This window comes from Atractosteus spatula, chromosome 2 (genome assembly GCF_055471065.1).
Source record: "Atractosteus spatula isolate fAtrSpa1 chromosome 2, fAtrSpa1.hap1, whole genome shotgun sequence".
NCBI classification, from domain to species: Eukaryota; Metazoa; Chordata; class Actinopteri; order Semionotiformes; family Lepisosteidae; genus Atractosteus; species Atractosteus spatula.
The window spans coordinates 7,717,703-7,778,650 of record NC_142707.1 but is presented as its reverse complement, the minus strand read 5'-3'; the positions used below and the strand labels follow the sequence as shown (position 1 = coordinate 7,778,650).

At 38.7% G+C, this 60,948-nt stretch overlaps 1 protein-coding gene across 1 annotated transcript; it reads right to left on the bottom strand.

Annotated features, from left to right (window-relative positions):
• Window positions 1-2,088: 2,088 nt before the first annotated feature.
• On the bottom strand, window positions 2,089-42,848 carry unc5db (unc-5 netrin receptor Db). The gene is made up of 9 exons (XM_088935479.1): window positions 42,665-42,848; window positions 35,961-36,338; window positions 30,748-30,832; window positions 18,428-18,599; window positions 12,264-12,491; window positions 8,317-8,466; window positions 6,664-6,828; window positions 5,510-5,688; window positions 2,089-2,281 (listed from the first exon to the last, which is right to left on the bottom strand). The coding sequence occupies exons 1-9, from the start codon at window positions 42,846-42,848 to the stop codon at window positions 2,089-2,091; spliced, it is 1,734 nt and encodes a 577-aa protein (XP_088791605.1).
• Between the last annotated feature and the right edge of the window lie 18,100 nt (window positions 42,849-60,948).

The window sequence follows — 60,948 nt, the reverse complement described above, 5'->3', positions numbered from 1 at the left end:
TGGACAACACAATTCTTGATCTCAATAGGCTTATCCTTTGTAAATAAACTCAATGGAAAAAAATCAAAGGATTATAAAACTGTCGCAAAATGGAACAAAATAAAAAAGCTGGGTGTGTGAGTGACACTACCAATGAACTGCAAGTCAAACACAGATGAAGCTGTTTTGGGTCACGTTATTAAGTAACTGTAGCCAACTGGCAGCCAACTATTGGCAAAACATTGCCAGGGTAGAATGAGTGTTACTCAATGCTGGGGCCCCCTTCCTCTCAGTTTTAGGCAAAAAAAAACATTGAGACTTGATGGGTGTCAGCACCCATTGGTGTTCACTCTCTTGCCAAATCTGCATTTGAATCCTAGAAGGAAATGAATACAATAAAAAAGAATGCATTAAGATTAACGATACATGCTGTTAGATGTTCTATCAAGATGTTTGTGAAATTCAATACACGGACAAACTACTAATCATTTCAGTGTCAATCAAAAGGGCACCTTGCATCTCCCTATGACTTTGCTTGTCTCGTGGTAAACTAAGCAGATACTGCAGAAAATACTGGTGTAATCTATTACATCCGTCTGTTAAATCAACAAAACTGCTGGTTTGATGGACAGCACTCCCATGCGATCTGATCAATAGTCGACACACCTCTTTTCTTGCACCCCACACTACATTTTTAATTCTAAGGTCCATCCTAAGTTCTAAATGTGAAGTCTAGAAAATTTGGGTGCAGAAGTATAAGCTACCCACAGACTGCTTTGTCTTTCAACAGGCCACACTTCATTCACAAAGGCTGTACTGCTTGTTTTTTAAAATATAAGGTTCTTGTGTGCTGTGACAAACTGTGCTGCCAAATGAATAACACCTTCCACACCGATAAGTGGCAGCTTTGAAGAGTTTCATGGCTTTTTAACACACTACATGACCAACAATCCCTTTCTAGAGCAATTGAAAAGAACTCATTTGATAACTCAATTGTGTTAAAAAGCTTTGGGTAACAAGGAGTGAGTTTGTTTTTTAAACAAAGCTGATTTAAAAAAACGGGGATGTGAAACTCAAAAGAAATACAATCTCTGACTTTCAGGCATAGGCAAAAGTGTCACATAAATCCAACCTGTTTTCCATTGATTGTTAAACAGTCACTTTTACAGCTGTAGGCAAAAGAACCCTGTTGTGAAATACAATAGTTTGAAACACAATGACAATATGCACCTTCTCCCAAAATCTGTGTTTTTTTTCTTCCAGTTTTAAAAACGTATTATTGACAAGCCATTCATCTCACTGGCATTGATGCTCATAAAAAGAAAAGCTTTTTCAAACATTTCTGGAAATACAGTTCCTTCTATGCCAATCCTGAAGATCTTTTCTGTAATAAATTGTGAAGATTATAAAATCATAGCTCTATTAATAAAAAATTAAGCAAGACCCCGCAATTTGTAAAATGATGGCAATTTACGACAAAAGCTATTCACTACAGCTACAGAAATCATTCAGAAAGCCAACAACTTGTTTCTAGGGTCAACAGGTCTGGTCAGTACCAACAGTGTGAATATTTTCCATGTGATGTTCTCATGTTGCCTTTACCCATACAGACAACTCTTTTTAGGAATTGACAGTCAACAGAATTAACGGTGACCTGAGGGGTTTTTGCAGAAACACCCCAGATGGATTTTGTTTGGTAAGTTGAAAGCTGAAGAGCAGTTAAAAAAAAAACAGACAAGAAACAACACAATATCAAGGGATGCTCCCTGGCAAATACTGTACTGTAAGTGAGGAGAAATGAGATGACCAGGGGAGACGGGCCTGACTTTAACTTCCATGGTAGATGAGCCTAGCTCCTCGCACACTTCCAAGGGACAGTAGAAACCACTCCCAAGATGCACCTCTCACTCCCTCTGCAGGACAGTCACCAAACCTGGCTCTTCAGCATGCCCTACTTTCAATCTTTTAAATCACAGAATTTTCTTCTGCTCTTCTCAGCGCTATATTCAGTAGTCCAAGCCGTCTCAGGCGATAGGGACAGCTGCCAGAGTTAGTGGATTTCACTCTACTTCAACCTTCCCCGGCTCACACCCACCACTCCCCCGAGCTCTAGCCCGCGTAGCTGAACTCTGTGTTTTCCACTTGGCCCTCAGTGTTCACAGGGCTTTTCGAGTGGATTTTGCTGATTTCTTCCAGGGCACTTGCCAGTGAGTCCAGGTCTCCATTATCCTGGTGCCGGGCTTCCCACAAGTTTAGGATTACTGCCGATGGACTCTTCTGCTTGGCAAAGTAGGACAGGTTCCTAACAGGATGGGGGGAAAACGGAACAGAATTCAGATAGTGACAAAAACCATGCATATTCTTATATCTGGGCAGCATGGTGGTGCAGTGATTAGCATTGCTGCCTCACAGCACTCATGCCCTAGGTTCAATTCTGAATCGGGGGTGCTAACTGTGTGGACTTTGCACAGTATGTGCTGACTGTGATCTCCATCCGGGTGCTCCGGTTTCCTCCCACAGTCCAAAGACATACTTTTAGGTTAGGCTTGTGGGAAAAGTGGCCCTGGTACGTGTCTGTGCATGTCTGTTTGCCCTGCAATGGACTGGTGTCCTGTCAAGGCTGTACCCTGCTTTGTGCCCGCTGCTTGCTGGGATTGACCCCAGCTCCCCCACGACCCTGAATTACAAGAAGATTAGAAAACAGATGGATTTTTACATTTCATACAAACTATTGCAGATACAGCAGTAGGAACTGGAATGTCCTCAATATTTCTTCATATCTATGCAGTACATTTAATAGGGCAGCTCAGAAAAAGGCTAACTGAGCGTTTTGAGTCTATTGAAACATGGTACAGTACTGTATGTCAAGTATAACATTTAGACTGGGTGTTCTTCAACAGTTTTTGTTTACTATCAGTCGACTCAACCTTTTATCAGTCAGGCATTGTGAACACAAAAATCCCTATAACTCGCTGCTAGGTAAGAGTCCTACAAAATGAAAGTGATATATTGTTAACCTGTTGGTGACAGCAAAATGTAACGTGATTGTCGGTGTACAGAGAACTGTAAGGAACTAAAAACTAACTCAGCTTTAATTCCTAACAGGCCTTGTTTTGTGCTGTTGAAACTGATCACCAAGCTGCCTGCCCATTCTAGTGATCTATTGCTTCTATGCTCGGCAGTAAGGATAGACTTACCCAGACCTGTCTCGCATTAATATAGCCCCCTTCACAAGCTCTGTTTCTGAGTAACTGTATGTTTGCAAAAAAACCCGAGACCCTGTAATCAGTTTATTTTCCTAAAAAGATTTCCCATTGTAGAAAAGAAATACATTTTCTGTGAAGTTCTTTTTGACTAATTTAATCAAGTGTTGTAGTTCACATAGGTGTCCAGCAGAGGGCAGTGTAACCTTGCATTAAAACAAGTTTTATTATTCAATCTCGGGAGTGCCACCTCTTGATACTCCTTGCAACTGAATTTGGCGAAATAAAAACCGTAGACACTCTAATATTTTTTACATTTGGTTACATAAAAAACGTATATTTCCCTGCAGATTGCTGGAGTGCAACCAGAATTGCATTCAGAACGTTAAAAATTATGGTCTTTCACTCCCTAAATGTGTAAAGAATAGAATTTCTTACTGCATTGAGCAAATATTAATTGTGGAGTTTTTTCATCGCTAAAAATGTTTTTTTCCTTTTAATATACATGACACATTGAAAGATCAGATATCCAAAACATTAACACATGATTTTTTTTTCATACTTGAAAAGGTGTGGTTTGTTCCTGCTAATTTTTAAAGGAATATGTTTTTCCCTACGGTGCTCATTTGTACGTACACCCCCATGAGTGTCTCTAACAGCAATTAATCTTCTGAGATGTACTGTGCATCTTACAGCCCATCTATAGTTTTGCAGGTGTTTTACAAAAACAGGAGGGATTATAGTTGTACTACAAGCGGCACTGTTTCTGTCCCGCTGGCTTTTCCTCTGATTTTTAATCCCCCTTAAACCCAACAACCCGAAGGAAGAAAAAAAAAGTATTTGGTCACTTGTCAGCACTGGGAAGCTGAGAGATAAATCGCTTCTGGTTTCCGTAATGCAAACCCCCCACCCTCGATCTATAATTAAATCTACATCGTATCTGACAGTATCTGAAAATGATACCCGTGATAAACCTGTGATGGAGAGCGACCATCAGCAATACCGCAAGTACAATATGATGCAAGATAACCGAGCGAAGACGGACGCAGGAGTAAATTACCGATGGCATTCTGAAATGGATTCCACGTGCACCAGAGTACCACAGCTCTCCCTTGCTCCACACTTCTGGCAGGGGCAAAGTCTCCAGAGGACATGTGGCACAATCAGCCGAGGCTCCCAGAGACATAATCACCTCCTTCTGCCTTCTCTGGGAACACAGCCCAGTGGCGGCGAGCTGGGACTCCCAGGGGGTACTACTTTCACAGCTGTGGCACTGACTCATATTTTATTATGACCCTTTCTTCTGTCTCCCTGCTCCTGTTATCACACGCTTCTGTTGTTTTACAGCCGGGCTCAAATCCACTCATTCAGGTCCACGAGGTATTACGGCTTGCATTTCACCTCTCCTCTCAGTTCCACATTATAGCTATCAAGTTATTGGAAATCATCAAGAACATATTATCAATGTAGCCCTGAAGGACTACAGACATTCTCTCTCTCCACTGAGCTTGTTAGCGAGTGTGTAGCTCTTTGTTCAGTTCCCTTCTCAATGGTATTCCCCTTTAAAAACCTTCTTTCTTGCAAGTACTTTGAAACTGAACAATAAGAACGGCCAGTCTATTTCTATTATATCTATCCATCCATTTTCTAAACGCTCCTTCCAATTCAGAGCCTATGCCTGCAAGCAATGGGAGCAAGGCAGGGTACACCCTGGTTGGGACCCCAGTCCATTCAACGGCACACCCACTCAGACCAGGGCCGGTTTTCCCAGAAGCCATGTAAGGTGCTAATATGTTTTTGGACTGTGGGCAGAAACTGCAGCATCCAGGATTAGAGTCCTGCGAGGCAGTATTGCACCACCATTTTTCAACATTTAAACCCTGTTCAGAAACATCAATGGATAAACAGCGGATCGTGTGCATTTTTTCAGTTTATCACAGTTCAAGGGGGGTGATCACCTACAGTTGTGAAATAGTGAGCACTGGAGGCACAGGAAATCAACAGATCAAAGACATTTGTTTGTTGAGAGGACGTGAACTGAAAATCAAGGATTTCAAGGCAAAAAAACACAACAAAAACCAAGCACCTTCTTTACTAAATACATCTTGGCCATTAAATTAAATCCTGACCAATTATCTTTATACTGAATCTGACAAACAGTAAGCAAACCGTAGGAGGCTCTTGACAAAGAACTTGCCAGACAACAAAGAGGCAAAAAAAAAGAATAAAGCAAGCTGACTTGATTTAGCAATTAATTATGTGGAACCGCTGGCTCGGAGTTTATGGAACTGTACTTGTGAGAATCTCACACGTTTTTCCACTCTTACCTCTCAATGTGAAGCTTCTGTGCTAAAAGCTGCCAGTCTTTGCCCTTTGCATTAGTAGTGTCAAAAGTGGCACAGATTCTTTGCCGGATGGAGAAGGGGATTTTGAAGGCTTTTGGGCCAGTCTGAGAGGTCACAGTACAGTCTGCTTGTGTGAAGAATGGAACGGTTTCCTTTTCACTCTATGAAACAAGATGAATAGAGGTTAAGAGTGAGTGGATGGATTCCCAGGCTAAGCTGTATGCAGGGCAGTAATGCCCTGGTTGTTGCTGGCTTCATCACATACTGGTGGGGCTGCAACTTGAGATAGCACTGACATGTTCACCAACGTGTACAAACAACCTGTACAAATAAACAGAACAGGCACGAGGGAAAATTACACAAGAAGGGAAAGACCTGAACGATCATACACACACTTTTTTATCTTCAGCCACATCTACAATCATAGTTAAAATATAGGTGGGAGTACAGAACATATCACTCAGCCATGCTGTTGAAGCAGATACCCTTGTTTCTTTCATGAAACAGCTGGATAAGATCCTTAGATCAATTAACTACTAATTACCAAATGGGCTAGATGGGCCAAGTAGCCTTCTTTTAGCTTGTAACCTTTCAAATGTTCTATACTTTCCTAGAAAAAAAGACTGACTTCCAATTAGAAAAGATAGAGAGAAGCCTCAATTTTTGCCTTAAATCACTTGTTATTAAACCTTTACAGAATTTACAGCATTATGTTTTATCTTGAACGCTTCTTTCGGCTTTTCCCTGTACCTACAGAAAACCAGACCAGGTAATTACTCAACAGTCCACCAAAAAGTACTCGTTTGTCTCATACTTCAAAAGAATGGCACACACAATTTATACAGGTTAGTACATGTTTTTCCTTACTAAGCATAAATGCTTTTTCGCACAAATTCCTTGTGATTTCGTTATGCTGCATCAACAATACCTAAACAGACATCCGATTTTTTGGTCACATTGTATTGAAAGTATTGATGATTTAAAAATAAATGTTAAAAACATCAAATATGTGCAAATAAGCATATCACTTTTTATGAATTGACGGAGAGCATGGGTACTTGTGTAGAAATGGACTGCACGAGGCCGAAGGGTGTGAATTTAGATATGCTTTTCCCCGTCCCCAGGAGTCGACTAACCTCAACGACAGATGTGTAGACCTGAAGGATCTGCTCGTGACCTTTGACCTGTCGCACGCTAATCTTGCAGGACAGCTGGGTAGTGGCTGGACTATATCTCTCCAGAGAGAAGGCACAGTGCAGGGGCTGCTGGTTGCTGCACCACACTTGAGAAAAAGGGAATTCCTGGGGAGAACAACAGCAACATTACGTTTGTTTAACAATTTTTTGAGCCTGCTGGCCTTACTTAGTCTTTGGGATTTGACCCAAACCTCCTTTTCCTATAAAATGACAAGGATAGAAATTAAACTCATTTATCAAATACTAGATGCTTTTATCTAAAACAACTGTGAAGTGAATATACCAACACCTGCCATAGCAAGAGCCAGCTACAATAGCACCTTGTTTTTTTAAACATGTCAGAATATCACTATTATAAATCAGGGGCAGAACAAGAACTTCAACCAGGAATTGTCTGTCAATAATTTACAATTTTTTTTATAGGAATAGGAAATTTATGGGAACCTAGGAGATAGAAATGGTTTCTGGGGGTGAAATGGGTGAAAATAAAAGAGACATAAAAGAACAGTCGCCATCAATTTGCATTTTTTTTATTTGGGTCCATATATTATGTGACTGCTTTTCTTTCTGCTTAAATTGTTTTCCATAGCAATTACACATTCCCTGCTGAACTGCTAATTACCAGGAGGAGGAAATTAATCAGCCATTTTTCCAACTGGTATAGCTTCAGAGTGCAGTGCCTTAAGATAGACTTGATTTAACAGCAAGGACAAAACCACCAAGAGCAAAATAGAACAGACTCAAACTGTTCTTACAGCCTGCCTTTGGACATCACCTTTGGCAAAGGGCTACTATTCAAACTATATAGTATTCTGAAGTATATTCAGAAGTAATGTGGGGAATCCGTAGAATTTCACTATCTGGGATATATTTTAAAGGAGGCAGGGGTATTTTATTTAAATGTGGCACTGGTCATGCACATCTCCAAGTGTGGTAAAAGATTAATTAGCTTAAGTGACACCACACTGAGCAATAGCAAATGAAAACAAAAAGAAAGGGGAATGTATACCATACTTATGTAAGACTTCAAAATAATAAGAATACACTCATCTTTAGATATACAGTATGAGCACAAATGGTTCCAAAATTTCTGTTTGTAGGCCAAAAATTTTAAAAAGGATACTAAATTCCCATTGAAATACACGTAAAAGTCTCTTCCTCCCAAGTGCTTGTAACTAGACATAAACCAGCTGGGTTTATGTGTTTTTCTGATATATTTAAATAGTTTGGCACCATAAATTGCTAAGTATAAGTTACAATAAGTAGAATTTAAAAACACTTTTTGTTTTATGCAAGCTCAAATGTCTCAATGAATTAAGAAGCAGTTATGTGGAAAACTAAAATTAGTGTATGAACAATGAATATAACATGAACTAATCAAAATCTCTTACTTAACAAAATTGTTTATTATGTTAGTTAATAAATCTTGTGCAAAGATAGAAGCAGATGGTCCTTCTCATGCTGAAGGTTAATGGAGCAGAAACACAGGACAGCTTCAAAAGGTCCCTTGTCCTGTGAACAAGAGCAGTTTACTACCTATGAGCTGTAAAAGCGTGGGGCTGTGTTTTCTAAAGATGAGCTGCCTACCCATACCTGACAAGTGGTGAAGGGCTTGATGTTCCACAAAAACTGTGGGACGTCCTGGATAGACACCTGGAGGCTGAAGGTGTTAGCTTTGAACAGCAGTGTCTTGGGCTCTTCCACTAGTTGTCCGCCTCGACTCTTTTCGGCAGCAGCTACCTCCTAAATACAAGCCAAAATTGGAGAGAACGTCCATTGGTAATGATAGACACAAAGAGAGAGGAAATGTAGCACTGATGCTGTCTGGAGCTTTTCTTCCGCGATCAAGAAAGGAAAGCAACAAGTAAAAAAACATTTAAAGTGTGGCAAATTGAGGGAATGATTTGAAAGATTCAAGATTTCATTTATCACCAGCCTAGGAACTTAAAGGACAGGAGAGAACAACCAATGCCACAGCTTAAATAATGGTTGATGCACAAACATGGTTTGTTGCATGAAGCCAAACAACATTCAAATAAGGACAACTTCATTTGCATTGGCAAAAAGCCTTTTTTTCATCTACATTTCAATTTGCAGATGTTGCCCAGCAGAGTCACTTTAGCGATCCCTGGAGTACTGCCATCTATGAAGAGTGATGAGTGTCCCAGCCATTCTGAGCTGGCAGGATCCCTTTGTATTTAAAAAATTAACAAATGAGAAGCAGCAACAGAAAGAGATGCAACATGGGGGACTGTGAAATGGAAAAACATGTTGGAAAAAAGATGAGCTATCTTTGCACATTAACACTTGTCATGGCTCATTTAGTAAGGCTATCCCAGCTCCCTCTTTGATACAAAGCTGGCATTAACGACCCTTGTCACTTTGATGAAAGTACTCTTTTTTTTATCAAGCCAAGCGTTTCTAAGCTAAAACCATTGCTATATTACACGTCAGAATTTTTTCTTGCAGCCCAAAACTTTGTTCAGAGTTTCTCAGCAGGGATCAGGTTAAGGAAAGGCATTAAAGGGAGAGAGAAACCACTGTAGTTCAGATAAAAAGCAAGGGTAACCTTGACTGCTGATTCTGGATATAATCTGTGCTGATAGCAGCGGTGATGAAAAAAAAACACAATGTCCATCAACATTATACAATCAGCGTGAGGCCTGATCCACTTCAAAACAACATAGGAACAAAGCAAGAATAGTAACATCCAAAAGGAAATATAGCAAAGGACAGTAGTGACAGGGACTTTGGGAGGGGGTCTAGATGAAGCCCTGGCTTTTTTTCGTGACAACTAAAGAGTTCTAAAGGGAACCCCTGCTGCTGACTACTGCAAAAAAAGACCTTCAAACTCAGTGCTGTTCAGGCAGCATGGTATAGTTAATTTGTATTACCTTCTGGGAAAAAGCTGTTTTCACAGCCCCGTAATGCACTCAGATCTATAATAGGAGACCCGGTAAAAAGCTGCAGTTGAAATTTGGTTCATTGCAGTATTTCATTCTGGGTTAACATTTGTGGGTAAAGGTAAGCTTATTTGAAAAATAGTACAAATTATTTGCCCTACCCAGATTTATGTAATAGTGACATAGGCATTGAGTCTGTTACTTCCAAAGTGTTTAGCCTACAAACAGATTGTGTGCATTCTTTTCTCTGCCATTATTGTCTATACAGTACAGTACTACAGTAGTTGTCTCTCGAGGTGAAATGAATAGATCTTTCATCATATATATTTCTCATCTGAACTCTCAGGAGCTTTTGAAGCATTTTATTTCCAGGTCCTTGGTTTACTGACATGTCAATATTTGTTAAAGAAAAAAGGGATGGAGGAAAACAGAAATAAATACACACTGGGCAAGGAATCAAGTCCAGCAGTTGATGGTTCCACATGACAGGAACGTTTCCTCTTAAAAATGTGAAAGAACACAAATCATCATGAAAAAACAAAATGAAACTGGTAAGTCAATATATTCTCTCTATTTTTTTTCTCATATTACATGACAGTAATCACTGATGTGGAAACTGCCATTCTAATTCCAATGGTACACAACCACAGAAGAGAAGAGAAGACCTTGAAAAGCTGGTGGAGCTGTAATAGTATAATGGATGATTCTTTCTTGCTGTACCTGCAAACAGATGAAGGACATGTGCAGTCTACTCAATACCTTACACATATCTACCAAAAGGCACGCATTAGATTAACATCTTTTATAATATGTATTATACCAATAAGTATAGCAGGACATAGATTCATGGTAGAAAAATTGAAATATGAGTCAATGTTTCCAGTTTTTATTATCCTTCAGTCAGAAAAAATTCTAGCACTATGAATCTGTACAAAGAGAGTAACACTGCCTTTCTCTGTTTATGAAGAGCACCACATGTTCCTATTTTTAAAAAGACTGGAGGTAAAAAGCCTTGTTATTTTATATTTAACTCCTGGCTGTGACACCAGTAAATCTTGTGCAATGCAGCAGGCAGAGCTGCCACAAGATGTCTTGCACATTAGCTCTGTTTGAGATACTAGCTATATAAATCAGGCTGTACACTATCAGTAGGGTTCCAGGCTGTCTATTATTGTTACTTTTATACTCTAATAAAACTGGCCAGCTTCTTGACCTTGTGTTAATTGTCATCAACCAGCACAAAAACACACAACAACAATCTTTCAAGTTGCAGATGCCTAACTTGTGTTGGCACCATAATTTTGTTCTGTTAGTCATTCTTAATGGAATTTTAAAATGCTTTTAATTCATATCCAGTCATTCATTATTAGAAAATCATTGATTCCTGGTGTTGCACAGACCAGGGCCTGTCCAAGAATACCAGTCCATCAAGGGCAACCACAGACATAGGCATAATTTAGAGACAGAGCATATCTTTGTAAGACGGAAGTAAACTATAAGAACCCAGATAAAACCTATATGAATGGGAGGACCAGGCAAACTCCGTACAGAATTCCCGAACTGAACCCAGGATCCCACAGGTGTGAGGCTGCAGTGCTGTTTTAATATTGAAAAAAAGGAAAATATTTAATAAACCAAATTAATTGATGGGGGGGGGGTTGCATTTTTTATTGATTGATAGTTTAATTAAAACTTTCTCATCTTCTATTTTAATTAAATAGTTTGGATATCTAGATTACCTGCTGAGACATTTTTCATTGGGAAGCTGGTAGAAAACTCCAGTGGCTTCCTGTAATTTAAAAAATTAGATTTCCCTCATCCAGCATAGCTAACCTCCTCAAGCCAAGCTCTGTATGAATATTCAAACAGCTGTTTCATTCACATTCACCCATACGGTCACTGCTGTCACTATTTCTCCCAGAATGGTGGTACAGTATGTGTCTGTAGAAGAAGATATTATACTATTCTCTCATGAAACTTTTCCTTTGTAAATGTAAATGTTGTAAATGTAAATATTTTTAAACAGTACAATGGTTCTACTGCCGGTTTGCTTTGGAATCCCCTGTTTTTAAAATTCCTTTGCAGTGTAATATAGTAGTAAAGCAGTGTATGTTCTTATGTACGGTGATATGATGACTGTTTCTAAGGAATGCCGAGACTATAGAAAATCACAGTACATCTACAGCAAAACCATGGTGAAAATATTAAGGTGAATTTACTAAGGTAAACAAGTGCTAGATCAATGGGTCAGCACTTCAGAAGAGTTATCTGTGTTTCATCATCAAAAAGAAAAGTGAAAAAGAAGCTGTGACTTGATCAGAGCTTGAGTAAAAAACAGGAACTCTAAAAACCTTTGCATTAAGTTGCTTAATTATTTATTGGCCAACAAAAGTGTAGCCCTTTTCAACACAAGTGAAATGTTTTTCTTTCTGTTTCTGCCATTATTACTAATAGCAACACTTTGGTGTAAGGAGCCCTGTCCATTCCATCCAAGCTATTTTAGATAAGAAAGTATGGCAATGGAGTTTAAACTAGAAAAGTAGTAGTTGGACTTTAGTGTTAACACAGTTTCTAGTCTGTGCAGTCTTAGGACTCCCATCCACTCTTTCCCATCTCTGTTCCATGTATTGCTCTTACTTGGAAGGCATGAGGGGTGTCATCCACACAGTAGACCCGGAGGCTGTAGTCCATTGAGTTGCTAGACATGCTTCCAAAAGCTGCCAGCTTCAGCCTCTTCACAGCTGAGTCTGTGAGTGGTTCCCCCACCAGAGCATATGTGCCAGGCTGGTCCAGCAACAGGTGGCAGCTATGGGAGTCCATGAGGCAGTAACAGGACGTTGTCTCGTCTTCCACTGACATCACTTCCTGCAGAATGACACAGTGCATTGAAACTAAGGTGTGCAAATTACATCTTATGACACGTCTGTAAGTATTTACAGCCTCAATATTAATACATTATGCATAAAGAGGTTTGAACCTGGTAGTGATTGACATCTACTAATGAGTAGCTCCATCATGCAATAAAGAGGCAAATTAATCAAATATAAACACACTGCAAATACATTATTCAGCAATAATACCTGGTTTGTTGTGCATTTGTAAGATGTATTTAGGAGTCTAAACATAAGCATAACTTAACTAGTTTTATGAAAATGCTTTGACTTGTTTGTTATGGATTTCTCTGTGCTTGGAAGACATTTTATTCCTTGACAGATACAGGAAGGAGAGTAAGCTTTCTCTTCCTACTGATCAGACTGGACATTTTCTTCTGTTTCATTTTTCATGGGATGCATTGAAGCAACTGGTGTGTAAATATCGATTGTAGAACACCCTGTTGCACTGTATACATTAAGTCAGACAACAAGTCAGAAAACACTTTTCATTCCCTTTTGCAATGGGTCTAAGAGGTATCTATACAGAGGAGAAAGTCTAGTTCATTTTGTTGCTAATCTCATCCAGCTGTTTCTTGAAAGATGCCACGGTATCGGCTTCAACAATATGACTAGGTAGCTTGATTCAGGCCACCATGCAACTTATATCTATAATTTGCTGAGATGTAGCTAATATTGGATTATACATTGTAACTTCCATCACAGTTTTCCCCCAAAACAAATTGTGTTAATTTTAGGCATTTTTATTGCATATTATAATTACATATAATAAATAAATTATTGTTACAATATTCAAAGAAATACTAGAATATTAAATTTTAGTATGTATAAAATTTATTTTGCTTGTTGTATCTACTTTTTAATTATGTTCTATTTGCCTATTTGTTTTCTTGTATTAATAGATATGTCTCTGCATGCAAGACATAGAATAAATTATATAGCATAGTACCAACAGAACCAGTTGCAAAAGTGTTCAGATTAAGTCTGGGAGGAATGAATGGAGGGCTGAAAGTCAATAATATGCAAAACCCAGTTACATAATTTAAAACGGCAATGACAGATTTAGTAGGCAAATCATTAGCAGAACAGACAGAGAGATTTATATTCTGTACTTCTGTACTTATTCAACCACAGCACAGTTTACATGAAATAACAAAGCACAAACACTTAAATGCTAAATCTGAGAAAAAAGCAACACATTTTTTACTTCAATTTTTTTTTTTGCAAATGTCAGTTTAAAAAATCACCCCATGTTCCCATCTATTACCTGTCTTGGAGTGCTCATTATATCTCCAGGAGTTAATGTAGGTTTATCATATGAATGATGCTCAACCAACTATCATTTTAGTCACACTCGTAAATGACTCATGCTTGAAATATCTTTTTTTCTTTTTCCTGCAGAAATAACTAGTGGTACAAATGTAAAAAAACCCACAGTGGTATGGATTTAAGCACATGTTTCTGACACTAAACTAAATGTTACCTGGTTTCCAATAGGAAAGTACTTAAAAATGGTACTATCTCTATAATGAGCAAATTCATTCCAAATACCATCTTCGACCAAATGATATTCACAACAAATCAGATGAGTCTAGAAACTTAAATGGTAAACTGAAGTCATAAACTGAAAGGATTCATTAAAAATGAAGAAAACAGATTTTTGAATATATTGATATATTCTGGAGACCTCACAGATGTATGGAGAAAAGAAAATTTCAAGATCCAGACAAAAATCTGCACTGAGAACCTCCATTGCCTCTTCACAGCTGGAGTAAGTCCATCTAATATAAATGGGCTATCACTCTCCAGGCTTTAACAAATATAATTATCTACCACAGGACCCGAACTGGAGCTGAAATGGTTGAACTGAAATGATGCAGGCCAAAGAGGATGATAGCTGAGCCTGGAGTTAAAAAGCCCCTTGCTACGCTGCAGGTATTCAGAATATGAAACAGAGAAAGGATAAGAAGTAAAGGCGAATGAATTTCTTTTTGACCCGTTCTGAAGAGTGTCAAAAATAATAAAGCAGAAATTTACCCAGTCAGAACTTATTGTGACTTATTAGAAAAGCTTCTTACGTAGTGTATAGTCGGGTTACAGGTACACGATGACTGCTGTGGATCAATGATGCATGAAATACATGTCCCTCCTATATGCAAAATGCTTTGGGAACCTTTGGGATGAAAAACCTAATATAAATGCAATTAACTATTGTAATTTTAGAGGTATTGGTCTGCCTTATACCACTTCTAAATCTAAATTAAGGGATTAATAAAATTAATATAGACAAATTAAGATCACAGTGTTAAAATTAATATTTTTTTCATTTAAGGTTTTCTTTCTTTTTTTCTTACTATTTTACCTTTTAACTCGCACAGAACCACGTCTTGGGGAAAAAAGAGGATTGGATATCTGTAGTTTTCTTTGCCTGTGGATTCTTTTTTGTTCCACAGTGCTAACAGGGGATTGGAAGTTATTTCTTTTACCTCATTTTGTTTGTTTTTGGGAAAATGCAGCCACTGGGACTGGTAGTTAAAATGGAGAAATGTTTGAATGTCTTGGATGTGTTGCTGAATGCTCGAGGAATAAAAAATTCACTGTTTCATGGGTGTCAAAACTTTTACCGATATTATGCATAGATAATGAGGTTTGATCAGAGTCTATAAAGTTCACTGTCACTAGCCAGATGTGAAGATTCCGGCTTGGGGTACATTTAAATATGAAACAAACACCAACTACAATGTTTCTGTAATGTCCAGGTGGTATCTTAGTCTTATTTTAAAGATATTAAATATGAAAAATTAAAATATATATATAATAAAAAGTATTCTGGTGAGGTTCATTGTTAGAAGGGAGATGACGTTTGTTGATGTGAAATATACTGTATAGTACCAACTCTTCTAATTTGGGCAACGTCCTGGCAAATGATTGCATCTCCAGCACATGGTCATAAACACTCTATTACTAATTAAAGTTTTATTGAAAAAAAATATTTTAGTTTTCAAACAGCCAATTACATATTTTTCACATCTCTGCAAGGTGTCTTTGAACCCCAGGACCACGCAGGGAGTATTTGTAGTTTCCTCTGCTGCACTCACCTTTGAGTTATTCATCTTTTAACATGTCCCAGGCTATGCAGCCCTCTTACCTGGAGGTTCAAGAGGATAGAATCGCTTGCCTGCAAGAGCCTAGCAGGCTGCAGAGGCCACTGTCTCACTGAGATCTAAGCAAGTCCTGGTCAACTGTTCCATTCCTACCTTCAGTGGTTCTCAGTTGTGTGCCACTGCTTGAGGAATCCCACATGTACAGTAGCCAGCTCGAACCCATGACCATGCAGCTCATTCTGTGCTGGGGTGAGTGCCGCTACATATTGAGCCACCTGGAAGCCCCTTCTATTAAAAGTTCATTATTAAAAGGCAGCCCTGGTGCCTTTTGAACTTCTTCCACAAACTTGCTTTTGACAAGTTAAACTTCACTCTGTTCATACATTTGTTGAATCTCATGATCCTTCTTCAGCTGTGGCTCTAATTTAACCATTTCTCCACATTTGACATTAAATATTAGTATTCCTCTTCATATTACCTCTCCTCATTAGTTATTATTGTTTTCCACCTGTTTTTAGACAATGCTTGATATGAGGAAACACACTCTCTAATATCTTTATTTTCCATCTGCACAATAGTTCTAATTTGTGCCATAAGCACATTTTCATAATCCTTGGAAAGAGATGCAGGTCAAATGTGTTATATGTTCTTTCTTTTTACATGGTTAGGATCATAAAGGATCAGGCAGATGGATGATTAGCAGCAGAAAAATAATCACTTCAATCAGCGGCAATTTTCAAAACACATTTGATAATGTGGCTTCTGGCATCCTCCATGCAGATATCAGTAACAATTCTAACACAAGCCTGATCCATTCCAGCTTTTATATAACCCAACCTTGCAGAGTTGCTCAAATGAAAAAGATGATAAAAAGTACTTGACCAACCTCTGTCACCTTACTGTTTCAACCAGGACCTCTATTTTAGCAGAAGATTAAAAAAGACAACATCCAAAAAAATTTAAAATATTGCAGTAAAATCAATCAAACCAAATCAGATAATTTTATAAACCTGTCAGTATAAACAAGCATTTCATAGATGAAAAGGACAGTATAAAGTATTGTATCATTCAGGTATGAATATACCTGAATTTTTATTCAATACCATGCCTTTGGTATTTAGACAATAAAAATTTAAGGAGATGTCTTGGTTGTTGCAAAAAAAAAACTCCCAATGGGAATTCATTGGGACAATGACCTTTCTTTCATTTTAGACCTTTCAGACAAACATTAACTCATCCTTCCAAAGGTAATATCAATCAATCACTGAACACAATGTTACTTTAGCTTATAGGTTTCTAATTGTCCTGCATTGGAAAGCTCTCTAATTGGAATGTCTGCTAAAATGGACATGGTTTGGAAGAATTCATTTAAAACAACATCTTCCCTGATTGCCTTGTGTCTCACTATATTTTGCCAGGTCCATCCAAACAATCTGGATCAATAGTTCTATTGAATGATGGGTTTACTTGTTCGGCCTCCCTATCTCTTGCTGTTTGTGACCTACGGGCTATTAGACAGAGTAATTGTTTTTCCGCAAGCAGTGTGTTCCCTGCAAACTCACTCGAGCCCCTTCCTAGCCATCACATCACACTTGCTTTGAATCAATCTGCCCCAAGATATTGTCCCAGCGAGCTCCCTGTAGCCCTTCTCACAGCAACAGCTAATAACACTTATACTCTCTCTTCTTTCTCTCTTTTTAACTATATTTACTTGGAAATATATTTAGTTTTCTCAATTCCATCTCCGCCTTTTGGCAGGCATTCCTACAGAATGGAGAATATGATCTCCTGAAATCACCCCCTTGAGAGAGGAAGAATTAGAAATGATGGCTGCTGTCCATCCTATGGTTTCAGTTTTTAGATGGATATTCTAAGCCCTCAAAAAGCCTGGGTCTGCAAATGTCTGAAATGTTATGTGGTTAACAAAGCACTTTGGATTTTTACCTTCTTCATTCTTTGGCAGCACCCAGAACATTGTAAACTCACAGCTGCGTATATGGTTGTATAGTAATCCTTTTCCTAAGAGGTTTTGTTCATATGAGATGTAGTATTTCCTACCTGTTTTTCATTTAACAATCAGATTTTCACTCTTAGAAACTGGGCTTTCATAAAACACTGCCGATATTCTTCTTTTCGTGTATCTCCTCGAATGAGGAATTTACTTTTTATTCTATTGCATTTGAATTTTAGAATTGTTTTAGAATAAAGGCTTGCATGTATTAAGTGCATACAGTAGATGACAGGACCTAATGTTTGTGTATTTGTTAAAACTGAAATGATGTAACTACTGTACCATAAATTAGCAGGAGTGTTAATTGTTTTCCTTCCTACTGTTAATGCATCAGCTAATGACTTTAAGAAAGTTATTTGAATAATTAACCAGGAATGTTATTGTTTTCATACTTAGGTACTGTTCAGTGCTGTATTAAGGTGAAGTGGGAGTGTTTTAGGAAATATTTTTTAGTTCTAGAACCAACTGGAGATTATAACACAGGTATAATGGAGGTAACACAAGTAATGGAAATCTAATTTTCATTATATGAGTTTTCCAGAGCTGTTTTTTGAGAAAGGAAGTAAACTCATATAATGAAGGATTACGGTACTTGCAAATTGCTTTGAATAAAAGTGTCAGACAAATAATAATGACATTGTTAGTATACAACAGCATAGCATACAAGGAAAAAACAGCAAAACATAAGTTCCAAAAGCCAAGGGATATTCTAATGTACACATTTAGCCATAATGAGAAGCACACAAAAGTTGGCAGAGGCTGTAGAATGAAAGAAGACAAAGTTTAGTTTCTTACCTCCCACTTATCATCTTGCGTCTGCCTCTTGAGACGAATGTTCCAGTGTTCCATATTCACCTCTGCACAGTGGGCTATCGTCATGGCAACTGGGCAGGACAAGGAAAGGCCTGGTGGCCCATAGGTCACTTCAGGGCCTAAAAGTATCTCACAGCTGTCGTCTGACTGCACACTGACAACACAAACATTAGAAAAGTTAGCCTTCAGGTCTTTTGTTTCAGATTGGAGCTGGGAGCATGTTCTGACAAATAAGAGTGGAAAAGAGAAAGGAAAACCTTGATTAAAGTGATACTGAAACTTGTTTTAGCAAGTCAGTAAAGAGAATTTGCTCACTGGCTGGTACTGTAGTTAGGACTTGCGATGCAAATTTTCAAAGGAACTCCACTGGGAATTAGGTGTTGGCTTTCTGGTTTTAATTAAATGTAAGATTTTTTATTGAACAAATAGTCACTTCAAGACTTGAATCTTAACTGTTTTAAGCCAGGGGACAAGCAGACGAACCAGACTATGATGAAAAGCTGCCCTCTAAAATTGTCAGAAAATGTAGTTGGCTACCAGACTTAGCAGGCTCAATATTAAACTTATAGGATAGGAAAGTAGATAGGTTTCTAAAATACAGGTGATTTCAACTGGATTCTGGATTTAAATAAATAATTTTCATATTAGAAAACAAGAACAAATAAACATGATAATTTTAATCTTAAGAATAATACCCATGATGAATCTGGTCCAAGGATCCAAGTCACAAACACACACAGAGAGAACCCTTTTAAAGCTTTTTTAATGAATATATTGACAAGCTGAAAGCCTGAATACCTGGCATCTAAGCACATGCTCTGATTGACAGCATTCTATAACTCTAAGTGAAGTTATAAGGAGAGTCAGCAGTGGCATTTACAGACTGATAACATTTTCAAATAGAGCAACAGCAGGAGGCTTCCAAGAATAGACTCGAAGAGTCTTTCTGATGGAGCATATTCTGAAGAAAAGATATAAGATCACAAAGAAGTCAAGCATAAAATTAGTGCGGATAAACAATTCTGAAAAAGTAATCTCAATTAACTGCACTTGTGTTTCAGCAAAGGAAATAGACAAAGATGCATACTATATACAAGTGGATTTGTAACCATCACTATCAAGATAATTGTCTGTTAGAGTTTATTTTGTCAATTGAATAATACGCCAAAATTAAAAAGCACTTTTAGAGGCCTTTTATTCTTTTAAAGAATACACTATTTCAGAATCAATCATTTAACCTAAAACAGAGCTCTTTTTAAAGAGAAAACAGCATAAAAATGATTAATCCAGCAAACATATCTTGCAGCTCAAGACTGAAATCACAGTGCAGTGCTATCTTTTAAAGATTGAAGATCTTTTCAAGATTGTTTTATGTTTGTTTTTTAATCTTATTTACAGAATAATTTCAAGCCCAAGGGGACAAACCACGGAATTGCTACTGATAAGGTGTGCTGTTCCAGCGCTTACGTACTAAGGAATCATTTCTTGTTGTTTTTTTACCGTGCATATTTATTAACTAGTAATCTACCTGTTTTGCCTTTCATTTCCTCTTATCACCATGTAGCTTTGGTACACTCATTCGGAGATGGAAAGAAGGAAATCAATAAAAAAACAACCAGGTTTTAAAAGGAACGTTTCTTTGAGATATGTCTTTGAAAGAAGACTACAGCTGTTCGGTTTCAGCAATCCTGTTTAATGAATTTGAAATATTTTTTCAAAACAAAATCAGGTTCACCTGTAAATATGATTGTGCTCATTAGGCTTTACACATAAAAAATCCAACCTATTTGTTTTGGAGCACAGTTATTAAGGATTTAGTAATTCTCCGGTACTGATTACTGCATTCAACCTGAAACTCTCACCTAGCTTGAAAAGATCTGCTTTACTTGGCTTGTTTCCAAGAAAACACTCTTTATTCCTAATTCAGAGCAAACATACCTGCCTCGCTGTGACCTCTATTGTGTCGATAATACAAAAATGCTCACTAAAAATATCAGACATGCATGATTAAAAATATTTTATTTAAGAAAAAGGTTATACTGTAGGTCCCAAGATACCAAAAAAGGAAAATACAGGAATAATTGTATTAAATAATATTCATATTTCAAAGTGGTTATGTTACCAGCTTCTCCTAAAAAAATGTTTCCTTACTTATTTTATATCCAAATATTTGATGTCTAAAAGAAGTTCATTTTGACCACAAGAGTTTTTTCCAAGTTCCAGCAAAAAAAGAAAACTTCTAAAAACATTTTTCTAGCCTGACTGTGCTGAAAAAGATGTTAAAGAAAAGGAGAAAAAAAGACGGTGTTACCAGTAACTCTTTTGCATAGACTTTGCAAGACGAGCTTCACCATATGAACCTGCTTCGTCAGCTGGCTTTCTTAAGCTCTGAGAATGTTTTCAGAAGCTACAGTGACTACAGCGTTTTTCCTCCCATAATTCATTTGCTCGAAACATGAATGTCAGAATGCACATCAATGTTAAGAATCTAAGATGCCACAGTCTCCTTTTTGAAGCTTGTTGGTTTGTTATAATTGTAGTCCTTTGAATGATAAAACTGAGACACTAAACTTTAGATAAGAGGCTCTGCAGAATGTCTTGTGTACAGTTTTCCAGCAGTTTTCTTTCATTAATTAAATTAACATTATGATTAATATTGGGAAACAGAAAATCTGACAACATGCACCCGTCTGATCAGCTCACGAACGTATCTTCACTGAGAAATACAGTCAACCCCCTATGTTAAAAAGTGAAGGTGATGAGGGCAAGTAAAATGAAGTACTGTGATCTCAACGGTCATAGGTTGTTTTTTTTGGACAGTAATATAATCCTTTCCTGGGTGCCAGCATGTCACCACCTCCACACCCTTCCCCCTCTTTTGATACAGAAAGGGCTTGAATAACTTATCATTCAAATAAATTAGCTCTCAGAGCATTGACATAAATGTGTCAAAATGTATCACAAGTACAAGTCAAAGTATGAAATGTCTACCAGCACAGATGCCATGTCATATAATTTAAAAATTTCCATTTTTAAGCCCGTGAATTTCCATCAAAGACACTAATGCAGTGACACTGGAATGACAGCACCTGTTGTGCTGCTTTGTTGAAAAGACACCGTATTAATACTTTCTACTGACAATCGTGGACAGACAGTAGCATATTCACAACTCTTTAAACAGCTCTTTAAGTCACCAGCCTCTGGACTGAATAGCTGGCAAACACTGTCCTTGCCAGTTTTTTCTTTCAACTACAAGATAAAGGAGGGGAAATTACAGAGCAGTATATGCATTAAAAAGCAGGAATCCATTATTAGAATGCACATGAGCAATTTATTGACAGTTTACGCATGGCAAAGCATGTTTACATTTATCATATTGTTCTGGCCTATGGCCTTGAGCATTGGAGCTTGTAGCTGCACCTGTACTGGCTGTGAATGTGATAACTGAAGTATGTGACTGAAATAGCTAAATGAATGCCAGAGGGTTGTGGAGGTGGCATTCAAGGACAGTGACACACTATAAAGTAAGGGCATGGATGGAGGGAGACCACAAAAAGAGAAAAAACAGTATAAGCACTCATGAGTTATATCAACAATGATTATGTACTTGATTTACAGTATAAGTCTGTAGTCTAAGTCACTAGAATACATCAGTTTCTAAGTGTCTAATTTCTCAACAGAAATTTTAATTTGTTTCCCTTGAAATGATACTGGCTGGGGGTTAGTCACATGGCTGATAAAATCCTAACACAGACTGGTGAACCAGTTCTAGTTCAATAGCTGTGAGCTGCGCTGTGGTGACTCACGTCATTATGTGTCAGAAGTGCCCATCACAGGAAATTCAAAGACACTCTTGAGCTGTGGATGCTCTTTGCCCACATCAATCTGCAGAAATGATCTCTGGAAAGCAGCTTGTGATGACAGCATCTCTCTTAAGCCAGGTAGAAAGCTTTGGCAAGATGTCATTTTGACAAAATGTCAACCAAACTAATTCATCCCAGAGTGCTGTAAGTCCTAAGCACTTCCAATTGATGATTAGGTAGTCACTCTGTATCTAATTCCAAAGAATTTCCTTGGTCCTTTTTGTTGTGATCTAACTAAAAAGAGATTCAAGTGGAATCTCTCTCTCCAAATACTTTTTTCTCTCCATTGTTCAAATGGGCCTATACTTCAGTTGATGTAATACTTCAAATCTTTGCTGTTGTGACCTTTAGCTACAGTACATACAAGGCTCAGGCGGTTGAATGAAGGCCTATTTTTTCCACATACTGTACATTCTAGAAAAACTGAAAATAACTGAAAAGATAAACATAGCCCCCAGCAATCATAGCCAGGTCAATACTCCCCCCTCACCTTGTTGCTTTATTTGTATCTTCACAGGATAAAGATGTAAACCAGCCCCTTCCTCCACCAAACAAATGCCCCTCCCTTTTCTGTTTGGGTATATAATTACAGACACCTGCAGTTCCTTACAGCTGCACTTAACCCCCAGTCAGCACACACAATTTTTAATTAATATAATGATGAGTACAGAAACAAAGAAGTTAAAACAAAGTACAGTATAATAACGTTTCAGTATGGCCTAACTAATGCTTTTGGTTTGCCTTTTTATTGTAAATTTTAAATACTAATAAAATTACTGATAAAAGAATCCTGGTCTGAAGAGATGAAATTGTTGCTCATTGAAAAAAGGTTGAAAAGAAATTTAAAAAGCTTTCTTTGCTTACATTGGCAAATGTTCACCTCCTTCTCAGACTTACATATTTCAATTCCTGACATAATTCTGAATTTATCAATCCTGCCTCAATAACTCTGTACAAGCTTGACTGAGTGAAGGTTAAATCTTAACAGGGCATCTATTTATACATTTAATTACATCTATTACATCTAAATAGGATAGTATGTGCAATAAAAACACTACGTGAGCAAGAAAAAAGATCTTTAGCTACATAAAACCCTAGAAGAGTGAACCTGCACTTACTAATAGTTCTGTAAAAAGTAGATGTAATGTGTTCTGATGAGTTACTAGACTACTGGATACCTGCGGTCTAACACATGCAGACTTTAAAACCTTGTAAGTGTTTCTTAGTTCATTATACAAATTGTAGTTTGGAGTACATAGCAGTATTAAAATGAAGAAAACAAAACATTTAATGAAAATTGCATTCTTTCATTCAGAAATTATATCTAAATAGTAAAAGGGAAACTAAAGGTTTAATAGGAATGGAAGATTTTCTTATCACTCATGGGACAAAATGGAGAGCAATTTGTGAGCAGAAGGTCTGGGAAATGGGCAAAATCAATGTTATGGTACAACATTAAAAACAAAAGCTCTAAAATATGCAGAACTGAAGTAAAAATAAACACTGATTATGTTTGTAATATAAACAGGCAGCAGCCAATAAGATTACACTTGCAGTTAAAACATGATTAATCAGTGATATACTGTAACTCGGTTATAAAGGACTAAATAGCTCAAAATGTACATTTTAGCAGCAATTTTCAAACAGTGGAAAAACCCTGTACTTTCAGCAGAATTAGTCTCTGATTTCAGAATTAATCAGAATTAGTCTCTGATTTCAAGCACGTTTTGTGTTGACGCACACAAGCAGGTGAATGTCTATTTGTGAAGTGTGTTTTCCAAAAGAACTTTATTCACTTTCATTTCAAACATACTTTGGTTGCAAAACTGACCTCTAAGAAATGGATTCTAATATTTAAGCAGGTTGATATTTGATAAAATATGTTACAGCTTTAGGTCCACAGCTCTTCCCTCTTCTTTCACTGGTTTGATAAAAATCATTTGAATTTTTTCTTTATGGCTGAGCTGACAATGCAGTTTCAGAATGGAAATACCCATAAAGTAGGGATGGATAGCAAGCACTAGCAATTACGAGAAAAAACCTGTGAAAAATAGTACTAGTTGTTTTTTTTCTGAAAGTGATACATCTCAAAGTAAATTAGGTAGGCCCACTCAAAGGCAGAGGTCAAAGGAATCCAAATGAAAAGCTATTCAAAATTAATTTGAATCAGAAGATTCTCTTTTGGATAACATTGCCAAATTGCCCTTTTTATTTCTATTTTAGCTATTTTTATTTCCAAATCAGCTGATACACTAGAATAAGAAGTGAGAAATAATACTCATATTTGGATAGCATGCTGCCTGCAGCATATTTCTTCCCGACACATCTGTTGACATGCCCAGTAGATGCTTGTTAGAGTTGCATAGGCTGATGTGTTGTTTTGACTTCTTTTTTCAGTTTTGTTTCTAACATTGGGCAAACCCATACAATGCAGTGGGTGGGGATGTATTTTGTTTTAAGATGACAAAAATTTAAAGTTCCACTGTCACCGTCAATGTGAAAAAGGAAGAACTAATTAGGTTTTCAATACTGCATCTCATTTATTAAAATTTAACCCACTGCAATAGTAGCATTAAGGTATTTCAGGTTATATTTCAAATGGATACCAGCAAAAGCTGTTATGCAGACATTTCTGAAAATCCGCATATCATCAATACTAGCACACAAGTGACAATTGTGCAACAGGGCTCACCGTATAAAATACATTTGTGGAGGTGATAAGTCTACTGTGGACACTCAAGAAAATTCAAATCTCCAATTTTGGGCAGCTGGTAACTGCTTGTAAAGCAGGTGTTCGTATCCTTTTTGCATTACTGTAGGGTTAACACTGTAAGTCTCGAAGTCAGCAGAAGCTGAAGAACTGGAACAATCTGCACCAGCTAAACCAGCAATTAGTTCAATTAGTTTCAGAGATGTCCTGGAATGAAAACCTGTAGGATTGTGACCCTCCAGCACTTGCTTTGGGAACCCCATGTGTAAAGGGTTCCACGCTTTTCTGGGGGTTTGATACTAAGATATATTGTATGGCAGAGGCAGCAATTCAGATCCAGGGTTTGCTCAGACGTTCAAGGTGGTGTTGTTCTCTGGATCAATTAGCCCACTTCCAGTCAGTCACTGAGGTTACTGTGATGTCCAGAGAACGAACCTATGAACCTATGCATTATACCATTGTGTTGATGAGCTGCATTTAAGCTGCACAGTTCTGATATTCAGAGGTGTATTTGAGATGGCAGCTTCAAACCCGAGGTGTGATTATACCATGGCAAGTGCATGACTTCTGAAGACAAGCTGCTTCTGAAGATTTCGCTAAGAGCAACATGTGTGAAAAGCCTCAAGTCAGCCGATACACAAATTGGATGGCAGCCTGCGAGAAGGTTCCCAGGCAGAAAAGCTCACCAGGTTAGAGTCTGAATGACTGGGAGTTCAAGATTTTAAAGCTGGCAGGGGGTCAACAACAATGCAGATTAATGCATCAATGGATCCTGTCATCTCTTCCATTCTCAAAGTGCTTTAGGATGGAACATGTTTACCTCTCTCCAAGCCCTGACTCAGTGATAGCCCCCATATGCTAATTTTCCATCTTTTACAAATGCATTATTCAAAGTAGTCCAGTGCTAACTCAACCCCCTGAGGTGAGAAGGTAGAGTAAGTGGCATCTTACACTCTGCTGGAGACACTGGCACTTAAGACACTCATATATACTTCTGTTGTAATCTTTAATTTATCTTCCTTCCATTAATCCCTCCTTGTGCTCTCACTGGAATACTTTCGTAGCTCTGCAGCCAGCTTATATTTTGGAACATTGTGTTTTAAAGCCAGGTTCATTGGTGCTCTTTCTAACATGTGCAGTTTCTCTCTATCTGGAACTCAACAAGCATTTGCATTCACACACAACAGGCACAGTACAATGACTTCAGTGGAAAGGGTAGATGAAGGACTTTAATCACTTCCATTGACCAAATTATAGTTAAAAAAAGAATGGGGGGGGGGGGGCTTCACTCTTTAAAATTATGGAGTACTGGACCATGTGTTTGAAGTGTTTGAAGAATTTCTAGTTGTAAAGTGAAAATTTCATTATTCTTCTATTTTTAATCTATGTATTCAGACTCTCTGCAATATAACTCCACATTTTCCAGGAAGATTGTATTTTTAGAAGCAAGATGTGTGATTGTTGAGCACGTTTCCTGAAACTGACATCTCCCTGTAGCTAAATTTAATGTAATGATTTTCTTTTCCTTTATAAGTTTCCCAGTCTAGGCTATTGCATTTTTGTTTTATTTTTGCACTTAAATTACAATTGACACCATCTAATCAAAAGCAAACATCACTTTTTAAAAACTCAATGCTCTGTAATCATTGGTCATTAAATCAATACCTAACAGTGCTCACATTTATTCTAGAGCTATTGTCATTCCAATGCATTGTAGTTTACATCTGGAAGTGCTGCATGGAAAAAAAGGAACAATCTTGTAACACTGATTTCACTGAAGCCTAAAATGATGTTGACATTTGTTAGGAAGAGTGTTCTGACGCCAGGCTAGTACTAAAGGAGTTTGATGATTTGAAGATGACTTTGGGTTCTTGGTGTTCGGGTCTAGTGTCAGCCAGAGGGAGAGAAAGATTTTCCTCTGTCAGTATCAAATTCCTTATTAAAGCCCAGAGGGAAACAGCTGTCTTTGCTGCTATGGACAAACCAGAGTGCACTACAAACTGAAGTGTAACGCACAGCAATAATGTGCAATGAAATGCTTTTTTTCCTCAAAAGAAATGTCAATAAAGCAGGATTTGTAACACGTCACAGGATCCTAAGACTTTCAATTTGCTCTCCTTCTCTCCTGCTGACAGATGGTCCACTGCCCCATGATTCCATTGAACAAATGTGTTTTGTTTACTTTGGCTCTGTGTTGCAGAAAGATGTTTTATTAGAGATAGTCCCACTCAGCAAAAAAAATGCATAACAGAACAATGTATTTATTTGGAATTTATTTGATGGAAAACATTTAGCGATAATGAAAACCAATGATGAAATGGTAGCTAACACAGTTTTTATAGACTTTATGAGAGGATTGAGTAAATCTTAACCAAGGCAAATTTGGAATAGCAAAGATGCGCGGATTAAATGTTATATAGGACAGTCTATCTCTGTCACAGGCAGACTCTGACTGACAGCATTCAAGTTTACAAGCATTGAGGCTACTCAATCTTTCGTGTTGGGAATAAATAGCTTTAACCTTATCGGGCTGAAACAGCTGTAAAAATAACGCTCAGTAAGATAGGACATCACAGAAACTGTCTATTTTTGAAGCATTTGTAATACTTCGCTGCATGTATGTATAGTACACATGGATAGCTGGTATACATATTGCTTTGGCAGAATAAAATGAGCTTACATACACAGTACCCTGCAAAAGTATTCAGACCCAAGCACAGTTTTCACACTTTGTTGCTTTAAGTCATACCAGTTTGAAGTAAAAATCAAAGTGTGGGATACTACAAAGATGTGGCAAAAGATTTTGTGGTCACACGAGACAAAATCGGAACTTTTTGGTCTACAGGCAAAGCGTCATATCTGATGCAAACCTAACACAGTGCATCACTCAGTCAACACCATCCCTAATGGCAAGAATGGAGGTAGTAGTATTGTTGTATGTTACAGTTCTGCTTCGCAGCAGCAGGGAATGGAAAGCTTTTTAAAATAAATGGGAATACACATGGACCAATATACTGGTAAATCTTAGAAAAAACCTGCTTCGGACCTAAAACTGGGCCAAAAATTCACCTTTCAGCAGGACAATGATCACAAGGCCACATGGTCACAAGGAGAGGAGAGTAAGATTACATGGAGAGGAATAAGAGTAAGAAACTGAGTGCCCTTGAGTGATCCAGTCTTGAATCCTACTGAAAATCTGTGGGAAGGCTTGAAAACTGTTGTCCATAAGCAATTTCAAGCACCCTGACAGAGCTTGAGCAAATGTGTCACAAAGAATGGGCAACAATTGCACCAGGCTGCTACTGAGTTGACTTTAGTGAAGGTACCACGCCTGGGAGAAATAGGGTGATGAAGACTTTACCTTCAACACACACTTAATCCACAGATTCTGTATAGGTTTCAACTTTCTACGTCTGGAAATCTCACTCATCATTACATTACTGTATTTACTGGGTAATGTAAAAGGGACAGATGATAATCCTGTAAATTCAATATCTGTAATTTTCTGAAGGGAATAAAAAAGTCAAAAAGTCAAAAAAGAGTGGGGTGTTACCTTCTAATGAAATTGGACACCCTGGCTGTAGCTGCAACATAGTTTTGGGCTGACAAAAGCAAGACAGGCACATTGCTTGTAGCTCAATTTTACTGAGTGCCTTGTTGTATAATTAGAAACACAGTACACAAACATTCAGTAATTAAAAAGGGAAAGATAATGACTTACAATAAACAATTCAATAATTCTGATATTTCTGTAATAAGAGAATGTCATCTACTGAGGTCAACTAAAAGTTGTCAAAAATCTTAATTACACGCCACATGCATCATAACAGGCAATTAAATTCATCAAAGAAATCCTAATGCTTTTTCCGCAAGGGTGCGTCTGTACTGTATTTGAGTTGGTAAACCCTCACCAGTTACAACTGTATCAAAAAGATTTTGATTGCACCCTACATTCTCTTTTATTTACTTCCATACTGCAATTACTGTGATTTTCAATTACAGGTTTTCTGATTAGCAGAACAAAATTTTCTTGTAGGATTGCTTATGGCTGGGACAACTGTGAATGAGCCAAGATTGTATTTGTTTTCTTATTTTCTTCTGGGTGGTTTAGATTAATCCAGAGAGATTTTGTTTTTCCCGGAATACTAAAGCTACAATATTATATATAGTCATTTATTTAACAAGGGCTGCCTAACAAGTTTAAAGTCTTTGTGTTTCAACGCCAGGTGCTGCAAAAAAAAACTGTTAGGGGTTTCTTTATCTGATATTAAATGCAAACACACAGTGCATTCCGCAATAGTAAATAAGAATACTTAAAAATGTTTGCTGTCATTTTCTGGCCTCAAGAGGAAGTAAATCGACTAGAATTCACTTGTGGTGAAGTTTAGCTTTGTGAAATTAGACTTGCCACATACGGTAGATTTTATGCAAAGGGTCTGGCTTGTAAGAGTCTCATGGCTGCAAGAAAAGCAATTATGACTGGACTGCAGAGGGCAAGGGCTTAAAATAAAAGCAAAAATGCTTATTGCTCCTACCTCACATTGTTAGCAAACTGTTAGCTTTTCCTAACAGTGAAAAGCAATCACCTAATAATCATCCAAGACATCCAATGTCATTTACATTGCTGGTGTTTCAACTCCTAGTGTTCTGGTGAAAACTCTATAACCACACACCACTACAAAAGAACACGCATTAAGGAGCTGTGTCTCATGAAACAACATGCTGTAATGCACAATACAATAGTGTTACAGCTTAAGGTTACTAAGAAGTGTCTCTTGGAGTTTAGATAACATGGGTGACACTTGGCAGAGTAAACACTTCTAGATTCAAAGCAGAGAGGATGTTTGCTGAGGTCTGCTACTTCATGATCATCCAAACCAAAACTGACTGGAGCTAAGTATTTGAACCTTGCTAAAGAAGTGTGCTATTCTGTGTTTTTAGGGAACTTTGGTTTCCTGGATAAAAGATACCCCAGTCAGAAATGGCTTTTCTTCTTACGGTTCATTTTTATGGATGGGGACATAAGCTCCCATTTATTTTTGTGGCATCTGAGGTGCAGAGAGAGGGATTTAAGGTTGCATTGTATTTAGTTAGAAGGCAGCTTATCTCTTATGTGGCCTCTGTAGCTATTAAGAGCTTAATGCTTAGTAACAGTCTGGGGTTTTCTGGGTGACCGGAATATTAGGCCTCCGAAACGCCTAACGCCAGTTTGTAAGTACTGTACATAGAGTAACTTGTGTGTTATATGTTTTGTGGTGTGTAGTGTAGTTTGTGTCTTGTCATTGTAATAAATATTTTTTTAACCAATTGTGCCTGGATTATTACTCTTTTCAACAAATATTGCTAGAAATCACTTACAAGTTGGGGGTGATGAATAGCTATTTCACTTACTGACTAAACTGCTCGGTCAATTCCTGATTTTCACCATTTTCATATCCCCCCATTTGTAACGATAGGTTATTAGCTATTTAATTTCACTGACTGAAAACTGCTCTTTGGCATAGGCAGCCTCTCTGCTTGTCAGGATGCTCGGGTTGATACCTCTCCAGACAGATCAGAGACCGGCCAGGCCGAAGGGTTGGAGAGCAGTGTTATTTCTGAAAAAGGCACAGTAAGCTTGACTCCTAATTTATTCCTGCAAATAGCACTGGTCTACACTGCCTGCTGTGCCCAACCTGCCGTCGTGCAGGGACCCTCACTGCAAAGTTGACTCGGTCAGCTGTACTCACCTCGACTCCTCCTGATTGATGATCATGTACATTTCCCAGGAAGCGTCCTCTGCAATCGCCCCATGGGGTACCAGCAAGCTAACTCCTGAAACACACAGACATGTGGGTAAGGTGGAGGGGGGGGGGGGGGTCACAGAGCATTTAAAGCTGAGGAAAGGAAAACTGTGAGATGGGACATTTGTTGGAAAAGCTAATCATAAAATCTGTGGCCTTTTGCTGTGCACAGCATGTCTCTTAAGCATCATATGTGACTAAACCATATCTAGTTGTTGTTTGCAATGCAGACATCTCAGTATATAGCTCAGGGATGTTCTTTGTATTAAAAAACATGATTATTTTCACAATATGATTCTTCTACTTCTAACAGTGCTACTATTTAATATGAACTTTTTTTGCTCGTACTATTACATACAAATAGGATGTACAATAAGAAAATCCAGCTGTTTTTTATTGTAGTGACATCAACAGCCTAATAGGGAAGAATATCCTGAGAGAGGGAATTTATGAGATGCACATTGCTACTGACATATTAGACATTGCTTCATAATTCTATTAGACAGAGCACACATGGGAACAAAAGGTTTTGAGAAGGAAATGTCAGAATGTTGTGTCACTACAGAAAATGTTTTCTCATGTATGACTGTATTACCTGGAACAATTAAACTACAGGAAAGAGAGCTCTCAGACAAAAAGAAAAAGAGGGCAGATTAAACAAGTGAAAAAATAATGTGACCATAGTCTCACAAAGAGAGTAACCAAAGAGTACTTCTTTCCACCAGAGCAATTATTGGCAATGAATGTAACCACAAATGTGATCTAATACTGTAGGTAGCCTCATCCTCCACCCAGCCTCACAGATTTATTTTTATCCACAGCTCTTCGTGCCTGCAAAAGATATCATACTTGAAGTAGTAATGCAAGTTGTCACTGAGAATGAACAGTCAGGTGCTCAGCAACTAGACACATTTGAAAGCACATTAGTCACATACTGTGTATTACTCCCAGAACTTGTGTATGATATGTACTGAGCACACCCTGAGTGTATCTGAGTGACAGAGAGGGGCAGGGGTGTAGTTTTTAACTTGCCGTCCTGTTTTGAGGAAACTACAGTATGCCCATCTAACAAACATCTTTGAAACTCCTGAAAAATGTGTCCTTTGAGACATGTAAACTCTTGAGGACAAATCATTTGTCACAGGAAGAAAACTGTTTTTGTGCAAGGTGTACGGCCCTGTTATGATGCACTTCAGCCTCACACATGGTGCACTATGTTGATATGATCTCAAGCATGCTTGTTATGTTCCTAACGTGCTGCATGCTCTCTGACCTGCAATTGTACTAGTCTACAACAACCTACCATTGAACTGCTTTTCACTCAATTTCTCTTTGCTATGTAAGTACATTCAGCTGTATACTGTATATATATATATGCATTTTAATATTTAATAGTACATACAGGCATATAGTTCAGAAGCTTAGATACTGTGAGAAAAAGTGGGAGGAAGGGAGATGCAGAAAAAGAGAGATAGAGAAGAGGGACAGGAGCATTCTGGGAATCTGCTGCTGCTGTCTCCACAGTGGAACTGCCCTTAGTGTGTGGAGTTCACATTTTCCAACTTGACACTCCACCAGTTAGCTTTCATTAAAAAAAACACCTGCTACCCTGACAGGCTTTTATTTGATCTGACAGCGAAGCAGCCCTCCAGGAGCTCTTAAATCATCACTGTGGCACAGGCTGCGATGCAGCCTCAACCAATTACTCTCCCGGGTGCCAATCCATTCTACCAGCTGATAGAAATGCCACAGGGGATTGGTGGTGGTCTGGGTGTGTGGTAGTGTGTGTATGTATGTGCAGAGGAGAAGAATTAGTGAAGAATAGAGAAAATGTCATCCTGACGTTTGTCTGTGCATTCTTTTAGTCTGTCCCTGGGGAATGTGCTCATTTTGCTAAAGCACAAACACTCAACCATTTAAACTGCTTTGAGCACTTATTCCAATTTATTCAGCATTTTGTGCTTCTCCATCTATAGAAAAAAAACGTCTTACTAAACCATGGTTTTGTACTTAAGGTTCTTAAATCCATTTATCTTTGGAGTGTAAAATCTTTTTCTTTCTGTTCAGCATTTATACATATTTACGAGAATGGAAGGTAAAGAAACTTATGAAGAAATGTTAAACAGATGTTCACAGTGATAATACTGATATGGGTCAAACAACAAAAATCCCTAAGGTGAATATAGAATCACTTTATCTGATCCTGGATGCATTCACATCTTTGTAATAAAACTTGTGTTTTTGCACAAATACCACAACATCTGACTATATGCATATTAGAGACACAAGGTCAGATACACTGGGTTAGATAGATAGATAATACTTTATTAATCCCGTAGGGAAATTGATGGGTTAGATAGTCCACTTTACTTGTTACCACCAAGTTTCTAGTACAGTCCTGGCTCAGGTGCAAACTTATAACTCACTATGTGCCTCTTTAAGCACATTACCTCCATCGAGGTTAAAAAATAACTTTTGAATGAGAAATGAAACAGTTATTGTTATAAGTAGTTTTGCCACGAATATCTGCATAATTCAACCTCTTGTCTTTATTAAAACTCTTTGGATAAAAGCATCTTTTAATGGTGAACAAGGTACAGTTCAGTTGGATTCCTATTCAGTCCAAGCATTTTGTTGTTAGTCTGCTTGCAGCAGAAGCATACTGCAATGTGCGCATAAACTGCAGAAACAGCAATACATTTTCTTCACAAAGTGCAGTTCATTACAGTACCTATGACAAATACTTAAACCCCCATTTCAGACAACTGGTATCATTTGAGTCACATTGCTTGTATGTAAAATGTATGAGTTTTGTTTTGAGATAGATGTTATACACCCTTAAACAACCGCAGAGTTATTTCTCCAAACTATTGTCAGGGAAGAGCACAGAGAAAGATTATTGATGTACAGTACAAGACAAAACGGTGACGTCAACATCCACTCAATGTGTGTGTGGAGGATGTAATGGGTACACTTGTGTGATCTCCGTGTTTGCTTTTTATAGCTTTTAATTACTTCATCAGCTTGTTCCCCTTTGTGTCACCACTGCACATAAAGCTAAAGTGGCAGGGGGGAGGGTTACAACTAATACGAATAGAAGGCTCCACGGTCGAAACGTTGTGTTTTCTTTCTTCTTTTTTTCAGCATGGAATAAACCTATTACTTGTTCCTTTGCAGCCTACGCATGCTGACGCAGCTACCCACCTGAACTACTATATTTTATTACTTCCTCTCCTTTCAAGCACCGATTTTTTTGTCATTTCTGCAATGACAACACGAAGCTCTTGCAGGCTTTTCTGGCAATCCAATAATGAGAAGTAATTCTATTCTAAAAGCTTTTTTTTTTAAACAGAATAGTTGGTTATTGTAACGCTTACGGCCGACAGGTACTGTGTAAGAGCCGGCGTACCAGAGCAGGTGACGTCACCGCCCTTCCCTGTGATAGCAGGACTACAGCTACTGGGCTGTAGGGAGATCTCTCTTTAGCTCACGGGGCTAGGTCGCTGCTATCACAGGGAAGGGCGGTGACGTCACCTGCTCTGGTACGCCGGCTCTTACACAGTACCTGTCGGCCGTAAGCGTTACACTCTCCCCCGCTTAAATCGCCGTCCCCGGCGAAGGGCTATCCCACCCCGCTTCTGACACCAATGTAACGCAACGGGGGCTCAGGCGGGCGCCCTTGCCGCATTAGGTCGGCCCCACACTGTCCGGGGCTCGAACCCGGGACTTCCGCGTCTCTCTGCAGCGACCTAGCCCCGTGAGCTAAAGAGAGATCTCTCCACAGCCCAGTAGCTGTAGTCCTGCCACGCTGCAGAGAGACGCGGAAGTCCCGGGTTCGAGCCCCGGACAGTGTGGGGCCGACCTGATGCGGCAAGGGCGCCCGCCTGAGCCCCCGTTGCGTTACATTATCATGGCAAATATTAACCTAAAGAGAAACAACCAAAGGACACAGTCCGCCGCAAAGGCATAACATTTTAAACATTGTTATGCATTAAGGAGCTGTCTATTTCACCCACTGACCATTTGCTATAAGTGGTCACGAAATGATTGATGTGAGGAGAGGTTTTTTTTGCAGATCTGAACAATAAGTGAAGCCATCGAAATGGTGGTCTTGATTCACAAGGGCTCTGAGAATACCAGACAGATAAATAGCTTTCAATGGCCGCTGACCCTGAGCAGAAGACCCCTTGTAACCCTCATGCTGAATGGATTTGCTTTCCATTGCCCTTTCTTTATGGCATGAGATCAAAAGTGACCTTTTTGTCCAAGGCTGGCAAGGGAGCTGTGAAGCACAAACAGGCAATTTTCTGTGCCTTTGTCACTGCAAATATAAGAGCTCTCTTTCACAGCGGTATTCATATAGATTTTTCGTTCCTTTTGAGTGGGCTTAATGCATAATTCCGCTTTTTGGAACTTTAAAAGCAATGCATCCACTTATATAGGCCTTAAAGCTTTTTGTAAAATGGGTTTGATTTCAACAACAATGCTGCTGCTATTGACAACAACCACAATAATAATAACAGAATACTGCAAATGTGTGCTGTAAGCAATGATTCTGATGGTCTGGATAATAAAAACACATCAGACAACGTATATGAAAATTATATTTTGTGAGATGTTTTAAAATTGCTTATTTTATCACCATAACAATGTTATAGACCTGATGTCATTCAGTCCCAACAGAGGCATTCCTTACTTGTAACTGTTTCCTGAAGTTATTTTACTAAAGCCTGTGTTACAGGTAGCTGCTCTACAACATATCAGACCAGTTTCAGTGACCATTTTGCACAGACTTTGACTATGGAAATGTATGTTAACAAAAGAACATAGTTTGAAGCTATCCTGAAGAAAATTTTAAAACAATCACATGATGTAAGTGATTTACCACATAATTGTTTTTTTTTAGTGAGTGATCTAGCCACAGGCCAAATAAATGTAAATATAAACAGAAATCCCTGTATATTATCACTGGAAAAATTGTACAAATCTGTCTATAAACTTCTGATGTAACCACACTATTAAAACAAAGATGTAACACATAGTATTATGACTTTTAACCACTAAAAACCATTTAGTGAACACAATTTAAGTTCAAAGAGTTTGATTGCTGCACTACAGCTATGACTGAAGCTGTCTCCTTTCAGCATCACCAAGTTTACCTGTGTTTGGGACCACTAGACGACCGCCCAGATGCCCGAATATGCCCACAGTTCTGAGTTCAGGTTTGGAGGGCACAGCGGAGAGGTTGGGGGTCAGCAGATTTTTTTTCCGCCCATCCACTGTGTTGTAGTCTCTGTTGAGCCCCCTGGGGAAGGTCTCAGGATGGGCCTTGACATGGTACTCCGCCCGGTCTGCCACACCTAGCGACACCATGAACGAACTCTGAACTTTCACCTTGATGTCAGGCAAGGGGTCAAACAGAGAGGACTCCGTCATCAGCTCCTTATCCATGGGGTCTTGAAAGCAGATAGGTCCACTGTATGTTCGACTGACTGTGAGGTCTGGTTGCATAGAGGAATTCAAAAGCAGAGGATTGCCTGGAAGAGAGATAGATCACAGGCTTATGATCTAAAAAAAAGCAAGCTGGAGACTGACTTTGGTCACGACCTGTGGACAAACATCAATGGAAAAACACAAATTTTGTTTTAAATTTGGTTCCATCTACTTTGATTTCTTTGCTCAAACCACATTTCATGAAACTGTTAGAAATCTAGTATAATCAAATTCAGGGCTGCAGGAGAGCCAGAGCCTGTCTTTTTAAAGTTCTGATCTTAAAGATCTTTTTAAAGTATCTGTTTAAAGATATATTGGGATATAGGACTGTATAGGACTGATGAAATAATAAGACCAAAGCAGTAATAACAATAAGCAAGGACAATAAAAATATGTCAATATGAAAGATAAGGAATGGCACTTCAAACAGGTATGTTTTAAGGCTAATTCCTGACTTTGTAAGTTGTTCAGGTGACAAATAAGAGACAAGTGTTAGAGGACAGGAGTTGATGCTAGCCAGGAAGGGTGTCAAAAATAAGGGAGAGAAAGGGAAGAGCTTTCCCTCATACTTTAATACCAAAACTTCTTTGGTACATGACTTTCAAATTCAACAGGCAGCCAGTGCAGAGATCTCCAGACAGAGCTTCCATGTTCACCAGGACACAAGAAATAGTTGGCTTTGCAACCCAACAAGTAGGGCATTGCAGTCCTGTATTCAACTTTGCATAAAACAGAAGCACACACTAGTTTTCCCAGCAGCTTCTTTTGATAGAACAGTTACTGCACTGAGTAATATTCCCAAGATGAAAGAAAGCTATCTTATTTACAGAGATGAGATCTGTTTCAAAGAATAATATAATTCCTTAAACTTATAAAGCTCTTTTCTAGACACTCCACTCAAAGCTCTTTACAGGTAATGGGGACTCCCCTCCACCACCACTTATTTGTAGCCCCAGCCTGGGTGATGCGATGGCAGCAAATGTGCACCAGTACATACTGTACTAATGTGAGTTATCATTAGTATAAAGGTGGAAATGTAGCAGGGAAGCGTGTAACTGAATATATCCCAGGTAGCCTTGATGAACACCCAAGATTAACCAGGATTCTGAGCCCACCCATAGAACTGCTTTGTCACAAGGAAATAATACTGTAACTAATCCAACTGAGAGCATTACCAGAAATGAAACATGACAAAAGTGGATGTAGTGGCTCTAGTATTGAAAATGGCACTAAGATCCAGTGGAACTAGAGCAAAGAGCATCATGTCTGAAGTAATCAAAATCTAAAAACCTTGGAAAGAACTATTTCATTGTTGCAGAACAGTCTTTAGCCTGACTGAAGAAGTTTGCAACGTTTAACAGAGGGTGGTTATTTAATTTTTGCATGACAATATATTCAGGTAGGTGTGAAACAGACCCATAATGTCATTATTGATTTGGGTAGATTTTGACTACTACCTAGTATTAAACAGCAATTGCAAGTACTATATGGTCAATACCTGAGGTGTATTTTTGTTTGTAGGTACAAAACAAGTACAAATAAGCACAGTTGTACTGACTGGAGAACAGCTGTGTCTGATGTTACTCATTCCAGCTTAACTTTTACAGTAACAACCCAATTGAACACATTATTGGCTTAATGAAACATCGGAAAAGCTCTTCCCAGCTCATGAGGTGCTGTTGATTTAAAGAGATCCATAAAACCTGCTAGCCTGCTGTACTCCAAGACTGGTCCTGGGCCCACCTTCTCCACAGCAGTCAGAGAAAAAACACATAAAATACTTTGGTGGAATTTTTTTCCTGGTAAAAAAAATCTGACATTTTAAAATGAAAGGTGAAAATTAAAATACCAGATTGAAAAAAAAGTTAATTGAATGAATCCAATGTGAGTTGCCTTGAGGGTAGGCTAGGAGTTAGACTTTTGATTAAAAATCACTCACACATACCAATTCCAGAAGCACCGCTAATTCAGACAGACAAGGGAAGAGTCTTAAGCATGATTTACTGTCTTGGCTTTTGACCTTCCTGGAAGACTGAAGTACAGCCAAAAACATTTAAGACAATTACGCTGCATGATTTACTGCTGATGTTCCACTTTAGAGCAGTAGAAAGTGTTACGATGTTCTTTGAAGTCTTGAGGCTTTTTGGGCCCTGAAATATTAAAATAGCATCAACTAACTTGAAAATATTTTCTGATGTTATTTTGTTAAATCAAAAGTCTAAAGCTTTACTCCGCAAATGTACATTTCTAGAAAAACATTGTTTTAAAATATACAAATATAAAAATACATGAAGGTTAAGAACATCTAAGAGATTAGAATTGTGCTAATCAAACAGCAACTCAAAATTGATCCTGTGAGAAAGAAATGTGAAAAATACGAAAGTTTTCAGTTCCTCTGTAGAGCCATGTTCCCAAACATCCTGATGCCTGTTTACATTTTTATCCAACTTCAAACACTAACTACACATCCTTTTGTACCTTCAAATTAAAACATTCATTTGTACTGTACAGTATATTCTGTTTCCCCTCTGATATACTTTTGTAATTTGCACCTTTTGTATATATTTATAATTTACTTACTTTTCTTTATCCTGAGCTGATGTTAAAATGATTCATTTTAAATAAACAAGTTGAAAATGTATTTCTGAGCCTTGCACACAAGTTTCTACAATGAAAAAATAAATAATTTTAAATATAATTTAAATATGGTTTAAATTAAATATGGTTACTCTATGATATAAATACCTTTATAATGACTTTACCTAAATACCTGAAATAAGTATCAGCAAATAAGGAGAGAAGTACTGGATTTAGGTGCTACACACACAATTCACCTTTCAAAACAATGCTTAAAACAAAAAGCATTGTACACATTTGAATTCATTTGCAAATTCTCTTTTAGTAACTTGAAGAAGACTTGTTATATGCTTAGTTAGAGTTAGAAAATACATCAGACAATGACAACAAATGATCAAATACACACACCACTCACAACACACAGTATACAACTGCATATCTAATATACAGTTCAATGCAAATACGGTAGACTTACTTTTTTTCAATACACTCTTGTGAAAAGAACCCAAGTAATGAACCAAGTAAATATTTTATATTGTTTAGGCAATTATGTACAATTTAATTTACAATACAACAGTGCTTTTTCAGTGCTTTTTACCTGCAACGTGTGTGCCTTGCAAACAGTGAGAGCACTTTGAGTTAAACACTAACATTTCTGTTGAATAGTTTGGTCTTTGCAGCAGTGTAGTGGAATGAAAATGCTGATTCATTTCAGCAGGGAAACTACAAACAGCTAGTGCAAGTAGATACAAAAGTTGGCCTATTTAGCAGAATTGATGGCAACACAAATAATCCCTGGCTCCAATGGTCCTGCTGTTAGGTTTATAAAGGGGAGTGTGAATGCAGTCCTAAGCCTTGGGAGGAGAAAATGAGAGACTCTCTGCAGCTTTTGCATTCAGAGCACTGTCAGAAACAGTGTTTTATTATCCTCTGCAGTGATGACAATCACTTTTGCTAACCCAGAACTGTCAGGTAAGGAAATCAACCCAGGACCCTAGGACAAGTGCCTGGCTAGACTGAGTTAAATAACTGTTATTCTAGAAAAAAAACTCTTAAAAATCCCACACAGTACTGAGCATTTTTAAGAGAAGAAGTTCTCTGTAATATTCTAGTTTCCTGGGTCAAAATACTGGATTAAAGGACATAAGAGCAGGAGAAACCATCTAGCCTGTTTGGTAGTTCGCAGCTAATTGATCTGAGGATGTCATTCAGCTGTTTCTTGAAAGACACCAGAGTGTCCAGAAACACCTTGAAAAGAGCAGATCACCTTCCAAAGGATTAAACTTTGCATTGCTCAGTTTCCCCTAAATCTCTCAAGTCAGGAACTTGAGAATTTTGTTTTGTCTGTGTCACATTCTGTCCATATATTATCATTAAATATGGATTGTGCCACTGAATAATCTACTACACAATGATAATTACAACTGTAAAATATAGAGCACTCAAAGTCCCCACTTAGTTTAGATAGGCATTGAAGTTGACTAAAGGTATCATATTCTAACGAGCATGGCTGAAATAAGGGCAATGATAGATTGGTGACAGTATATTCATGAGCAAATACTGACAGTAGACCCACAGGATTGATAAAGTGGAGTGGAAGAAGACTTGCCAGTGCTATTATTTTATTATGCCGTGGCGGGTGAATAAAATAGCCGCCTCTGCTGACAGGCTGGAAATCCATTACTAGAGCCTGGTGGGGATTGGGTGTACGCAGAGGCTGGCAAAGAGAGCCGAAGTGAAATAATGATTGGAGACTGTTGAAGATGGGCACAGGCAGAATGGAGTAAGATGGCGACTATTGAAGGGAAATAGCGATCAGGACCCGGATAGGAATAGAAGCAAGCATAGCCTTCATCGCAGAAGGAGAAGGGGCTGCACTGACGTGTAGGATTCTGGCAGAGAGAATCTAGCCACTGATTCGGTGCTGGGCAGAAGACTGGATGCTAACAGGAATCGTCAGGTAGATTCAGGCAGAGTTTCCTTCTGTGACGCAGGTTAGTACTGCAGATAGCACTACCTTAGTTTGGTAGCTCGATGACAGAACCGAATCAGTGGCAAAGCAGGGTTTAAATAGTGGTGGACATGACTGTAACACAACGGGGTTCAGGCGGGCGCCCTTGCCTTCTGCCTTCACAGGTCGGCCCCGCACCGTGGGGGACGCGAACCCGGGCCTCCGGCGTCACTCAACAGGGACCCAGCTTGTTGAGCTAAAGAGAGATCTCTCTTTAGCTCAACAAGCTGGGTCCCTGTTGAGTGACACCGGAGTCCTGGGTTCGAGCCCCCGATGGTGCGGGGCCGACCTGATGCGGCAAGGGCGCCTGTTTGAACCCCCGTTGCATTACATTGGTGTCAGCAGTGGGGTGGGATAGCCCTTCGCCGAGGACGGCAAGTTAAGCGGGGGAGAGTGTAACGCTTACGGCCATCAGTGGTGTGTAAGAGCCGGCTTACCAGAGCGGTGACGTCACCACCCTTCCCTGTAATAGCAGGACTACAGCCACTGGGCTGTAGAGAGATCTCTCTTTAGCTCAACAAGCTGAGTCCCTGTTGAGTGACGCCGGAGGCCCGGGTTCGCAACCCCCTACGGTGCGGGGCCGACCTGAGAAGGCAGAAGGCAAGGGCGCCCGCCTGAACCCCGTTGCGTTACATGATGATTGAAGCACCCGTTAACCGAATGAGGGAGGCCGGTATAATCGCTCAAAACAAGTCCAAATAGCTCAGGGTGGAATGTGGCTTCTCGTGGGAACATACTCGTTCTGCAAGGAAAACAGGGGCTGGGAGCTCTGTTTATGCTATAAAATCCTAAAATGTTGGATATTATCATGTTCTGCTCAAATCCCAGTGGTATTCAAAATAATAATGAGATATAAAGTACAGCTCTCTTAGTCTTAAGCTTAAAACACTGTTGAAAGACTTAGGAAATACCTTGCACTAACATGTTGCCTGTTGCAGGGATAGATGTTTTTCTTCTATACTTATATCGTTGAATATCTTTAATTACGATTACAATGGTTTTATTTTTTTTGCTTACGACTTTCTAGTAGAATGTCTAGACTCTAAACCGTTTAATTAAAAAGTAATTTAATTCTTTAATAAGAAAAGGGCTGCACATTGCTGTTAATTGCTGTTGTTGTTGAATTCACAGAGGCAGAGGCAGTTCTGATTTATTTTCTCTCACTGTTTTCAGTAGATTCAAAATGCTTGTAAGAATTTTTCCTTTTTTATTTGTATCTTTCCTTTTACGTTTCATACCTATCATACTGTATATATTTTTCTCTGCTATTCTTATTTCCCAGTGTTCATAACATTGCATTATTTTCTCTGTGATTCCTTGCTTTGCTAATCTTTCTTATACATTTAGCAGTATTAGATTATTTTGTCTATTTTCCAATGTTTTTACCTGTCATGTGTTCCAGTCCTTTGATTGAGCAGACAATACCTCATGTGTGCATGTCACTTGACGTAACACATATGTAACCACATATTCCTTACTCAATGTTGGTGGACTTGGATCACGTCCTTAAGGGCTTAGAAACATGCATATTTTTTTTATCAAGACAGTGAAGGCAAGCGGAAATTGCGGACTGTGGGGAAAATTGCCTGGGGACAAAGGGAAATATTCCCTCCTGAAGGGAGTCAGACTGAAGTTAGACATTCTATTGTCTGTAGTTGTTAAACAAAACTTTACTCAGTATTGTCCTCTCTTTCAAGATTAATTACCACCAAAGATGGATCTGACACGCAGCAGTGCGGGGCTCTGTTGTAAGAAACCCCACACATGCCTCCTACCACTCACCTTGCCGGGTGGTCTTGAAGTTGAAGGACTGGAAACCTCCAGTCAGGGCAGAGGAGTCGATGACGTCTACCCCATACTCGCTCTGGCTCTTCCGGTACAGCGTCACTGCCACCACTAGGACCGCAACGGCAGTAACCCCGGCAGCAAGGCCTGAGTACAGGGCTACATCACTGGTGCCTTCCATACCTTAAAGAGAGAGGCAGGACAAGCCCTTAAAGCAAGGCCTCTCTATGTATGCTAGTCCATTTCTTACTTATGTCATTACAATGCCCAGCACAACCATGTTACAAAAACAAAAAATCACTGATGCCACACCTGTTAAATCAGATCAAAATGATGGGAAAAACCTTCTGGTTTGGACTGTCAAATTACGATTTAACTGGTCATGATGTCTCTTAAATGTGGCCCTTGATTGGCTTTTATTTTATTTTTTAGCGTATACTCTTTGCAATTGGGGAAAAAAAAACCTCATTAGTGTTTAGGATGTGGCTCTCTTGCCTTGACATTGCATTGCATCTGCCCAGGAGAGACAGAGGTGCAGACAGGTAGGCATCCTTTGACATCTGCAGATCCACTTGTCATTTGACACAGTGCAAACTCCACAGTGCCCAACAGGCGAGACAGTGTGAATTGGAGCAGCAGCACAACTCTCAGTGCAAGGCAGAAAGTCACAGCAGTTGCTGTCTGCTGGAAAGCTGAGAGAGCCTGGTGTGACTAATCTCAGCTGTACCACAGCAGCACTCTGCCATTTGTGCACAGCTGCTTTGGGAATCCTGGTGACAATCAGCTATGCATTTGTTTTAAGATTTTACAAAGTGTTAATTGATGCAAGAACCTTGTTTTGCCATGAATAAACGGATGCGCCTTTGAACTTCTGTGACTAAGTGACTGAGCTGAACCCCAGAAATAAACACTATGGCATCTGGACGAACATGTCTTCTTAAAAGTATAAAAACACATGATAATGGATGTAGAGGCTTACAAAAATAAGCTTTAGCTTCAGTGTCATACAAAGGCAGGGAATCTAAGGAAGTGTTCTGGAATATATAAGCATCATAGCACATAATACATAATTATTTTAAAAAAACCAACATGACTTATTCACTTTTGTGGCATACAGAACAGAGTTTTCTATGCCAACAAAGTGATGACACATTGCTTACACTGACACTCGTCACAACAAAATAATAGAAGGTTTTCTTTATGCTCTAGTTGCACAATATACCTAGTTCATGCACATATGCTGTATGTACAAGCATGCAAAACAGACTTGATAAATCACTTGATAAAAAGTTCACTAAGTATGTCTCGTGTGACAGTGGTAACATTGGTAATGATCTAAAATGTGTATTATTAATTGTATTATTTCACAATAAAATCTGTCAAATGCAAAATTTCGTGGTTATGAATGAACAATAACCGTAGCACAATATTGCACTGTATTGTACTTCCGAGAACAATAATAATAATAAAAATAATAATAAGTTAATCTTGTGCTTTTGACATCAGGTATTTTATACTTTGTTTTAATCTTATCCTTTAGGATATATTTAGCTAGGCTTAAACAATTATAATATGGATAAAGGCCCTCAGATCAAATCAAAACTTCAACCCACTGAATCAATCATAAATTGAACATCTTTGTGGAGCCTCAGCCTCCATCAGAGGCTTCTTGAATATACTCATCAGGAAAGTCATTAATAGAGAGGTGGGTTGGAAGTTTGAATTAATTCAAGTTTCAATTTGAATCGACAATGAAGAATGGTACTGCAGAAACATAATAGAGGCAATAAGCCGACATCTGTAGTATGATAGAAAATCATGTTCATTCACCTCCAAACTTCAAAGCTTTAGGTCAACAAGACATGTATAACGTAATTCCATCCATTTCTAATTACCAATTTGTATGGCCAAAATTACATTTTTTCATGTCTTGCACAGTTATCAGTGTGGTTTTCTATACATTTGCTAGTGTTTTGAAAAATGCATTGCAATTAAATCAAGTTGTGGTTTTATTTTTCTTTTAAGTGTTGCTTTTGTCAAAGGCTAGTGTTGGAAAATTGCCTTTCTTGCTCTCTTTGTCTGCCAAAGGGAGAATTTAATTACAGTCTGTTACATTTTTTCTTATTTTTGAGGTTGTTCTAGTATCTGTTTGTATCCTGCCCCTGAGGTGACAGGTAGCTAAGCACACAAGGGCAGATACACTGAAGTTAAGGAAGACTAAATCCTTTTAAAATGCTGCTTGCAAGGCTTGTCTCCTTCACGAGAAAACAACCTGCCTCCATAAAATTAAGAAAGAAAGACAAAATAAGGATCAATGGAAAAACTTACAAAAGCTGAACAAAAAGAGCATGAGAAAAGAGACATTTAGTTTCTGGCCCTGGGAACCTACAGCTAATGGATTTTGACCATCAGCTAGCTGTCGGATCGAAAAAAAAAGGAATTGATTCCTTTGTAATGAGTGCCTTGTGTCTTTTGGTAGGGTTGCTTTTATTTTTTTTTTCAGTGGACATCTGTAAATTCCTTTATTGCAAATCCCCCCAGCTCAGGGTTTCTCAAGTTCATCTCTGGGCAGCTTTAAGCTTAAAACACATTGGAACAAAGGAACAATAACTATTGATTATTGCTTGTTGGTAGTTGGTAAATACACCGCAATTTCAGAGCAGATTACTGAAAAAAGCGGTTAAAGAAACCTACCTTTAATCCATCAAACAAATATTAAATCAGGTGATATATATTTATCTGTTTCACAAAGGTGGTTCTAGACTTCACAAATCAACAACCTTGTATACAGAATAACAATTTACATATGACCTCTTAGGGACTCAATGTTTAATTTTACCTTACTAAAGACAGTAAAATATGAGAAGACAACCAAAATCAGGGAATATTAATGGAGTAACACGTCTTTATGAAACAAACCCAAGAGCACACAGAGAAACACTAGCAAACAGGTAAACAGCAGTGTGAGCAAGCTGCACTGTGTCTGCTGTGGGAGACAGACAGGTGCAGTGAAGGTGAGGACAGGGAAGCATGGTCCAGGTAGACACAAGCAGGCTGGTGTGCCCCGTAAACAGGGACAAGCAAAGTTCAAAGCCAAGAGACACAGTACAAAGCAGAGAAGAATCCAACGAACGAAGTCGGGGTCCATAATCCAGGAATCAAATGAGGTAAGAACTCGGGACACTAGAAACGCACCAAACTCTGTGACAGAGGTCCAAAGCATCGCCAAATCACAGCTTATGTAGTCTTGAACCTGGCAGGCATGGTGGATAATTGCCTCCAGGTGGTACAAGACTCCTATCAAGTTAATTACCATGCTTAATGGGAAACAAGTGGTTAAATGACAGGAGGCTAGCTACCATGTAGATACTAGCTCGCCCCACTGCTCAATGGTGGAGAGGGGCATGGCAGATTTTAGTTATAATCATGACATTTAAGATAAGATAAGATCACTTTATTGGCCATATACAATTTCTTGTATTAGGAATTTGTCTTTTCGCATACACCAACTTGCTCTTCTCTCAGACAGGGAGTGAAGCTTGGGGTCAGAGCGCAGGGTCAGCCATTTATACTGTGTCCCTGGAGCAGTTGGGGTTAAGGGCCTTGCTCAGGGGCCCAACGGAGTAGGATTCCTCTGCCGGTTGCGGGATACGAACCGGCAACCTTCCAGCCACAGGCGCAGATCCTATTTGCAAGCAGAGATATCCCTTACAAGTAATTAATAAGAGTCTGGTTTGGGAATTCTGAGGCGACAGAGCCTAAGATCCTAAGAACTTAATAAAAGCTTCTCAAATAATGGAGTTTAGTAGCACAAACTCAGGACAGAAGTCAACCCTCAGCTTTCATACAGCTGAAGCAAATGGCTAAGTAAAAATATGGGTAGCAAAGCACTAATTTCCAAGTATTTGTTGCCTTGCACCTCTTCTCCTCCCACCACTCTCCCCTAAGCTCACTCCACTTAGTTAATGAGAGGTTCCAACAGCCTCATTCCCATGAACAGGCCATTGCTCTCTCAGCCAAAAGAGACAACAGCAAAACATAACCATCCAAACTAGCAATCACAAAATGCTGAAAATTATAGGGCTGCTGCAAGCTCCTGAATTATATTCTGCAAAGTTTCTGTTCAGTAGTGTTCTGCTGCCTAGATAAATGACAGATACTTTATTATCCAGAAGACAATTGGGTTTGTATTGCAGCCAGGGCGATGTGTTCATCAGTTAATCTTCTACTGAGCAGATCAAAGCTGTGTGATCCAACCTCATGACCTGAAACATAGTACTGCACAGAGGTCCACAATTCCTTATCCAGAATAAAAGTTGTGACAGCTGTCTCCGTCAGGCTGTAGGTAATGCAAGTCACTGGTGATTAGTAGCTGTTTATGTTATAAAGTACTTTGTGGCTCAACAGATAATTTTTGTGTTTATTATGAGGCTTGCACCTCACACTCATTAGAAACATCTTTAATGCTAATGAAGTTTCTCCAAATGACTGTGATTATATTCTGCATAGCACCTGACAATAATTTAAAAAGTGCAGGGGCTAGAAATTAAGATACATGAATTCCACTGGGAATATTAGCACGTATAATTGATTAAATTAGCCCATTTGCAATAATTACACTCCATTAATTCCTTCTGTACAGCACATGCTCTGATGCCCCAAATGATCAGTTGCTCAGCTCAGTTTTATCAGCTTTCTGTTAAGGGCAATCCCTGCCGCCCATTCTGAAGGACGGTGTGCAAAACATGCAAAAGATGACATCTTCTTTCTAATGTTTTAACAACCTTGATAGTTACATATTTATATTTTCTTCCACAGGGGTCTCAAACAATTCCAGTGCCTTCTGGTTTTTGTTTCAACCTTAGTCGTCCATTAAACAATTAAGCTCGCTTTGTTATAAATTAGACATATATAGGATTTTTCTTAATGTCTTTTACAGTTGATTACATTAGACATTCACTTCAATAAAAGGCCAGTTACCTATAAATTACTTTGGAGCCTGATTAGATGTATAACAACTATACAGCTAATTCAATAATTATATCAACCACGTAAGTGAGAAAGAGGTTGGAACAAAAAGCAGAAGACACTAGCCCCTCCAGGAACTGTGTCTGAGACTGCGGTTCTCGAGATTTACAAAATCATTGCTAATGTACCAACTGGCTCAAGAGATTTCCGATTCTGCATTGTCGTGTGACTTTTCCTTCTGAAACTTACTAGTTTAATAATGAATAAGAAAAAAGAAGTGGCTCTATGTGTCAGAATCTTCCTATTTAAAGCCCTCCTTTAGTCTCGATTAGGAGACTGAAGGAGCAGGAGAATAAGGATTACAGAGCCACTGGTTGTTAACCCTACTGCCTCACACTTCCCAGGTCCCGCCTGTAGCGCCAATCTGTGTGGAGATTATATGTTCTCCTGTTGGATGCATGGGATTTTGGCCAGTTCTTTAGATTAGCTTGATTGGCTACTCTAGAGGAAAAGCCTATGGGGCCATATAAGAACAGAAAAAAAAACCTGATGGGCTGAATGGCCTCCTCTCCTTTGTAGCATTTTTGATGTACTGTACAGGTAGTCCTCGACTTACGGCCACTCGCACTTATGACAGTTGTCCCCTTAATCGTATGACTGTACAGTACTGTATATTATTTTCGTGTCCCGGCGTTTGGTCATAACGTCTAACATTGATGACATCATCAGCCTGCGTGACACCGTGCTGCCACATGTTATTGTTTGGGTGGTTAGCAAGCAAAAAAGTGAGTGTTCTGGTGCTGTCGATAGGAAAAAACGAAAGTGAAAGACAATAGATTTAGAAATGAAAGTGTACATAATAGTGCAGCATGAAAATGGAAAATCGGTATCGACAATCGCAGGAGACTTTGGCCTTTCTCATTCGTCAATATCCACAATAGTAAAGGACAAGGAAAGAATTCATAAAGCAGTGAAAGGATCAGCGCCTATGAAAGCTACAATAACAACTAAAAAAAGACAAGGTCCTTGGATGACTTGGATGGAAGATCAGATCCAAAAGCGTATGCCTTTAAGCATTCTAGTCATACAACTTCACGCATCCGTATGGTTCATGTAGTATCACGATACACGTGATCGCAATGTACGTATCTGTATGGTTTGTGTAGTATCACGATGCAAGTTGTCGTGATGTACGTATCCATATGGTATCGCGATACACGCGATCACGATTTTAGACTTATGACGAAATCAACTTATGATGGGGTTAGGTTGCGACGATCCTGTCGTAAATCGATTTTGTCATAAGTTGAAAATCGAGGACTACCTGTACTTATAAGTCATCTGAAACCTGAAAAATGTGACCTTCCTAGTGTGCATATGAATCTCAGAACGTGTAATTTTACATTTAATAAGGCAACTGGTAGGATTGTAACACTATTTAAACATTGTTGGACCTGTGTTTGTGAATACTTCAAGATGCAAAATTTAAATTGTTTTCGTCTGATTTGCTTTTGTCTTGGGCTTCATAGTGAAACCTTGAGAATGTTATAATGTTATAATTGAAACTATTATTATCAATGTCCATGATATGAGCAAATTAATTACAATGCACTGCCCACTTAGTTTATTGTGAGCACTTGAATTACTGGGTGACAATGTACCGAAGACTCTTTTTTCCTATATCAGAATTAAATCATGCAGAGTGGATTCGTAGGAGCCATTAAAATCATTATGCATCATGCATAGCGTGGTAAATATTCTGTGCTCTGTACCAAATCACTATAACTTAATAACTGTGAATGTCGCACAGTGGTACACTGGACAGCTAGAGTCTTGATATAAATTAAATTAGAATTCTCTGTTATTAGTGAACTGGATAGATCACAGCACATCAATTAGTTCTTATTTACTGTTGCTTTCCAAAAGAGTATTTGAATCCCAAACTTTTTCTGATTCAAATATGTCTAATTAAAATTTTATTAACTTACTTATACTATATCATATGGTGTCTGTCTCTATTGTTTGTTTCTGTGCCTGCTAAGAAAACTGCTTTCGAAAAATATTCTTCATTCCTTAATGTGAGATCATAAGTTGGAAAGGTAACTGGATACAAAACACACATCAGTGCAGCACACTAGAGCACCATGTGGTGCTCTAGTACTTTATTCTTTACCTTGTTTCTTGGAAAAAGAATTAAAGATGTCTACTGTGAACCAATTTTGGATTCAGAGAGAAGGTGGAGGAAAACTTGAGGTAACATGGAACTGTATTCCAAAGCACCACTTCAAGAACTGGAATAAGTAAGCTTATCTTTGTATCTTCATGGTAAGGACTGTCCAACATTAAACCTCTACATTTACATTTCCAAGCACTCTGTTATCTTTTGGTTAAAAAGGGACCATTAATCTAATCAGACAGAAGGTAGGGCTGTCACTGTTATTTTAAACTTTAAAACTGTTTCTGCTCCGAAGTAGCTACTGAGTTACACTAGTGTATCCTGTTATTTTCTAGAATACAAAAGCTGAAAACTAATCTGTGTGATTTAACATTTAATTTTCAAATGACTGCTGCATTATTTTGTGCACCTGATGTATTATTTGTTTAATACTACTGAATGCAACGCAGTGCCTGAAATAAAATTTCCTTTCCTGTACAGCCTTAAGAATGAGTCCGGAAATTTCTAAAAAGTCTAAATATTTCTGTCTAGTATGAAATACCCAACATAGATCAAGACTGAAAGTTAACTTTCTAGCAGAAAAAATACTTGTTTCTGTCACACCAATTATGGTCGCTAAAACCACAGTATTCGTAATAGTGTGTTATATTAATATAATAATAGTATTTCTGGAATTAAATTAAATTTAAAAAAAAGTTTTTAAACTTTCAAAACTAGCAAATGAACTCATTAATGCTACATTTTGTTTGAAAAATGGCCATTTAGTGCAGATTGCATTCAGGTGTCAACATCAGAAATGTTGAACAAAAATATCCATGAACACAGAAGAAAGTTTAACTCAGGAGGAGCCCATTCAACTCGTCTTCCTTGTTGGTTTCGAATATTTAATCAATCCCAGAATGTAAAAGAACTTTCTTTCTTTGAAGGATCCATCAGGTTGATTTTGGCGACATGGTTGGATATTGTGTTTCAGATACTCTTAACCCTAGGCTTAAAGAAGTAACATTTACTTAAAGAAGTAAGATGTTTGAGAAGCATCTCTTGGTTATTTCATTTTTTAGGTGTTTAAACCTTTTTTTCTTAGACTGAATCATGGCTGCTGTGTAGTTTTCACACATCAGTTTCAGCATTTTCCTTCTATTGCTGGGAGTGCCTGAATGTGTCTGAGCATGTGGATTATTGCTAAGTGCTTACAAATCACAAGCATTTGAGGCTCCTTAAGTTGTTCTTTCTTTGGGGGGAAAAGCCATTAGGTAGTGAAAAAAGGACAACTTACTCTGAGGCTTTATGTCGTGTAGCAGCTTTCGATCTGCAGGCGAAAGAGGGAGATGGAGAAGGAGAAAGGTAATTATAGCCCATTTCTATAGCAGTAACCCAAGCAATTGCAATTCATTGCATGATGGACCAAGGTGTTTAATAGGACAACACAGTGAGATTCATAATGTTAACTGCACATCAACATAAGGCCTTTAAGAAAAGCTTGGAAAAGTCTATCTTAAAACACACATGGAATTTAATTGGTTTCCGCTTATCAGCAAAGGTACAACTGGATAGAATGGCTGCTTCAAAATATAACAAAAAACACACAAAACAACAACATTCCATTCAATTTTAATTATATACCAAGTTGTCAATATCCCCAAGCTTTATGCGCTGGGAAGATAAAAAGCAATAAAAAAGGCTTCTGTCGGCTCAAGATTGCTTACTACCTAGCCAGCCAGGCAATTGTTTTTTTGCTTCAGAAAAGAATACCCGCTTATACAGGGTTTGACTTGCATTTATCTCCATTGCCCACATTCAAAGTCACCTTACTGCTGCTGTGTACTTGCAAGACCGAAGTACTGATAATCAATTCCCCCCACTATCTTCCCAGCCTTTTCTTTTTGTATTTTAAATGTAATTGAGCAAAACTGGGCTGTTACCCACAGAAAGACAAGACTTGGCGTTGCCTCAAGAAGCACACTGTAAGTGTAAGTATGGAGACAGTGGAAAGATAAATCCCTTTTTGGTAAAACAAATGTTCAGTCTTAAAAGAATCTGTTCTTTTCCTTTCTGAGGGAGGATACCTCGACCTTGGCACAAACATTTCTCAGACAGGAGGGTCTAGGTTTTCTGAAAGCTTTGTGTTGCTGATTTTCTTTATGTTCCCTCTCATAAAAACTGATGACAGAAGGAGAAACATTTCATGATAGTGTGCCGGCCAGCAGCTATCCTGGCTATGCGCCCCAGCCCTTCGGATGGCTTTAAAAAACTCACTCTGTGTGCACAGCCCGTCAGTGCAGTTCTCCGCCTCCTGGCCCAGACCCTCACAGGCCTTTCCCCCGTGTCTCGGAGAAGGCGACGTGCACTCCCGCCTGCGCCGGTGCTCACACTCCGCGCTGCACACCGTCCACTCACTCCACGCGTCCCACCCACCGTCCACTGCAAATGACAAGGAAGACAAGTGAACCAAGAACGCTTTGCCATAATCTCCCACTCACGCCAAGATTTCTCCCACAATTTCCTCCACCAATACTCCCACACAAGCTAAGTTACTGTCCCCACCATTCTTTCTACTTAAGAGATGCATCTATATCACAATGCAGGAACTTAAGACTAATAAAACCCAGATAGTCAGTAGACTGTTGACTGAATGCTGCCGGTCAATTAGTTTAATTTTTTATTGATTGGCAATTAGAAATGGCACCACCATATACGGCCTCACCGATGACCAGTCCTTGAACTTGAGTCAAAGTGTACTGTAGTTTGATTTGGTTTTCTCCAATGAGAATCAGGTCCTTAGAGATTTAAACTCAACAACACGTACATGTAAAAAACTTGAGTAAGTAAAAATAGAAACTTTAAATGGCCATTTTTAGTGTCATTGCTATTAGGGTAGTGGGCTTTCCTTAAAAGAACTACATTATGTAAGCAACATATTTTGTTATAGTAATGGTGACAATGGCTGAAATACATTGGTATAGCCATTGAATTGGTCCTTGAATGATGCTATAGTTTTTCTTCTTTGCAAAGTTGTCTGATTCTTTGCTTTGTGTGCCTCAAGAAGATTGTAACCTAGTTCAAAGCCCTTAAAAGCAGGGAGATCAACAAATTCTTGCAGAGGTCAGGTTACACCCTCTCATTTTGACAAATTTGCTCTGTCGTTTGAAATCATGCGATGTCTGAGTCAGTATGGAGAGGGTGAAAACGTGCTTGGCACTTTTTCAAGTTCTCAGGTATTTAATCCTTTCTCAGTATCCATTAGATTTTTTGCTGTAAAAATGTTTAGTTCCACTAAAAAAAAAAGGTTTAGTGAAACTTGTACATTTGCCATCCTCAGAAAAACAATGTGCCCAGCTGAGTGTTATGAAGACATGACGTTGCCCTTGTGTTAGTCTTTCCTGATTACCTCAAGAACACGTTTTTAAACTCTTGTAATATGATGAGTGCTTCCCAGGCAATTTATTTTGTGGCAAATCATAAATTTCTTTTGTGAAGAGCCTTCAAACAGCCCGCGCAGATTAAGTTGCAGTGTGCTACTGAATGATGTGCAGCTTCAGGGATTTCAGAGTTTGTAGCAGTATCTCCACCTTATTAGCAGCATGGAGAGAACATAGATTTTATAGGGCTGTGGGCAGCCACCGATTTGAAAGAATTTCTTAGATCCTTGAAGTGAAAAAAGACGCTTTGAATTTTAAAATGCTCTGGGCCGAGTTCATAAAACATTTACCATTCTGACACCACAATGCAGCTGTTGAATGTCACATAAATCCTTCTGGATGCTAATACACAAGTCCCTATAGGCTGTCTAAATGTTTATTTTTGTGTTTTGTAACACTAGTCTATTTTTTTTAAAGTGCTTTAAACGTGCCGTGTTAGAAAATGCTTTATGGATATAGCCTACTGCCTTTTAAAACGGAAAATTTATATCACCTGCCTATTTTCATTACTCCATTTCCCCACCTGTGGTGTTTATGTTTTTTTTTTTAATAATCTAGCAGACTTTTAGTTCTAAAGTATCACCCTTTACTATTTTAACTCAGTGTTCCAGCAAAGTGGCTCCTGTGGAAATTGCTGAAGGCAGAGACAGGTAAGAAGAGAAATATATCACAGGCAGGGGCTTCAATTCATAGTGCTTCTGCAACACACCGCAGTGCATCGTGCGGCACTGATCGGCTTCCCAGCCACATTTTCTCTTAAATAGAAGAAATCAATTCCCATGCATAAAGCATTCACTAGGAAAGGCAAATATCTCCATAAAACATTTGGCAGGGTGACTCCCTGGAGCAGGAGTGTCTGACCCCAGAAGTTGAAATTGCTGTCTATTCAGGAGGGGAAAAGGGCAACCAGTCGCCCTGAGTGCCCCAGAGCGCCATGCTCCTTAACTACACAGGTCCCTCTGGACCGTAAATTGTTCAAACCTACTGTACACTTGAGTTCTTCAGTTCATTTATGATTAGCCCCCTTAAGCAAATAGATAAGGCCATTGAAGTCTGGTTCTCTGCACACCAGTGAATATGCATTGTCAATACCCTCATGCTTCATTATCCTGACAGATAATGTGAGAATTATATAGATTACAGAAGACAGTGCATACAACATAGACAAAATTGGAGAAAATATCACACCATTATTGACAACACACATAACTTCCAAAGGTTAAGGCCATTACGGTAGTGATTCGCCTCACCAAGTCTGAAATAAAGAAAACTAATTCCTTAGCTGTAATAAAACCCACATTGTTTCACTAAAATGAAATGTATGTTTCATCTAAAGTTGTGAAATTAGCCATTAGAACATTACACATGTCATGTTGTAAAGCAGGGCTAAACAAAGCTGCAAAAATACCCAGTGCCAAAAAATGATATGAAGCAGTTAATTAATGTGCATAGTGGAAAACAATTATAAATTTGGCTGTTACCATGTCTTGTAAGAAAAAAAAAGTACAAGAGAAGACAAACATTCCCCTGTACATGTGAAGCAGGTATCAGGATGTTGAAGCAGTATTAACTGCGTGGTGAGAGCATCACTTGAGTCTGGTCGTGAACTCTTTCACTCCCGCAGGCAACTGGACAAGGGGGATGCTAATTGCCTGCAAGAGTGAGAGGTCAGGAGTCCAGAGCCAAAGTCATAATCTGGCTTTGCACAGCAAATTGTTTTGAAGTACTGCAGAGATGTATGCTGTGACAACACCTGGGAAAAGCGATCTGGTCTGGATCTTAGACACACATAAACCTCGAGCATTACCTTACTTTCTTGAGTGCCTCTTAACACATACAGTAGGAAGCTGTGCAGCTAAGCATCTTACTGACATGAAACAAAACAATTTATTTTTGTAATCCAGGCTACCTTGCTTTCTAGGGTCCTGCTATTTTGATTCCTTTCCACACTGATGCTGCACAGTTCAGTATATCTGCCCTCTGTTTACAGACAGCAGACAAGATGCCTCTTCCTGTTTCATAAAGTGTCACCTGACCAATCGTATTTGGTCAAACGCTCAGGTTGACAGTGGGAGGTATATTCGGTGGCTCTGTGGCTAAGGATCTGTGCCTGTGGCTGGAAGGTTGCCGGTTCGTATCCCGCGGCCAGCAGAGGAATCCTACTCTGTTGGGCCCCTGAGCAAGGCTCTTAACCCCGACTGCTCCAGGGGAGCCATATAAATGGCTGACCCTGCGCTCTTACCCCAAGCTTCTCTCCCTGTCTGTGTGTCTCATGGAGAGTAAGCTGGGGTATGCGAAAAGACAAAGTCCTAATGCAAGAAATTGTATATGGCCAATAAACTGATTTTATCTCATCATTTCCCACAGCCTTCTACGGACTATAATTCAGACCAGATCTGTGGCTCTCTCTAAAGGTACAATGCACTCTCACATGTAAGCCTGGTGCATACAGGGAAATATGTTTCCTGACACATTAATTCTAGATTCTAATTCTAGACTGCTAGATCTTTGGTCATATCACTCTGTAAGACAAAAACATCTACAAGGGGCCTCTTTTCATGATTTGGAATTCATTCTCTTGTCCACAAAGCTCTGTTTCTGCATGTTATCTTTCATTTAAGAGCTTTCATTTAATCATCAGTGCAGCACCACTCAGTACGAAAAAGACTTCTGCCATTTTGAAGAACGGTGACAGAAATTATCACACATTGTTTGAAAAAGGTTCTTTACAATATTTCATCTGAACTTTTGAAGTGAAACATTTCCCCATGTTTGCTTTATTAATCCTCTTAAGGTCAACTTCTAAAGGTGAAGAAGCATTCAAGAACATAAACCTTAAGTTAAAAACAAAGAAGACACATTCACACCTATATACAGTAATAATTAATCTTTTTTGTCATGCAGGAATTATTTAGTGTACTACAATGTTTTTATGAAGAGATATACATATCTCATACCGTGGCCACCCCTTGGCTCAAATTACTAACATAAAAGGTTAGTTCACCTTGGATATGGCCCTCAGTTCCTTTTAACAATGCCTGGAGCACCCTACCTGGACACAAGGAGTTGCAGGTTATTTTCTGCATGGACATGCCTTCACAGAACACCCCCCCATTTAGAGGGGCTGGGTTGGTACAGGTGCGAGAACGTTTCTGTACACCCCTCCCACAGCGCACGTTGCAGGCAGACCACTCTGTCCACAAGGACCAGCCACCATTCACTGTGGAGAGAAAGACAGGCTTCAGCTTACAACTGTGGAGAGAAAGACAGGCTTCAGCACAGTATTCTGGTCTGTAAAGGTTATCTATTCATCTATCCAAAGCTTGACTTAACACTTTCATCAATGTCACCTCTATTTATAAATTCATAATCTATTTAAATCCTGCATCTGTCATCTGCCATCTGCCCCGTATACTGTATTCTGTGTCTATGAAATAACACATTTTGTTTCTGCGTGCCTTCATCTATACACACTCTACTTGTCTGATAACAGTCATTTTACAACCTCTCTTTCAAATGTTAATATTTCAGTTTTGGATAATTGTATATAGATTTGGAAATCCAATTTTATTTGATGCAGAAGGGGGCTTAATGCTAGCATTTTGGAGTAACCCGTGAAAATTCAATTATTTTGTCTGAATCAATTTTTCAGCACAAACACAGATGCCCCTAGAAATTCTGACAGACAGTCTCTGATAGCCAGATCCTAGAACAGAGATGATAGAATGGGGATATTGGATGCACTTCTAGATGATAAGGGCTTATGTGAGATAATCTGACACCACATTGTCCACAAAAGTATATTATAGCTTGGCCAAATCCCTATAGTATCCCCACTCAACTCTTTGTTATGATATCCTTCAGAACTTGAGAGAATGTATTTTTTTTTACTAATTTCCCAAATTTAAACTTGCAGGAGGCTCAGGAGAATAACAGTCTATTTCAATTATTTAGATTCTGGTACACATACTGTATACAGTATTTGCAGACAATACAAAAATCGGGGGAGCGACAAACACAGAAAGAGTGGCCAGGGAATTACAAAAAGACAAAAACATGGAGGAGAGAGACGCTTAGCAAATCAAATGTAACATCAAAATGCGCAAAATGATCCACACAGGAAGTAGAAATACTGTATACTGTACACTACTCATATAATATGGGGGATTTTGAGGTGCTGGAAGCTAAAATTTGAAAAGGATCTGGGTTTCTAATGAAACATTAGAAAGGAATTAATTTAGGGCAGAGAATAGGAAACACTTTAGATACTATATACAGTACAGATACTGTAGATATGGCTGTCCTGTCTCGAGCAGATGGATGCAACTTCAAATCTGCCTTCAAAAAATGATTGGATGAAATTTTAGACTCACTTAACCATCAAACTACCCAATGAGCAAGACAAGCGGAAATGCTTCCTCTCTTTTGCAGCCTCTTGTTACAGTATCTTGATTTTGAGGAAATTCTTCCAGAGCTGTCAACAGCTCTGTGGTAGGATGCTCGTTAATTATTGATTGTGTTTTGCACATTTTTAGGTGAGGTTAAAAAAGTATCTAATTATTTTTTCATTGACAGCACTTTTGATAGGAAACTATGTCAGTTACATAAACGGCACCCATATCTAATGGCTTGAAAGGCAAGCTGTGGCCTCTTGGTAAACTCTGCTGAGACTCATCAGCACATCAATGAACAAAGAGAATTGTAATGAACTGAGCTACTAAATGTGAGTTCAAAACCAGTCCAAAGGACATTTTTAGAAATAACAGGAAACATAATAGTATTGCTTTCAATCTGGTAACATGCTTTTTTCTGACTTACTTCCTAACACAATTCCCCCTCCATTTTCTGTCTTCTTGTCCTTTGTTAAGATGTGGTTTACATTTTTATCATTGTGAAATTCAGTACAAGCTGTGCTTTTCCATAACTATCTTATTGTCTAAATCAAAGAAATTCAAATAATCATGGTAGGTATAGTTTGAATTACAGTATTTTATTTTAAAGCATTTAAGACCTCTACCTTGATCTACCTCTGAAATGCTGAAACCAATTTTCAATGGACAAGGATAAGATGTTCTCGCATAAAGCAAAGCATTGCCCTTCCATTAACTTTATGTGTTTCTAAATGTTACTTAAGTTAGGGACAACTATTTTCCCCATTGTACAGGGATGCTTCACAGGACATATTCATAGATTTCTGGTCAATTAAAGAAGGAGAGGTATCACTTTTTTAGGAATATTTTCTAAATTAATAAATCATTTCTAATTTTTCCAAAACCAAAAAATGGCACTTTGTTTATTCTTTGCTCCAGTAATCTCAATTACATTACTTTGAAACATCTTAGATTATTTCTCTGCTTTAATGCATCCTTTCAACAACTTTAGCAACAGGAAAGACTTTAGCGCAAAGATCCACAATTAATTTCTCAGAATGGATGCTGGTTTGCTGTTTAGAGTGAAGATTTCAGCAGGGTTTAGATGCTACTTCTTTTGTAAGAAAGGAAAAGGACCCCAGCAAAACTTACCATACACCACCACAGTCGCTGTTGCACTCCGTCTCTTAGCCACGATGTTGCTCGCCAGACATGTATAGTTTCCCGAATCGGACAACCTTGCCTGATTAATGATGAGGTTGTGATCTGCTCTTGTGTCAATGTTGTCGTCTTTTAGAGAGCTCACTGGCTCCTCGTTTTTCAGCCATTCCACCTGTCGAAACACCAGTAGCATGTGCTTTAAAACCAGCCATGTATTCATGTTTTCCATTATATCCCAGGGCCCATACTCAAAAACATGAATCACCATGGTACATTTAAATCTGCTTAAATACTGATCAAGAAAATAACACAATGAAGCAGCCAAGAGTAGCAAATACTATTCCGGAGATTAATTTTAAGAGTCATTTTTGATTTTGGAACATTAGGGAATTGGTTTTCCTTCTAAAACACATTTAGAAAGGTATGGAAGGTGGAAAATGATTTCAGAAAATCTTAGATGTGGCACATGATGCTAAAACTGGACACCATGTTTCTGAAGTCAAAAGATTTATGCAGTAGTGCTTTGAAAAGATCTGAGCCTCATACAGCAGGAAACACCAGATGATATTTCTGTTGCAGAAATATATTTTTTATATCACACATTGAATATACTCAGATGACCAAATAAGCTACATTGGTTTATTTCTTATTTTCCATTTCTCTTTGCAGGTAACTCCTACTGGATGCTTCACAGCATAAAATCATGTTTTGTTCTATTATTGAATTTTTGCACTTGAGAACACTGTAGCGGCGAGGCTTAATAATAAGGCAGAATTAAGTGTTTCTGAGCTTCCCAAATGAGGCCCCATTTCTCTGTTCATCTCTGTGGTGCAGCCACAGAGAAACTATTCATGCAAGATGATTTAAGGTTTCCTAGGACAGCTCCCAAAGGGGGATGCACTTAGCTAAGTCTGGCTATCATGATCAATGGTCATCCACTGGCGCCTATCAGTCTAGGGAGTGCCGGATGGACATCTGGACTGCATTACTAAGTGTCAGGACTAAGTGACTCATATCTCACCTTGATCAACCAATCAGGGACTGGTAGGGCTGAGTAACCCACGTGGGACTCTGATGCCCATGGAACTTTCAGCCAATCAACGAGCTGAAGTTCCTCCAGGTAAAAACAGGCAACACAGAGAGCCTGAGAGATTCAACAAGATTCAGATTCAACAAGATTCAGATTCGGGAGATTCAGTAAGATTCTGGAGAGGATTCTGTGGACTGTTCTAAAGGGAATTCAAAGGAGAATTCCAGGGCAGGACGGCCCAGGAGCAGAAGGCTCCCAAGGGCAGGACATTCTCGCAGCGCGCCTCCTGACCATCCCGAGACTCAGCCCGGACAACCACGGAACGGCCAGTGTGTCCGAGTGCCAGAACTTTCCTTTGTTCTAAGAGTCTAGAGTGGAGGTTGCCAGAGAGTAACCAGCAGCAGGCCTCGTGGACAGGTCAGAACTGTGGACAGCTGAATCACTATTCAGAACTAGCTCTTCATCAGGAACGAACCGGTCCTCTTCCTGACTTGCTGGGATCCACAGTCATCTTTTCTCCTGTGCACAAACTTTGCTAGTTAAAGCCAACACTAACTAGCCGGTCAGTGAGCATCAGCAGCGCACCGTCGCAAGCCGCACAGCACAGCCTGGCACGGAGCCAGAGAGCGCGGATTGGACAGCAACAAGCCTGCAGCTGATTGTTTGTGCCTGCAGGAGATCTGAATCCCCAGAAATTGGATGAGTATTCAACTTCAATGCATTACAGCTCGAGAATTCAATTGTTATCCCAACCAGTTGATATCAATTTAATTCCTAAGAGTTATGTACTTGTTTTGAGTATCTAATGTAGAAGTTGTAACCAAGTTCACTTTACGAAACGGTCTTAATGAATGATATACTGAACGTATGTCCTCTTGATGTGTAACACTTCGTAACTGATTGAATATATACCTTTTGTATTCTGATAACCCTCACGATAAGATCTGTTAGGTTTACATGCATATTCTATGTATTAATAAATGTATCCTCGTGTATTAGTACCTGTGTGTGTGCGTTGTTTGAGTTATATCGCATGGTTGGATTCTAAAGCCATCAAAAGAATCAACTTTGTGATTTACTGCTACAATTGATAATTGTCTCAGTAAATGCCCAAACCCTACAGAACTGGTGCCTTCAGAGAGCCACTATGATTACAT

What these genes read in the sequence shown, in the direction of transcription:
- unc5db (XM_088935479.1), bottom strand. Translation starts at nt 42,848, where the DNA reads ATGGAAGGCACCAGTGATGTAGCCCTGTACTCAGGCCTTGCTGCCGGG. An exon ending in AGCCCTTCACCACTTGTCAG is followed by an intron (nt 6,829 to 8,316) that starts GTATGGGTAGGC and finishes TGTTCTCCCCAG; the next exon opens with GAATTCCCTTTTTCTCAAGT. An exon ending in TCTACACATCTGTCGTTGAG is followed by an intron (nt 5,689 to 6,663) that starts GTTAGTCGACTC and finishes CTTGTTTCATAG; the next exon opens with AGTGAAAAGGAAACCGTTCC.